Here is a 72,089-nt window from a genome sequence, read left to right on the forward strand (position 1 = left end):
GCTTTGGTAGTTGACAATTAAATATGGCTGTAGTCATTGACTACATCTTTCAAGATGCCTGAGATGATAAATCTTAGTTCAGTTGACTGAGGACACTTTCATTTGCATCTGTAACATTCATTACTCTTTTATCTTCTGGAGTAAGAACAGTCATATCACAGCCTTCAGACAAACTGACATTAATAAGGACTACTGCCTGAAGTCTCAGGAGAGATACCACAGATTCAACAGTCCTTAGAAAATAATGTAGTTCTCATTCTGGACATGCTCGTTTTGAGTATAGCATCAAGAGATAAGAACAAAATGGAGAGGTATGCTGACAGATGACACTGGTGTTCTTCAGGCTGGTATCCTGTAGATAATCTCCAGACTGTAAGACTCTTGAAGTCAGAAGTTGAATACTACCCAAGAGCATGTTAATGGTGAAGGCTGTCAATCCAACAAGCTTGCTAATGGTCACTCATCATTCATTTCTATTTAGAAGACTTCAAACTCAGCAGACACTCATTTTAAAGCTTTTAATTGTAAAACCAACACTAAAATAAAGCACAAGAGTTAAAACTGAAGTACTGCTACAGATTAACATATAATAAAACACATGCTTTCACACATTTGATAAAAAGCCCTGTGATATGCACCATTCTAATAAAAATGTAAGAAATGCTAACTCATTAAAAGAAAAATATTAACTGTATAATACATCATGCAGCACTATAATAGAGCAGGGAGTTTCACAATATCTAGGTAGCATTTGGATAAAGGAAATGGTTAATATTGAAGAACATCTCTGGGTTCTAACCCACAGAAAAGTTTATTTTGCTAAGTTTACAAATAAGGTAACTGTACAATATCATGTACTAATATGAATTTCAAAAATAGATAAAGGAATCTTTCAAATTAAGAAAAATATGGGAAAACAAAAATTTTAGTTTTTAAAAATTTCACTGGACTCTATGTTGAGATCTCACATGACAAGATCAGCTATGTATATCTCTGTTGCTGAGATTCTGGTCCCATCCAAGTAGCAGTATTCTCACAGACGTCTGAGACAGAATTTCACTCAGAAATTCATTCAGGATATTTTCTGTGGATCTCAAATAAGTCTTCCATAATTCAGAAGGATTTAGCTTTCCGCCGCTATTAGGCATCTCTGAAAAACCTAATGTTACCACTGCATTTAGTTCCCATAGAAGCTGAAGAAGGACTGATTCTCCTTCTACTATCACACAGCACATATTCAGAACTAGAAGTATGCTGGCTACATGGGAACACGGACAACTACTCAGCCACTTAAGCTATAGAAATTTATAACAGAATAATTGAATCTACATGTATCTTTTTGTACTTAATACCTAGGACTGGAGGGTAAGAGAGCAGAATAAGGAGGAGTAAATGGTGCTATGTCACTCATAATCATTCCTTTCCAGCTCCTCTGAGTTAGCTTTGGCCAGTCCATTTCACATTATAGTGGAACTGCTGTGACTCTTGCCATACTTCCTCTATTTCACATCTCTATTTCTGTTAAGACTGTTTGTTAATCTATTCAACTGGAACTGGCTAAACTCTTCAAAAAAGATTAGTCCTTAAAGGTAATTTATTGCCAAAAATAAAACCCTAAAAAGTATAAACAGGGTCAACCATACATATGCTTTTTCTTTAAAGAAAGTCAACACCGGCAATGCTTACAAAACCGTGCTCATCAACAGATTACGCCATTGGTAACAAAGGGTCTCTCTTTACAGGAAATGCTTGGTCAGGAATGACCTTTTCTAAATTGCGTCCTAAATTACACAGTGACTCAGAGCGCTGCCTGATTTCACAGTCAGACAGCTAGCCAGCAATAGTAGGTTCACCGCCACTTTAGTCAAAGCAACTCCATAATATAATGGTAAGAGCAGTTTGTCAGAGAAATCCCAAAGCAGCCAAAGACAAGAGCAGCTGTACCAGACTCTCTTCTGTTTAACAACATCATGCAGTGTCTTTCACTTCTCTCCCAAGATTTTTAGATCTCTATACCAAGATGACAGTGTCACTAAGTGTTGGCTCTGTGGAAATACCCTGGACTTTCTTCTTAATTCTTCTTTCTATGCTCCAGGCGATGGAGATGGAATGGAAGCAGGAGCACAAATTGTCATTTCGATTTGTATCCATTATGATTGCACTGCTTCACCCTCCTCTTTCAATGAACTTGCTTTCTAACACAATATACATCTCATTTTTCCCTTTCACAGCACAAAACCAATTACACCCACAAGGTTTATCGTACCACTAAATAGCAACACTACACTGTCTCCTTCTTTCCTGTAAGAGCAGTTTGCAGGCTGGAATGCCCAGCCAGCTGGTTTTGAAGTGATGGAGGCTGCTGGCGGGGGATTACCCAGCAAAACCAAATCAACATGTAACACCTTCTGCCCTATTAGCTGGTGGGCCAGTATTATGTATCTTTCCTCAGATGAGTTTTTGCTTTTTTGTATTTTTCCTGCCACTGGTGGGAGAGAGATACCTGTGAATAAAGTCTGAGCTAATACATCCACAAGGCCAAAGGGGTCTTACTATATCTTAATTTCTAACTCAGGAGGATGACCTAACAGACTGAAAGCAGGATGGATGCTGGAGTTAGTGAGTGGCTAGTAAGCAGTACTTGGGGGAAGATCACTGGGGAGGACACCTGGAATCAAACTAAGTGAGGCTCTGCTGGGGTCTTGAAGAGTCACAGAAGTGCTGGTGACTTTCTTCTGGGTGGCAGAGGCTTTCTTACCTTCAAGCCAGTATGTTACCATGTCTCCTTTCCCCTAAGGAAAAAAATGAGTCATGGGGTTATAATACTACCCACCATTTGTGTAATAATATTCCAAATCAAGTCCCAAAAGGAGACTGATGTGCCTGTCAGCTATTTTACATACAGAAAAATTGAGGCATAAAACTTTTCCTTAAAGATAGTGGCAGCGCTACCTATAAAAACAATTCTTTGAAGTCCCATTCAAAACTGGATCCAGAAGTATGTTAGTCTTCCTATGGAACTCTTACAATGATGTATGATGTCTCTGAATCTCCCTTTTTGATTTCAAGCAGTTAATGACAAAGTGACATGCCATGCAGTACTTCCAAGTTTGGCTAAGTCCTTCATGTCTGAATTATCAGGGCTGTCACATGAACAAGCCCATGAAATTAGTACTATTTTAAAACCTGAGCCTTCTGTCTTAGGGACAGGAAATAGTCTGACCCAAGGACTCTGAGACATAGAGGATGGCATGGGTTAAAATTCTGGGACTCCAGAGTACTTTCACACTCTCCTCTCTGAAAAACTGAATATAAATGTTGCATACACACCTTGACTTGTAAATTCCCACGGCATACTAACACATACTCTCCGATCTGCTCCAACAGCTGGTATGCACTTGAACTGCACTGTATTTTAAGAGCTGGAAAGAGAGACAATTGTCATATTATTGTAACAATTTAAACATCTAAGACAGATGCGTCCCCCCTCTGTGTGCCAAAGACTTCAAGACTCCCTCTTGCTTTTTTCATATCTTTGCTGTCATTCCTCTGTTATTTGAAATGTTTGCACACAAGCTCCATTATCCTGGACTCTTTGTGAGAGCATCTCAGGACAAATACATGGCTGCAGCAAACATTACTCTTCACATCTTGCATCTAATATTATTTGTCTACTCTTTATATCTGCCTGGCTGGAGTTACTGATGAGCGCCTGTTTCATTTTTCAAAGAAAACCATTGACCATCCTGGTCAATAAAGAGTCAGCACTTTAAGTTTTCAGCAGTTTTCAGCAAAGACTAAACATTAAAGAAACTGCCTTGCTCTGCCTCTAAACCTGTAAATAAAAACAGGGGAAAGATAAAATATTGCCATAATTCCAGGTGGTTTTTTTTTTTTTTTATCTGTGATTTTTCCTTAGTTAAGAATTTATCTTTATGTAAACCTTGGATGTCTTGCCCTTTTGCAAATGAAGGAGGAAGGACCAAGAAGGAGGGCAGATAGAAAAATTTCTGAATACTCCTACTTTTGCCAGAAAGTAAAATTTTGCCAAAATTTGGAAAATTGCCAAAAAAACCCACAACCCTAGGGTTTTTTGCCATTAACATTCTGTGACACAAAGTAAATCATTATGCTTTTTTTTTTAAAAAGATTCCAGATGATAGTAGGTCTGATGAAGATTATTTTACTGATTTTTCTTATATCAGAAAATCATGGGTTTGTAATATCCATTTTTTGGGTTTTGTTTGTTTAAATGTTTTTCATTGAAAGTCTCAAAACACTCCCCGTAGACCAGGAAATACGTGTTTCAACATACACAGATATGTATTTCAGAAATATTCTTTCCAGTAGATACACGATATTTTACCTGGTCATCCTGCTTGAGAACATGACACTAGCACTCAGATTCCAGCTGATAGCAATTTTAGTTTACATTGTCAGTAATTAATTAATTAATTAATCTATTTTAAAGTTTTAGGGTTAAAACATGTTACTGTAATTTGAGACCCTCAGATTTATGTGCAGAGAAGGAGGGAGATAAAAGAAAGGATTAAAAGATAAGAAGCTCTGTCTTTATACCGAAGTTTATAGTGTTGATGGGCCATATAAGAAATAGGCATGCAGAACAAAAGATAAAATACAAAGAATGATGGAAGCAGATTTTGAAGGCATTAGTTTTAAAGCACTTTAGATGATACAAAGAGCCTGCAAAGAGCCTGAAAGGAGGAAAAGAAAAGGAGTTATCTGGGAGACTGACAGAAGGAAAATGAAGCTATATTTGTTCCAGTCAGGCTAGCATTTGCTTTGGAAAAATGTACAAAATGGTGAGATAGAATGGATCCTGGTTGGTTCTCAAATTCCCAGGCTAAACTTTCAAAGCCATCATGTAATACTGCTTCTCTGCCTTTCTGCCTCGTTTTCAGTGGATCATGATAGATGTTGAAAGCATCACTTTATAGTTAAATTAAACTTGAAAACACCTTGGATTTTGCCTAATTCAAATCCATTTAGAAAGCATTGCAATGTGAGCCATTAAACTATTCAGCTTCATTTCATGAATGAAAGAAACAAAACCAAGCCATCATTGTTGATATTAAATCACTCCTTTTTTTTTTTCCCCCCAGTTCTTGTAGATAAGGCTAAAATATTTCTGAAGTTGAAATGCTCATACAGGCTAAAGAGGAAGCTTGTTAACTATGCATGGGGCTCTGTTATCTCCCAGGAAGAAACAAAAGTGAGGATATATCCATGATTTAATGTCTTTACTGGAGAACACATACATAACCTTCTATACTGGTTAAAGGCAGACGCAGCTCCCATGCTGTCCTACCACCTCTGGCATTCTCCATTAGAGGAATTGCTCCCATGGTGTCTTACCATCTTTTGCATTCTCCATTAGAGAAAGATATCAGTGAAAAAGAGAAGCAATGAAAGTATTTTTACTATAAATTCATCTGGGTGACAGAAAGGAATAGAAACACTGAACACATCCAGTTACCTCTCATTTTATCTGATTTTTACCCTTTTTTATTGCAGAAAACTTCAAAGCCATGAAAATCCCTCTCTGAGACTTGGGGAATGAGCAGATTATATTACAGATGTTGCAGAGAATATCACTGGCATAATTTGCCCATAGGCAGATTGAACCCAGAAATCAATATGTTCCTTACAGTATTTGCAGCAACAAGACAGGACTCAAAACTCAGCATAACATTTTTCCAGAACTCCTTAAGGTATGGTCAAAACTACATCTGTGTTTTGTTCCTTGTTACCTTCACTGGTAGATTCCATCCTGGAAGCTGTGTTCACAGTATCTCCAAATAAACAATACCGTGGCATTTTGGTCCCAACAACTCCAGCTACAACTGCCCCTATTAAAGAAAAGAGAAGATGTTTTGTGGTTTTAAATCACATAGTAAGTCATACAGCCCCATGACTGCTTCCTACGTTACCTGACATCTCACTCATTAACAAGATAAAGACTGAGTGTCAGTATTGTCTTATATGGGTTATACAGATGGCTTCTTGATCCATGGAGGGAACTGCAAAATGGCCTCAAAAGAGAACAGTGGGGGAAGTGATGATGGGATAGAGGTAGTGTGTATGAATGAAAGCACCTGAAGAATCATGTTTCAACCCAACAACAGAATATTCTGAGGGGCAGTGAGATAGGAATGTGCACACAACACTCACTAGGCACATGGAAAGGCAGGAAGTAACCTGCTCCTGCTGAAGGCAGAAAATGAGCATTTTGCTTCCTTCATGTCAGCCTTAGGGCATTTAAAATATAGAAGATATGATCTCTGGATGAGACAATCTAAACCACATAATTCACAGATGACGGGCTGCACAGCATATGTCCAACTCTGGCTGTCTATTAAGATGCAGTTGCAATCACACATCAGCTTAGATCAGGGAGCTGGGAGTCTGAGACTGAAGGCTAGATCAAAGAGTCAAGAAGCACCTCACTGTTTTGAGAAAAGAACAGCTGAAAAGGACAAGGAACAGACACAGAATGGCAGTTCTCACTCACATCAGCAAAGGCAGGGGCTGTGTAGTGTTTCCAATGTTTTATTCCACATTGTGTTCCCAATATTTCAGGTGTCCAATTATTTATTTTGTTGAAATGACTTCTATGAGGTGTTCTATCCCATGCCAAACCTCCTTTTTAATTGAGAAGAAATGCCACTACATAAACACTTGTTAAACCAGAGGAGGAATCATTTGCAGCTCTCTCCACATACCTGAGTGGATTCCTGCTCTTATCTTTAGGAGAGTGTTGGGCTTGTGTGGGATTTTAAAAGTCTTGCAGACATCCAGAAGGTCTAAAGCCATGCTTGCGATCTCACTGGCATGAAGGATCCCATTCTCTTTGGGTACTCCCGACACCACCATATCTTAATACAAGAATGCAACTGCATTAGCCTTTGGCATTACACAGAGATTTACGAAAGGATGTTGCTCAAGTTAGAAAAAAATAAAGCCCTATTCCTTCATAGCCTGCAGCACAGTTGTGCCTGCTGGGCAGAGGAGGCCAGAATGAAATGAAGGCTAGGCAAACAGCTAATGTGTGCAATTGCCCTAATTCCGAAAAATGTCAGATTTCCTTCTTACTTTTCCATAAGATCTATTTCCTCCCTTCCTCCCTCTCTCTGTTGAGGATACTTGAAGTGAGCAGGTAGCGGGAAAGTGGCTGTTCAATTCCTTTTGTCTCTGGACAGATATTATAAAGAGAGACAAATGATTCCCACTAGGCATTGTCCCATGCTTCCCTCACTGGCTCTTACTGTGTAGGACAAGAGACAGGTCCTTCCAGGATCCCTTAGGTGCATTTGTTCAGGAATTTTATGCTCCAGAATGTGCCCAACTATACCACAGAAAAAAGAGTGGGTTTTTTTTTCCCACATCTGTTACAGTATTTTCTCTCTGTCTTATCCAGAAATCCTGGTAGATTTTGCTAGGTTTTTGATGTAACTCAGTTTTAATCATAGTCAATCCCAGCAGATTCCCATGGTAGTAAATAGAAAGCTGTTTTCCTAAAAATCCAAAAAGAAGAGGCAGCCAAGTCCCTACAGAGTATTAGGGGACAGAATGTTGTCATGGTCTTTGAAAAAGAGGGAGATAATAAAGCTAATGAAATGGAATCTCTGCTGCCATGCAGAAGGTAAATTTTTCAGCTGTGTTCCTGTGAAATAGAAGTTGCCAACTGGGATTAATCTGTGCCAAGGTTTGAAGTCAGACCTTGCAGGTCATAGAAACCAAAAAACAACAGTGGTAGTTTATTCAACTCATTTGTTCCATCCACAACATTCATCAGTTGTAGAAATGATGATAGGCATGCAGGAAAATGTTCCTAAAGTGTGCTGGGGCTTTGCTAGGACTTCTCCCCTAATTGTTTTGTGTGGTATTCCCAGTGACAATAAGCTTTCCAAATCTCCTTTATCTGTTGTTGCTTTCCATCAGATCAGTTTCTGTCTTGATGAAATACCCATGCTCCATCATTGTCCACAGCTTTAGGAACTTACAGGCATCTCCTATTGTCTCCACCTTATAGACATCATAGTTATCTATGATTTCATCAAAAGCAGTATAAAGCTTGTTCAAGAGATCTACCACTTGGTAAGGTGTGCTGCTGCTGGACAGCTGAGTGAAGCCAACAATGTCACTGTTAAAACACAACAAAAACAACATATTCACCCACTGCTAAACATTGCAGATTGCTAATCCTAAACACACAGTAATAATTTCTCAGTGGAATTACATCAACCTTCTTTTTTTTTCCAGTATTTCTTTTGCTAAGGATTTTACAGAATAGTTTTGTCTTCAAACATCTATATAAATTGAAAACAGACTTCTTCCATTTAAAAGGACTGACTGTCCTTTTTGCTTACCAATTCACTAAACCATTTTTTACAGTTAGACTTTTACCTGTGACAGACTAAGTAGTCTTCAATTTTGGGTTATGTACAAATGAAAAAAAAGAGAACTTGGTATCTGTCCATTTATGACCAGTGAAAACATGAAATTTATATGTTGCCTCAAGCACACATAACAAGTCAAAGACTGTAAATCTACATGGACTCTAAGGATAGACAAGTTTCCTTTACACAGCTAAATGCTGGAACCTTTACTTAGACCTGTTTTATGAAACATACATGCATGCGTGTGTAGCATACATAAAGCGACGTGCTGCTGTGTGTTAGAACTCAACAGTAATCTCATATTTTATAAAAAAGGAGAGGTGTGAGAATTTTGAAAGACATTTGCAGAGTCAAATGTTGACACCTGGTATGATAAACAGCAGTTTATATAGAAATTCTGTGCTCAGAAGATTCACCTCCAGTAGGAGCCTAGAAGTTTCTACAGTAGGAGTCACTTCTAGTCTTATCATTCATTTTTGTTTACCTGAAAAAGATGGTGGCACTTAAGTAACTTTGAGCTTGTGCATGTTTTCCCTGCCTGAGATCATCTGCTACTTGCTTCGGCAACATACCTGTTGTAAAAAGTTGAGCATTGTTACTCTTTTGACATGCACAAAAGCACACAATAAGCAGAACATGTTTGTTTGAAAGTATGAAGGCAATGTTTGTAAATGTGAAATACTCTGAAGGTGAAAGCACTCTTTAGCATCAAAATCTGCTCTGCTGTAATGTGAAAATTCACAGTAAATCTCACTGATAACAAGACCAGATTTTTCAGATGACCCATAACTTTTAGTTCAAACAAACCAATATCTATACATTTCAAGTCAGAGTAAGGTTAGTTATTACTAACTTCCTTTCAAGCCTTTGCTGGTGTTTTCTTCCTGTGTTAGGTTTGTTTACTATCTCTTCTCTGATATTTTTTATCTTCTTTATCTCTGCTATCTTGCTCTTCCACAGTCTTTTCCTTTTTCTCTCCTATGTGTTATACCTGTCACTTTATCCCTTTTTTCCTGCAGAATTCCAGAAGATACACTGCCATCAAAACTAACCTTAGTCTAAAAGCAATTCCCCAATATTTATAACTATATAGAAGGACTGCCAAACAATATTAAACTGAGAGCACTATAGATTCTGGAGTCATAGCTCTCAGATGAGTGCACTGATTCTTAGGGGGAAACTATGAAAAGTAGATAAATACCCTTCCAGCTTTGCAAAGAACAATTATGTTAATTAATTCACAAATACATGTTATCTATTAAATAATCAACTATCTATCAAAGGGTTTCTGTTTGTAATTAGACAGTTAAAATCAAATTATTATTGAGAAGAATATCCAGTATTTTTACTATATAACTTACTATACAACAGACGATCAGTCTTCTGTTTTTCATGCATTAAATCCTGGGTTCTCTCAGAAACCATTATCTCCAGATGTTTGCTATATTTCTCCATCTAAATAACATAGAGAATTACATATAATAGTCCTTTTACTGAAACAGGGTAATAGTTGGATAGGATTTAAGCATTGGAATGATTCTGCTTTGAAAACAAGATAAGCAAAGGCTCAGGTCTGAGATACCTGATTTGTTCTTATGAAATAAAAAACCAAACAGATTTCTTTCTATGTAAATTTATGATTCTAGGTTTAGAGATTGCCAGAGGCCAATTCCAGACTCTTCAAAGTCCATGTAAACATTTGGGGTCAAATCCAATGCAGAGACCAAGCTGCAGACGTGTATTAAAATATGTTACCAAAACTGATGGAATCTAAGTCTCAATCTTTTATCAAAATCTTAAAATGCTGTTTCATAAACTATCCTGCTATGCTATGCTGTGCTTTTTGCATCCTTGCTCTGTGTGAGGCAACAGGATCTGAAGGCAGAAGTCTCTTTGCTGCTGAGCTTAAGATGCTCAAAATGCATCTGTAAGCATACTATTTGTGCATGGAGGGATTCTATATCCTCAGTATTGTAAGATCACCACCAAGACACTGGTAAAGGGGAATATTGCTTCTTGTAAGTCATTAAAAAACAAACAACATTTGAAGAAAGAAACAAAAGTGTTCAGCCCCAAAGAAGTTGAGAAAGTCAAGAAAAAATGACAGAAATGGAATGAGAAGGAAAACTGGGTCTCTAGCAGAACTGTAGCTACAATCAGCCTGCTAGAAGTGAAGCGAAAAATGCGGCTTTTCTCATCAAAGAAGAGGCATGAGATCAAAACACAAACCTGAAGGATAGAGGTGAAAGTTATTGCAAGCAAGCAGATTGACTTGGATTGGATTAAAACACTAAATTTACCAGAGTCATCATCATGTCGACAGGGCTAACTTTATTAGGATTCATCTTGTACAACATTTTCTTGACTTGTTCAAATGTAGGTCTTTGGGCTGGATTATTTTTTCTGCACCTTCTGATTAACTGAAGCAGGGAAAGAGAGAGGGAAAAGCAAACAGCCTTTTGTATTCCAAGTGCAAGCAATGTTTCTAATTAATACCACTATTTTCTCTGTGGAAAGTGTGCATGTGAAGCCCTATCTGCAACTGGTGAAAAGTGGCAGAGCTATACTGAGGTCTCTGAAGTTCTACAGATTTATGCTGAATGAAGGACATTAGCATGCTGTGGGAAATAATTAGATGCACACATTCCTTCTGCCAAATACTGCTTAAGCTCTTGTGCTTTAAGACAGTGTTACACTGTTGGAGTCACATACTGTTTTCAGAGGACTTGCCTGTACACAAAATTCACAAAAAATTAAAAACTCAACTACTTCTTAAGAATGTTACCTCCCTACTAAAATCCAGTGCTGTTTATGAGAAGTTTGTTACATTTAGGTTGCTACAAACCACCAAAGGTGAATTAGATAACTCTTAACTGAAACAAAGATGCCACAGTCTTGTTCCAATTTAATTGAACTGGGAGAGGGTGTACTTTGTTTTATTAGGTTTTATTGAGCTTCATGAATACATAAACCCTCTTCATGAGAATCAAACCAAATTCATACTTTGAAAGTCCTTTGCCAGTAAGCTAAATAGACATTGCTAATACAAAATATTCATGGAACTTAACACTTTATAATAAATGCACAAAAATCAATGATTGAATATTAAAAACATCATTTATTACACTTACAATTTGAGGGGACAACTGAAACTTTCAATTTGTCAGAATATCAGGTTTTTTATTAAGGCTATGAAAGCATTTCATTGTGCCTTATTTGAGATGTACTTCATGACTTCTGGGTTGTTTATATTTATCAAAGGTAATATTGCCATAAAACTTCTGTGACATGTCTTAAATTCACTTCAATAAATAATTTTTATAAACAATATTGTTATCTTACCTCTATGTATTCTGTGGGACATGGGCAAGAATTCTCAGCCTTCCCTGAAATTAGTTCTGCCAAAGGTGGGCACCAGGAACATTCAGCTGAATGCACATCATCATTCTAGAGAAAAGGGGATTAAACAATGTTGAAACGAGTGGTGTGTTTTTCATACCATCCATTTGAAATATATTACTGTGATCATCATTACTTCTGTAATGTTTTCCCTATAACTTCCAGATCAGCTTCTTATATGAGAGTACAGGGGGAAAAAACAAACAAACAAACAAACAAAAAACCAACCAAAACCAAACAATGGTCTAAACTGGGTGACCTTGTCTAAAATAGTTTTCATGGCTGAAAGACTTTAGTGTCAGTGTTTATATGAGGTAAACAACTCCTGAAACAAATTAATACCTGGCAAGATACTGGAAAAAGTTGGAGAAAACACAAGGCCTACATTGGTCTATTATCACAAACTGTCAGAAATGTAAGAATGGCAGTTTCAGGTCTTCATTGTTACAATTCTTGTTAAGCAGATTATTTCAGATAGAATATGGGTACATATCCAGAACATCTGGTTTCAATTTTAAGGTGCATTTATTGTGTTTGCCATTTAGCACCGATCAGAAGACATATGCAAACACATTTTCCTTATGGAAAGGAGCTCATTTGATCTTCTATCATATTCTGATCACTGCAAGACTCCACTGAAGAGGCCTGTGCATAGCAGGAGAGGGAAGGAACAACAGGAGAAAAAGGAAAATGTTTTGGCATACCTTCCTCTCTGCCCCTCTGCCATTAAGTCTCACAGAGCTAACCAAAAGGCCATTTTGGAGTACATTACTTTTGTCATACACTTTTCTTCAAAGTCCTGAAGGGAAGACTAGCAGATGCATTAGGAAGCCCTGATTGCATGTTCCATTGGAACTGAACTTGCACCCACCAAATCCAGAGAAAAATGCATGATCAAAAAATAAATCAAATGTGCAGTTACTCAGAATTTGGTTTGTATTTTCAGCAGAAACAGAATCAAAGTTGTCATGCAAAGTTCAAAAAGTTCATCTTTACTTACTGGCATAGGGTCACTTCTTGTGGCAATTTCTAGTAAAATGATGCCATAACTGCAGAATAAAAGCAAACCGAAACCTTAATGAAGTAACAGCTAATGGAGTTAGTGATTTGTTTCTTCCATGTTTTCTTATTCTTCCCCATTTTATGACTGACAGACCAGTATCCCAAAATGGAGAGTAACAGCAACAGGCTGTTATCTATTACTACATTTTCAGAGATCTGTCACTGATCATTTCATAGCAGGCTCTCCTCACAGTTTTCAGACTCAGAGATGAAGCATTTGAGTTTGATGGACAGGAAAGCAATTTTCTCTGGAAGAATTAATGGAATCCAGAGGGGATATGTGCAGGGACTTACATGATATCTACCAATTGAACACATATGACAGGTTTGTGCTGTAATCAAGGGGCAGGAGCAGGTTCATCAGGATCATCAGCTGGAGTCGTGACTTTCTTCCAGCATAGATCACGGTTCTGAAAAATCTCCATGAAGTCAATGATGAGACATTGTGTCCAGAGTCTTTTTTACAGTATCTTTTATAGTAAGCATTTTTGTTCATTCTTTCTGAATTACATTTTTATTATCATCATCATCTTCCTCAGATGAACAAATGAATGTGTCAAACACATTCATCAGGGGTGAAGAATGGAAAAAATGGGGTAACAACTGGGTGTTCAGTCTCCTTATTGAACTCACTAGAGATCTCTTAGAACAGTGATCTCTAAGAAGCCAGCACACCCTCCAGCCAGCAATAGAGATAAAGATGCTTCTGCCAATTTATGTATTGAAACTGTGTAATAATTAACTCCCCACATGCATCTACTTGATAAATTTTATTTGTATGGGGAATATTGGTCTTCCATCTGTTGTATTGCTAATGGTTGCTCTGTCCCGTAAGGCATTCTAGCTGTATAAAGGGGTATGTCTATCTTTCAGAGGATCACCACTGCCTATTAAAAGAATGCATATAAACCATGCTGAATAATGTAGAAATTAATCTGATGAGATTTTTATCTCAATTTTGGTGTGATTTGGTAGAAGAAAGGAATACCAGTCCTGGTGACACAGCAAAGCTGAAATAGATTTTCAAGGAGAGTAGTTAGATGATGATATTCCGATAAAGCAGTATCAATGTCATTCAGCTTCAGCAGCACAGCTCAAAAAAGTCCTAACGCAGTGGATACTGAAATTCATATAGGAATTACAAATCAAGAGGAGCCATCTAGGAAAAACTGTGACTGGAAACAGCCTCTTCAGCTCAAACAGGAGCTGCTTTCATGTTCCTGTTCTCATTTCAATTTTAGCTTTCCCATCTGACCAACACATTCCCTGGAGAACTTTAAAAGTGAGTGATTAATCTGTAAGAGCACACAAAATTACAAGTCCCACTCCTGCAGTTTCTACTCATTTTTTATTTGGGCCATACCTTCAGAAACATAAATGGAATTTTTGCACAGATAAAAACAGGATTTCAAGACTGGGACACTGCTCCCTGGCCAGCGAACCCACATACATGTATCAGGAAGGTTTAGCACCTGCTCACATAATCAAACACAAACTTTGTTAAAATGCAGGTTCTGAAGAATAGCACAGTTAAAAAGACAACCCTTTTAATGCTACAGGGTACATCTCTACCTTTCTTTCCTGACTGCACATTGCTCTTCTTCCTTTTGTGATTTCATCTCTTACTTTTTTTCCTTTTTTACCAAGAAAGGATTAACTGCAGTACAACAAAAGAAGACAAGATTTTGACAGATTTAGCAAGCATTCACGGAATCTGTCAAAAGTTCATTGTAGTCATTTATGATATGAGCAGATCAGCTCTTAGTACCTTAGAACTATTTTAAGGGGAGTCCTTGGCAAGCAACAGCTTCAGGAGACCAAGTGTCCTGTGAAGTCAAATAATGATATCTAACCTGAACAGGGGCAATCTGTGAGCCAGAGAAGCACCAAGGAAACATTTTCTGCAATGCATTTTGGCTGTGAGGCAATGATAAACTCTAATTTGTAAGACAATTCTAAAATTACTGATTAATTGGAGCACAGTATTTTCTAAGACCAGTCCATGTTGAAAAAGTGAAGACCAACACAGGACAAATGACAGTAGCCAGAAATACCAACACAGTGACAAATTGCCTTTAGCTGAGCTATTCGGAAGCAAATACTAAGGGCATGTTTAAGACTGTAGACATAAATACTACTGAGTCCTCAAATTCTTGCTTATATAATGTAGTAGAATGGATTACAATTAATAATGTTCTAGCACATTTTATATGCATACATTTCTTTACAAGGGAATAATGTGTATTAATCCAGTTAATTTTATATATAAAATAATGTTTTCATGATTGTCCATATAATTTTTAATTAATCCTAATTGAAAAAAGAGCAAGATTTAAACAATATTTTCTGTTTCTGCAACTAATTTTTCAATAAAAGTCCTATAACAGTCACTTATGGTCGTAAGCATTTGTTGTGGCCTATTGCAGGCCAGAGTAAAATTCAAAGCTTTTGATAAAAGGCAGTAATAGCTACTCTTTGGTAAATGTTAATAAACAGTGTTAATAACTGTGCCTTCTTCTGATCAATTGTTTTGCACTATCAGCATTTTAATCTCTAACTGAACTCCAGTTCTTTGCATTCTGCCAGCTACCAAAGTTACCAAGAAATAGAAGACTTCTGCTGGGCTGGGAATGTGGCAAGAAAAAGTAAGAGAAAAGGGTCACAAAACATCTTGTAGTATCATTCTGCATTTTCCCCTCTCAAATGCTTTCAGCAAACTACTGGAAATAAGCAGACAGAGGAAGTATCATTGTTATGAAATAGACTACAACAAGAACACAATAATTTCTCATGTGAGAACCAAGAAATATAACTAATTTTTAAAATAAAGTAGTTCAACGTCTTTTTCACTGGATTATTATTCTCTGAAAATTCAGTTGTAATCCTGTTTATCTGGTTGGATAGAAGCTATCTATCACTGGCAAGGCTAAACCTGATAGCCAAATAAGCAAAGTGATCTCTTATAAGAACTTTTGAAAGGAAAGGGATGGAGCTATTCACTAGTGTATCTATTTCCTTTTCCTAACTCTAATTTTTCTTGGCAAACCACATAATGTCACTGTGTATATGCAGCAGAATAATGTATTGACATTAGTTATAGAATTATGGGATGAATATGTGCATTATGACATCCTGGAAGATTGATGCTCCTAACTTTTAATGTATTGCCATTACTGAAAATAATCTAGTTTTTCATAAGAAACAGCAACAAGAAAAGATTACTAGATAATAGCAGATCTTTATACCTTTTTGTCTACCAGTGCAGAGTAACTCCTTATAAATCATTAGACCAACTCTGCATTTATACAATATCAGTGAATTCTGTATTTGGTTATCTACCTTGAAAGAAAAGATCCTGTAATATCTATGCTGTTCTGTATTCCAGGATCAATCCTTTAAAAAATACAGTCAAACATACCTTGTGTGACCACAGAAATATGCTGCGCCTCATTGTTATTAAAGAATATTCAATTTAAAATGAGATTATTCAGTGCAAGAAAGAGGAAGAGTTAACTACCTGTAGATGTCTGTTGTAGAATTGGGTTCAAAGTCTGAAAGGGAATGGATTTCAGGAGATGTGTAAATCTGTTTCAAGTGCTGCTGGTAAGAGCTTGATCCTTCAAGAGAATCTTCTTTTCTGTATGACTGCAAGCCATAATCTAACATGGAAGAAAACAGGAAGCAAACTATTCCATGGGTACTTCTCTGAAACATGTGCATTACTAGACAGTAACACAACTAGTCTAAAGGAATTAATCTTTCCTATATGAAATACAAAACTTAGTCTAAAAATAGTGTGTGTCTGGTGGTCTTGTTCCTCTAAACCAATTGCAAATACAGGATCTGAAAACTGAGTATTTGGGTGAGACCACATGACAGCAGGGAAGTTGAACCCTTCCAAACAGAATAATTTTATGATTTTATAAAATTATATTCAGAGAATAGGCTAACTTCAGTGCAAGAATGCAGGTTTCTGTCCCACACATCCCCTGATCCTTATCTGTGGTGTTATAATTACAAGTTAGACAGTCTAGAACTACTGAAAATCAAATGGTGGGCTTTACCTGCACACCACTAGGTTCAGAACAAAGGCAGCATAAGTGTGAAACATCTTTGCAGCTATACTTTTAGCCTAACATAGAACTGATTCTCAGCATGTGACAGTATCAGAGAGGAGAAAAAGCCAACCGACTGCAGCTTTCTTTCTCATATGAACAGCACTCTGCTGAGTGTATGGGAAGGCAGAATGCAGATGTCTGGTTTTGCCTGGAGTGACCTCTAATTAAGATGGTCCTAGAGATTCATTCTTTATGTTGGAGATCATTGTAGTTTTTCCGATAGCTTCCCCACTGGTTATTTGTGAGGTTTGTTTAACATTATCACATCCAGATAAACCATAAATATTTGCAGTCTCTACATTGCTAGCAGTTAACTTCTGAACAATTTCACAGGTACCCCATTTAATTCAGAGGAGCTGTGGTAAGGTGATGCAGTTGATGTAATCCAACTATCTCAATTTTTTATGCTTTTCTCCAAAACAGGCCCTAAGCAAAGTAGGCTGTTCTGAAGGCAGCAGGATACTAAATGAGTTGGAGATGCCGGCATGGCCCTGTGTAGGAGCCTTAGTCATAGGATGAACCACTGAAAGACAGATCTGTTGCTGCTGTTTTTTAAGATCATTGTGGGTTATAGAGTGTTATAACTACTTTGTGGGGGAAGTAGAAGAGATGATCATTGCTTTCACTCCCTTTGGCAGCTGCAAACTAAACTAGACTCTCAGGTGGGTTTCCTGTCCCCACAGGCTGTCTTCTTGTACCAGGAGCAGACTAGATGTGTAGCTCTGTCTCTGGGAGAATACAATTCAGTTTTGTGTACAGGACTGAAAAGCTCTGAGAAGAGTCTGCTTTTCTCCATTAAACTACCCGGTGTTTACCAGCCAGCATTATTCCATGTCTTTACAGAATTGTAAATCAGGTTTTCTCTCTGTATCAAAACTGACAATGAGAGAGTTTCTGCTCAGACTGATGTTGATGGACTCTATCACTTGTGAGATCTGATGTGTGCATCAGTAACACACATTAAATGAATTGACATGATAATGTAACATGAAACTTGCTTCAGCATTGGACACTTCTGGTGAAGGCTGGTACAGTCAGAATTTCCACACGAAACGTCGACATGGTAGTGCTTGGGAAGAATGTTGAGTATGAAATCCATATACATTAGTGTGTTAGCTGGACAGTTTTGAAATTTTGTTTCTTATTTTCTCTTTACCTGCAATTTTACAAACCCATCGGTCATCTATCACACAGTTACTAGACTTCAACCGTCCATGATACATTTTGTGGTGGTGAAGATAGGCCATTCCTTGCGCAATATCAGTAGCAAATGAAAACCTGAAAGACAATAATCAGTGAGCAAGTATTTCCACTAAACCTTCACTCAAGAGTGGCTCCAAAGCCTACTGAAGTTGACAGAAAGTTTTCCTATGGCGGCAATAGCTTTCAATTTGTGTCCCCATGCTCATTTTTCAAAAAAAAAAACTTTAGGTGGTTTGTTGAAAGCCCTTAACTCCCTCTCAGTTGTCTTAAGTCCAAAGGCCTTTAGCCTCTTTCAAGACAGTTGAATTTCTTCTAAAAATTCTCAGCATCTTTGTATCCTTGAGAGTGCTTTCAAATACTTACAAGAGAAACAATTTTTTGTTAACTTTCTCACTCTATTTGCAGTTTCCTCCCTTACAATCTTTTTCTTTGCTGAAGGCAAAAGTAGAGTGTGCCAAGAAGATTTTTTTTCATAGAACAATGTCATTGCCTCTGTGGAAGTTTCATTGACAATGTGAGCTCATTTTCTGTATTGGTAAATATAATAAAGTGTTTGTAGGTATGCTAATCATTTCACAAATACGTCTTCACAAACAGAGATGGCAGTGATTTTTAATTAAATGGGGATGCCCCAAATATTTGGGAACAAAATGAAGTTACATGGGAAAAAATGTTTAAAACTAGTTTTGCAGTATAACTAGAGGTGGGTTGAAAACTCTTTGGCTCAGCATGACCAGTACTAAATGTATGATTGCTCAAAAATCCACAAGATAAGTTGGGCTGGATATTAGAATTCACTTTCTTTCTTCTTCATTTTCTTCATATCACAGTGCTGGCCTGTCTACCGAGGGACTTTAACTAAAATTAACATCTTGCCTTAAACAGCACATAGCACAGTTTGTGTCATTTAGCTTTTCAAAAGTGTTTTTCTACCTGAAGCCCCAGTTCAGAGGAATGTCTTCATTGAGCAGAACATCACACAGGCTGCCTTTGGGGCAGTACTCTGTCACAATGGCAACATTTGGAACCTCTATACAACCTCCAATGAATTTGCAGAGATTGGGATGGTCAAGTTCCCTGTGAAAATCAACACAAATCACATCACACCAGCAATTTTCATGGTTGTCCCTCCTGTTTGTAGAGTAACTGTAAATCCAAGTGCTCTGCTTCATGATGTAGAGAGAAAAGTAAAACAGGTATGAGATTTTGATCTGGTGTCAAAGTTTGAAAGAAAGAGGAATATGAATTTAGAGATTTTGACAGATTTTAACCCCTAAAGAACCAGTGTAAAAATGGAACAACATACCCTTCTCATGCTTCACTTCTTACCTTACTTGCTTTACTTCTTTACGTATGGATTTGGACAGCGTGAATGCCTTCTTCATTATTTTCTTTATGGCCACTGTTCTACCATCGCTGAAACAGAATGAAATGCTGTTCACAGAGTTTTAGGCCAGCTTCATAAGACAGACAGACTACAAAAATGTACTGGATATTTCTTCTACATCTCTAGAAACAAGGCACAGAAGTTAAGCATGTCCATATGTGGGTGTAATTCTGAATCTGAGTACACGACAGGTGACAGGGCCCTGTTTCTATGGTAAGGGAAGCATTAGTGATTTTATTAAAGAGCATCCTTGGTCTGTGGATGACATTTGGAACGTGAGACAGTTAGAGTCAGTTGAGGTAGTTGGGTGATGGAGTAGCAGCAAAAGAAATGTCAGAACTACTGAAACACATAGAGCAACATCCCTGTTATCCATCGCTTCTGTCTACTGTTTTGGAGATCCACCACTGATATTTAACATCCTTTTGTTCTCATGGGATGAGGAATTCTCAGCAATGAAGCAGCTGAGTGTGATAGACAGCAAAGCAATTTTCCTTGGAATAATAAAAGAATCCATTGGAGATACATGCAGGAATTTAAGTGATACCCACCATATAAATACAAAGTATGGTGTCTGTAGTGTAGTAGGTATGGATGCTTTGCCAATGAGACTGAATGCCCCCTTCATACATCTTTCACCCTTGATGAACATGTTTGACCTTGATTCATCTGAGGAAGATTATGATGTTAAAAGTGTTATAATTCAGAAAGAAGTAGCAAAATTGCTCACAGTAAATGATCTATGCTGGACACACAGTCTCATCAATGAAGTGGCTTTGATTTTCCAGAACAGTGATCTATGCTGAAAAGGCAGCTGCTTTTAGCTGATTCTAAGCTCCTCTATCTGCAAAGCACAGATCCTGCCCTGTGTATTCAAATGGTAGGTATTACTTCCAACTTTGCACATATGCCACCTCTTTCCCCTAATTATAGTATTTTTATGGGAAGAATTGCTTTCCAGATAGTAGGATATGGCTATACTGTTTCCCCATATAGTTATGTAATGCACCTTTATAATGAGATCCAGAGATGAATATCTTCAGTCATGTCAGCTGGTTTAAAGACAAGATTTCTAATGTGCTACTGTATAGGATGCCACTCTTTAGTGCAAAGAACCTAGATGTGCTCTACCTGCATTTTAGAAAAAGGGCTGCATAAAAGACTTGGTTCCAAATATATTTCAACAGTAAGGGCCATTCATTAACGGCTGCAAGACATGTTACGCAGCCAAAGCCTTTTAACAAGTCCTCAAGAGAAGAGGAGAAATCACAACCAAAACAGAAGCCTGGCATATAAGACATTCCACAGCTAGTATGTGGTACAGAAGTTAGATGATGATATTTACTGGATTTGCCCTAACAGGAAAAAAGCAAACTTTTGCACTACCTATCAACAGTAAAGTTGCAAGAACCAGAAAGCAAGGTGAAACCATGGTATAATAGGTACTGCAGTAAATGAGTAATATATTGACTTACTATCTCCCAGTCTGGGTGAAGTGCTGTTTCCTGGACACGTTAGCAGCTGCTGTGCAGGAGCTCAGAGCAGTGATGCAGCTGGCACTGGAGTCACTGGGTGCTGGGGGAGCACTCATCATGCTTCCTGTTGCTGTCCATACTATGCGATCTAAATTGGGTGTGGGATGAGAAAAGGCACCTGAAGATGCATATTGCCAAAGTAGAGATTCAAGAGGCAGACAAACACAGGGAATTCTCCAAATCTTTGCATCTTGGCTGGTCTTGTTAACACTTAAGACAGAAAGCTATTGCTTGGAATGTGACTGCTGCATAAAAAGAAGTTCCAGAGGTGATTCACTGCTAGAGAACCTGCCCACTAGCCCAGGATTTGATGCAGGTTTTGTTTTTCTGCTCTTGGGGTGATTAGCCCTTGCTGTTACTCAGATGCCAAGGACAGAACCCAGGGAAGCAGAGCAAGCTCTGTGCCATACTTTAATGAGTCTACTTGGAGCTCTTAGAAGACTGTAAAGTACAGGGATGTGGCAAGTGATTCTGACACCAGAGGGAAGTCAGTTAAGAGCAACAATACAGTCAGATGAAAAATAAAAATAAAATCAGTGATCTCAATGTATGTTTCTTACACAGCTCAAGGTAACAAAATGGATTTGAAAATAAATTCAGTGAATTACATATCAATTCACCATTTCAAATTAAAAAACAGTTTTAGCCAATTAGTCTCAGCCTTGCTGAAACCTCTCAACTCTCCCTAGTATTAGTATCCAATAAAGTGTTGCTGAGGAAGTTCAGCATCTTACCTTGCATCAGGACTGTTATGTTCCCACACCATAGTATTATCCATACACAGTTCAAAGTTGCATTGACATTGGGACCCTTTCTACAGCATTCCACACAGATTTCCAATAGAGATCCCTGAGGTAACTTGAGAATAAGAGTGTATATATACATATATATGAAAAAAAAAAAAAAAAAAAAAAAAAAAAAGGAGTTAACTTGAAAAAATAATTTTTCACAGTACAGGCTACATACCCTGTGTACAGCACAGCTGAAGTGTTTCCATTTAGAATAACTCTACATTTCGGCTACTATGGTATCTCTGGACAGCTCTGTCCAGATGAGACATACTGTCTGTTTCCAAATCTCGTCATATTATCAGTCATCATTACGACGATGTCATAGTATTAAAATGACAAATTACTAACCTTGTTTGATGCAGGTGAAGTCTATAATCCAGCTTTCATCCCAAAACATCTTTTGTTTCTGATATTGAAACCACTACAAAAATAAATAAAATTAATTCCTGATGTGGCCCTACTGTCTTTGAAGGAATTGAACTGAGATTATTTTTTTCAAATATGAAAGTTTGTAAGTATTCAAAAAAAATCTGATGTTTAGGCATCCAACATGTATCTTTTAAGTAACATTAGAACCAAAAGTATTAATAACAGGCTTAGAAGAAGACAGAATCTAATAAATATATTTTTAAATGTACATTCTATATTTTAGAATCTAATTACATGTCATATTTTGCATTGGCTACAAATTCTCCATTATTATCAATACATCTTATGCACTACATCTACACCTCAGCCTGGACATCAGATGAGTATTTTACATTACCTTATGTAATGAAATGTCCTATGCTATAAGAGCATGACAACACAATACATCCCAACCCCAAGATAAGGAGCAGTACATCTGTAATGGAATTAGCCCCTGATCCATAAACGAGGTTGTATTATGTCAAATACTCTGGCATGAAGAATATTAGGTAGGGATTCTGTGACTACTTTGTGAAAAAGGAATCAATCCAATAGCTGATTTTCTGTAGAGCTGACATGCAAAACTAACATAGAAAGTGTAAACACATGCTTTCAAAAGAGGAGCAGCTGTTTCTATACATTTGTTATAGCTGCAGTGAATAACAAAATGTCAGACTAAAGCAGCATTTTAGCATCATTATACCATTTTTTATAGTGTGGATTTCAATATTGGGAATAACACAAACACACTGAAAGAGGTAACAAACACCCAGATAATATGCAAGGAACATGGTGCTGATATTTTAATAGAAATTTATGACAAATATAGAGCTCACTGAAACAAAATTAAGTCATCTCATTTATTTCAAAAGGTTTTTGAGAAAAGATGTGTACATTTTGTCTTGCAAAGGTATGACTTAACAAAGACATATTAGCTAGAAGTGACCACTAGGCTTGCTACAGACACTGATATCAAAGGAATCCTCTCCTCTACTTGAACGATTAAAGATGGCCTTAGTTTCCCAGGTGATTCTTTTTACATTATATTAATTACTGAACTGGATAAAAGGATCCTTCCTATCTTGTTTACTTATCACCTAAGTAAAACATTTTTTTAAAAAAAAAGAAGATACAGCAGAAGTTAGAAGGAATAAGTATACATAAATGCAAGAAGAAAAACATAAACCTCAAAACCTACAGAAAAATATCAGAAATAAAAATTTTGCTACAAGGTCTTTAGATAAACATATGCAAGGCCAAGAAACTCCATTGCTCTTTCTAAAATGCCAGTTGTTTAAAACTGAACTTCTCATCTGTCTGATTACACATTTCTATGAGATCATATTGTTTTACAGGATAGTTACTATAAACACATTGTCACAGCTGCCCTGTGCATTATAAATGCTCAAGTAGTTTTCAGTCAACACTGCTTCCATTCCCAACTCACAAAGGCACACAGAATGTCACAAAATAGAGAAAAAGCCTATTTGTGATTCAGGCCTCCTGCAGTACCTTACTTGGTAGGCCATCAGCCTTCTCCTGCTCATTCCCTCTCAGTGCACTTGCACACTTCAGGTGCTCACCGCAACTGCAGTACAAGATGAAAAGAGAAGGAATCCCTGAGGAAAGGGGAGCCTACTGATTTGCAGCATTTATAAGGCAAACCCAAAGAAATTATGTTATGTAAATAGTCAATATAATGACTATAGCTGCCATATTCATCTGCGAAATCCTTGTTACAAAATTCAGAAAAGGATTTTTATTCAGGATGCAGACACATAAGGAATGTGTCCCAGAAGCACTGTGAAGTAATAAGCCATAATAGCATGCTGTCTTCTCTTTATACAGACATTTTCATTTAAAGGTATCCAAAATTACTTCTTCCATATTCGTACACGACTCTCTCCTCGTTCTCTTTTAGTTTTTCCTTCATAAGTCTGTAATAATTTATATCTATTATACAGAATTAATCACCTTGAACTGAACCAAACTGGTTCAGTTACACTAAGAAAATGGGCTTATTAAAAAAAAAAAAAATTCCTCTTCTCATTAAAAATGAGAATGAGTTTAATGTTTTCCATCATATTTGGACTCTGAGATTTAATATCCTCTAGTGGAGCTAATCCCTTTATGAATTCACCTATTTTGTTTTTTAAATCATTTATACTTCTGGCCTCCATAGGGTTTTGAAGCAGTTTATTTCACAGAAGAGTTTTATTGCAAGTGAAAAGTACTCTTAATTTACTGGCATGCCCTAGTTCCCATGTTGTGAAAAACCTCTTCTTCTTTTAGCACTGTATATCCATTCTTCTGTTGCATTCCTCTTCAGTCTTCTCTCTTACAGGATGGAAATTCCTAGACCAATAAGCCTCCCCTCGTAAGGAAGCCAAAAGTTGTTTGCCTTCCTTCTGCTTTCTTCCATAGCACATAGGTTCTGGATGCAGAAGAAAATCTATCCCTCTGCTAAAAGAGAGCTCCACTCTAACTAACCAAATCATGGAAGTAAGAGTAAAGAAATAGAAGACTAGAGAAAGGATACTTACTATGACTGTCAAAATGAAGCCAGTGCAGACTAAACATATTGGTAAGGCAATTGCTATCCTAGCATCAGCAGACAGTGGGCATTCCCCACAATCTGCCGGACAGATAGAGCAGCCTTCTTCTTCCTCACAAAAGCCATCTCCACAGACTGATTAGAAAAGGAAACACAAATCAGAATATTTTAAGGCTGTTTCATAATTCATGATGTTGTAGTCAGATTTAAACACATGGTTCTTGAGCTGGGAAACTTAAAAGTACCAGAAAGAATAAATTCTGAAGAATCTAGGCAGCATCCCAGCAGCTGAAAGAATAATCTGAATTTTTGAAGTGATACAGAATCTCTCTGATCATATTAAATTGTTTATGGCATCAGAGCTTTTGGTATGTTTTGTATATATATCACTTCATCACTGTTTCTCATTGTCCATCTGTTTTTTTCTGATACTTAAAGTTCCTCAAGGCAGACATTGTCTTTTGTATTCTTTGTACTTAATCCAGCCCTTAATATCCCCAGAAGCCAATGACCCTTCCTCAGCACTAGCAGAAGACACTGGGTACTGCAGAATGAAACCTTGTAACCCATACTTCAAGGACTTTGTTTTCTCCAAGGATTTATAAAAATTATCAGCAGTATCAGATGTGACTTAAAACAAATGCCCTAAAGGACAAAACTCCTTCTCACATGTCCTGAATGCTGTTTCAATTTTACCTCTATCACTAAACTAGTACCATGCTGTACTTCAGCCTTCTGAGATGGGCTGAAGGTATTATTCTGTTACTATGTAATATATTTTTTTTAAAAAAGGCTCAACAAAACAAAATCCACTGCTCAGTAATAATTCTGCCTCAGTACATTTAATTCCAGTATAATGCCAGGATAATCACAGACGTTACTTCCTGCCTTAGGGGATGACCTGCATTTTAAAAATTTCTTTCCTGATAAATTGCAAGTTTCCTGGAAAGGTCAGCTGCAGCTCTCTTGAATAGCAAATTCTATGGATAAACGCTTGCATCCACATTGGAATTGCTTTGGTCCTTTTTTTTTTTTTTTTCATAACCTTGGGAAATACATGTTCAAATGCCCAAAAGAGTAGCTAACGAGTACTGTGATAATAATCCTGTTTTCCCAATATTTTTCTTCAGGTTGTATGTTTAATTTATTAAATAAAGTCCACTGTTAACATTTTAGGTTGCTAAGAGAATTGTTAGTTATTTCTGCTTCTCTGCATACAGCTAGATTAAAGTAAACAAAAGACGGATGCCTTTGGGAGCAATTGACTTTAAGTGGGAACAAGGAGACCAAGATGGCTTTCTACATTTTCAATATGCTTAGGATAGTCTGTTCCCCTTCAGATGAAGTGTCCAAATCCTCATAATTTCACATCCCCATCAACTGCAGACAAGCCTTGTAGTACCTGAAGCCATTGGTCACGGTATTTGACTCTACCTGTTTGACAAGAGTGGCTTCCTACTGTTCTAGATTCATACACAGGTTAGAGGCTCAAACACTTTTTCAGATGTTCAATGTTATGTGAAAAAGATCTTAGGATGACCTTTGTGTATTTTCAATGATAAGAGGGGCTAGGAATCCCTTTTGCTCTTGGTAACCATGCATGAGGGTTAAAAGCATTGAGATTTGCAGTTAATAAGCAATTCCCTCACATCTTCATTTTGTGTCATACCTACTGCAGGAAGGACTGTGGTTTTTGCCTCCAGAGCAACTTGCATTCTTCCAACTCTGATGTGTGCAATGAGAGAAGTCACACCCACATGAACTAAAACCACCTGCCAAACAAGTGAACAAAGCAGCAAATATCAAAACTTCACTTGCATACAGTAGGCTATTATATCAACCATTGTCCCAATATGTTGTCTTGCAAAAGAATATGTGCATTTTTTTCAGAATCAGTAAGGACAAGAGTCCTTGATTGGGGAAACAAACAGAAGCAGAGAAGAAAACTCTTGTGGGAAAGGCAGGTCTGATTCCCCTCTTGGTATGTATTTTTTTCACCAGGCAGGGCTATCAGCCTATGCATTCTGCCAGGTTTGCTTCCCTGTTACTTCTCCTGGGTAGAAGCCCCCTAATGACCATATTAACCTGCCACACAGTCCAGTCAGTAGTGGAATATGTTAGTGTAGGCTATCTGTCCATTTGACAGATTAGGCTATTCTCTTCCCTCCCACCCCATTACATCTACTAACTTCCTAAGGAGTAGTGTCAAAAACTGTTACTTCCAAGTCAAGTCAGTTGGGAATTGATATTACTCAGCTGTAAGTATCATTAACACAAATAACTGACAAATAAATGAGATAGGGAACATGTACATGAACTGCACTAAACTAGTAGTTAGTAAGCTCCGAAAAGAGCCAACCAGGTGAAATCCTATATGAAATAAATACACCTTACCTTGGCAGTCCAGTTTCTTTGGCTCATTTTGCCAGCTGTAGACAAAGTATGAGTAAATATCTGGCCATCATCTGGGATCCATGGACCACATATTCCTCCTCTACCCTTTATCAGACATATTGGTTATGTCAGTAAACCACAACACAATGAAAATCCTAGATCCTCCTCTTTTACTTTCTTAAAATGACTCATGTTCTCTACCAGCAAATAAAGTGATATTTCATAACCAAATCTATAAAAATGGCAAACCACAAGCAACACTGTTTTGTGATAAAATAAGAGAGAAGTAATTGTTCCTATACTGAGTTAAAATCTCACAATTGTTGTATTTTAAGACATGAGTCAAAATGTGGTCCCAAATTTGAACTGCATTAATTCTATGAAGTTAATACATTTTTTCAAGATTTGCTGTACTAGAACCAGAAACAGAATCATATCCCACTTTTTATACTTTTTCTAAAGGGATTTTATGGCAGTTTCCTTTTTGATATGATAGTTGGGTTTTTTTTTTTTCTTTAATGAGGAAAGAAGGCATCTCTTCTGTGCATATTTGCAGAGCATTTCTCAGTAAAACTGTTAAGATGTAAACCTCCCAGAAACTGCAACCACAGAGGATTATTTTGACTGTCTTAAGATCTTGCATTTTTTTGTTTGAAAAGATTGTCTCCTGACTCCAGATATTTCTTCGCACATTTCTTTCAATGCACTGTAAGACACAGACCAAATTAAAAGAAATGGAGTTCACATTAACCACGATAAAATGTTTTAAAAGTCATGACTCTGAAAAAAAACCACCACCAGCAAAACCTTCTCTTGAATAATGGAAAAAGCTTGTTTTGAAATGTATCTTCAATCTTATACAATTATATTCATGGCCTTCTTTCTGCATGGCAGGCAACCTGCTTAGATTTCTAAGCAGGAACTGAAATATTTACAGTACTACAAGGAAGCCAGATGATGCATGTTGGCTACATGCTTTCACCTTTTCCAAGCAGAATAATTGTGAGAGTAAGAAATAATGGAGAGGTCACCACAGTGATGGAATGCAGAGGTTCTTTACTATGGTTCTAGACAAAAGTTTTGATGTGATGGTTCCACTGGGGATTCCTCTTTTAAATCAAAGTCCCAGTATTAGCTAAGGCCCATAGGGAGTCATTAGTAAAACAGCTCCTTAAGAAGAGACTGCCAAGAAGTAAGCTAGAGCTCTTGTGGAGACAGTAAGCCTTCACACAGAAGGGTACATGAAATAGCCACAAGACATGTAGATTAGATTTTCTATTACACCATCTTTGATCAGGAAGAATGTGTCAGATTGCCAGAAGGGAGATCAACTGGAAAGACAGGGGAAATACATGAAGGTTATTATGCAGGGTAAGGCTTACCTCACAGATAAAAATTTTAAAATGTGAACCAAACTGTACTGTTAGAGTCAGAACTTTAGACGGTCATTCAGAGAGGTACAGGCTCTTACAATGAGCCAAGGAAACAAGTTAAGAATGGATCCTGCCTACAATGAATTAACAAATTTTGTTATCCTGTATTTGGAATCCTTGTTTTCCTCTGATCTAAAATAGAAAAATCATTCCATCTCAAAACATGTGTATACAGGCTTGTTCTACAAGTCAAAGCCACTGATACTCACCCCACTTGACTGCAGTAGTTCAAGAAAATCACTAAGGGTCCCCCTATAAGCTGCAGAGACAGTAACACCTTCGACAATTTGCCCTGCTTGCTTTAGAATGAAATGATCTGGCTCTACTGAGTATACAGAGCTCTGAGTCAAGTAATCTCAAAGAGATGAAACTGGCCCCACTAATCATGAGAGATTCTGAATACTGACGTCAAAAATCCAGCCGTGTGCTTTGCAGTCTCAGCATCCAGTGCAAAACAAATCTAAACCTGACAGATATCCCCACAGTGGTTTTAGTGAACTATAGATTTGGTCTAATTGTAAGCTTGAACCCGGTTATTAAAATCCAGTAGCAAGAACAGAGCACATGATGCTTGCACCTTTATACTAACCATGAAGGCTAAAGGACAGGAGTGAATGTTGGCATGGTAGACACAGCAGTTCTCCCCATTCGCATCTTTCCAGCTGGCAGGGCATTCATGCTCCTCGCAGAATTTCTTTGCAGCAGTAGCATTGCTAGTCAAGCAGCAGAGAGAGAGAGAGAATCTTTTATATTCATTCCTGATTCACCCAAATTGCAACAAGCACAGGAGAGCCTGTTCTTTATCCTGCACAGAAAAATTAGCAGCAAAAACATATGCAGTGAAATAAACAGTTACACCATTTCTTTCTGTTTTGTTTTGCTTCTGGTTGAAGTGCTCCTAGAGCAATCAAGATTGCTGCCAGCTGGACCACTCTCTCCTGCTATCCAGCAGGGACTTCTGACAGATACTATGCTGCAAGCGGCCACCAACCTCCACTTCTCTCCCCATTCATGATCAGATGGGATTACTCAGCACTGCTGCATATAGCACAAAAGATAGAATTACTCTACTTCCACTATCAGAAATATGTGTCCCTGGCTATTTTCATTCTCAGTGTTTTCAATTATGTACCTTCATCTATGTATGTGATACATACATATCATTCAACTCCAGGTTTCACTTCACAACCCAAACAGTCAAGGAAAATAACTATATTGGACAACAGTATCAGATACTTCAGTACTTCAAACCAAAATTTTAGAGCAAAATGTGGACTTTATGAATAGACAGTTCTGCAAAAGAAGGTGGGCCTTTTGAAAGTTCATCCCTGAAAGATGAATGTAGTTATCTGGAAATGTCTGATGTAACACTTTTCCCCACTGTTTCCTCAGTTACACTTTCAGTTAGTTACCACTCTAATAAATCTGGCTTCAAAATAAAATAATTTTCCACAAACACGTGGAACTTGGTAGATATAGCCAGACTTAGCTATAGGGTTTAGTTTAAATCACAGAATCACAGAATCATCAAGGTTCGAAAAGACCTTGAAGATCATCCAATACAACCAATAACCTAACACTGACAGTTCCCAACTACACCAGATCCCTCAGCGCTATGTCAACCCAACTGTTAAACACCTCCAGGGATGGGGACTCCATCACTGCCCTGGGCAGCCCATTCCAACACCTAACAACCCCTTCTGGAAAGAAATGCTTCCTGATATCCAGTCTAAACCTTCCCTGGTGCAATTTGAGGCCATTCCCTCTTGTCCTGTCACTTGTTACTTGGTTAAAGAGACTCATCCCCAGCTCTCTGCACCCTCCTTTCAGGGAGCTGTAGAGGGTGATGAGGTCTCCCCTCAGCCTCCTCTTCTCCAGACTAAACACCCCCAGTTCCCTCAGCCGCTCCTCGTACGACCTGTGCTCCAGACCCTGCACCAGCTCCGTTGCCCTTCTCTGGACACACTCGAGTCATTCAATGTCCTTTTTGGAGTGAGGGGCCCAAAACTGAACCCAGTCATCGAGGGGCGGCCTCACCAGTGCCGAGTACAGGGGTCAGATCCCTTCCCTGTCCCTGCTGGCCACGCCAGTGCTGACACAAGCCAGGATGCCATTGGCCTTCTTGGCACCCTGGGCACACTTCTGGCTCGCGTCCAGCCTGCTGTCAATCAACACCCCCAGGTCCCTCTCTGACTGGCAGTTCTCCAGCCACTCCTCCCCAAGCCTGTAGCGCTGCTGGGGGTTGTTGTGGCCCAAGGGCAGCCCCCAGCATTTGCCCTTATTGAAACTCCCCCAGCTGGGCTCAGCCCATGGCTCCAGCCTGTCCAGGTCTCTCTGCAGAGCCTCCCTACCCTCGAGCAGATCAACACTCCCACCCAACTGGGTGTCACCTGCAAACTGACTGAGGGTGCACTCGATCCCCGCATCAATATTATGCACTTGTGATGGATCTCTATGAAACAATGCCAGAACACCAGAATTTATTTTTCAGTTTGTTTTTAATGAAGGAAGAACTAGTCAGTAATGAGTATTATAGATTTAAGACAGAAAACTCTATTATAAGAAATAAATACAAACATAGAGGATCAGGTTGACATAGATTGTATTCACGGCCAGATTTACAAATGCATAGACATATGTGAAACCTGAGCTAAGCAAATTTGTCAATTCCCAAGAGATCTAAACAGAAAAAAATATTAAAATCTCTTGGCCTTTGAGCTCATGCTGGGAGTTAAAAAAAAGTACTTAAGCAAGTCGGTGCCTAATTTTATCACATGTTTATGTCTGCTTTTTACAATTTATCCTGTATTCTATCTTTTCTATTCAATATCTTCATCATGGCTTCACCTAATTATGCTGACATCTATACATTGTCTTGCCAGCCTCAGCCATATTTGGGTCAGCCACTGTAAGTTTAAGAGTCAACCAGTTAGTGTTCTAGTTACAATGAGGTGCAAATTTGACTCCTTTGAAAAATGGCAGCAGAGTTTTCTCTCTTTTAAAATATTTTCCATCTGTCTCTATGTGCAAGATATGTATAAGGACACAAAGAGCAGAATTTTCTAAATTCCTTACTGTTTTAAGGGAGTGGCTCCCTGGAAAGACTAGAAAAACAGATTCACTTCCAAGCAGTGAAAAAATATGCTATATGGTTAAGTTCTTGGAACTATTAATAGTCATTTATTTCAGAAAATGTGATAAACAAATTTTGCAAAACTGCAACCATAGTACAGATATTATCAAAATACAGTATCAAATTCTTGCCATAGGATCATAGGTCTTTCAATATGAAAAAAAAATATCTCTGGATAACAGCTTCTACAATCTGACCTTTGCAATGTGAACACTCAGACTGGCAGAAGAAAATGTGAGTTTTATCCATAAACATGTCTCTTACACTATCCAAGCACAAAAATACAGCTGCAACCTCTGTCCCAGACATCACTGTATGTGGATGGAGAACTGCTATGTACAGACAAAAGTGTAAATGAGGGTGTATTAGGCCTTTAGTGATGTGGAGTTGTACATATAATCATTCTGTATTTAACCTCTGTGGTCTACAGTTACCAACACAGTCTCTGAGTTGATACATATAAGCTTTTGGACTGATTTAAATCCTACAAAATTCAAAAAGTTCATCACTGAATTCAGTGGATTCAGGGTTGGGCCAGCCTCTTTTTCATATCCATGGTGTGTACTTCAAATACACGATTAAAATGACTATAAGGCACAGTTAGTTTGGGAATCATGCTTAAACTTCAGTTGTAGATTCCTTGTGCAGATCAGAGCTGCACTGAGACAGTAATGCAGACACAGGATGACATGCCCTAACCTTGGCCATGTGGACAAGCATGCCATGATGGCTGCTCTGAGAACAGAGCCATTGCAGGAGGGAAAATACCACTGCAAGCAGAGCTATAAGAGACCTCAAGAGATGCAGGAATTAGCAAGGAGCCCCAGAGTATGTGTTCCTGTTATGTCACTGAAAATGTACACACAAAATCCCCATATACTCATGATCATGAAAGCATTTTTATAGGAGGTAATACCTGTGAGAAAGGATTCCATTTTGCACTGCATATTGATAAAAGCCGTCTGAAGCAAAGACTGCATAGGTCACATTGAAGAATTCCCCACTCACAGCCTTTTCTGGAGGCCTTTGCACCCATGCCATCTCCAGGCCTAAAACCAACACAATCATGAGCTATACATTTGCCATAATTTTCTGCTTTACTGATGCATACAAATGTAAAACTTTCTCTGTAGTGATTTTCATCTATTGTTCCTACCACTTTTTATGAGCCCAAAACAGTAATCCATTTTAGTGGCTATATAGGTAAACACAAATCCAAATTCTGATAAATTCTGACACGCAGTTAGAAAAGATCAAGCAATTGGAGAAATATGACAAAGAATCTGGTCATTTTATCTAGACTAACTTTTCTCCCAGTAAAATGCAGTGCTGCTTGTCCTGGTATATTTGCTTTCCTCTGTGATCAGGCAACAAACATTTCCCTTCATTTTTGTATGCTTTCACTGAGGCAGACCTCAATATGGAAGAACAGATAACTGCAGCAAACATGAAATTTAGTCAAAACCCTTAATGTAATGAGACATAAATTATATACACTAATAATTATATATTTAAGAAAGCATTCTCGTTTCATGAAACCGTATCACATCTAGAACAGATCTTTCCATATTGTTGGATGAAGGTTTTAATTCACAAGACATCAAATTACTTACATCATGCAAGTGTGTAGCTTTCAGTTTGTCGGGAAGTTTTAAATCCCTTCTGCAGGGGATAGGTAAACCTGCCCTTCAAGGGGTCTTCACCTTTTATGTTGTTGTTGTTCAATAATAAACTCTTTTATTACTCTGGAGTTGTTTTTACAGGTGTATTCTTCACTTGCACTTAGTGAAGATGCTATTTTCTCCCCTAAACATAATTCCCTTTCAGTTATAAAGAAGCAAATTGTAAAATAACCTCTTGATTTCACATCTCCCTTGAAAAATAAGCACATTATTAATGCTAACACTATGAGAGAAACTACAATGCAAAGATTTACAAAAAAACACTTGTGTGATTTGCACTAAAAGGTAAGAGAGCTGAGCTTCAGACAATCTATGAGAATGAAGGCAAAAGGTCAGCATAAATTTCAGTTAAATTACTTTCTACTTCTCTTTAAAGTTCTCACAAAGATAAACAAGACTTTCAGCAATAAATAATTCCACATCTAAATTCTTTGAAGAAAGAGCTTGTGTTAAATCCACAGCTATAGGGCTACAGTATACGCCTCCTGCTTTGCTTTTAGCAATGTCCAGAAGAGGACAAGGATGAACCACAGAGTAACTCGGGATAGAGTTTGGAGTTCATTCTAAAACTGGTTGTGAAGGGTGTATGTTAATTAAAACCCACTCATATTAGTTTCCCTTGTACTCAGTTCACACGTTGATTATTAGTAAGAATATCTTAAACAAGTCGTCTGTTCTGATAAATAGTTGTTTCAATATTAAAGCAATAGTAAATTCATACAGGGATAAAAGTCTTAATGGACAATCATCTAGATAGACTTTGAATTTCACTGTTTCAAAAACATTTAACTGTAATGAGCTCAGAGTGCGACCCAGCAGTGTATTTCTTGAAGGGTTTTATCAATATTTGTTACTCAAGTGTTCTTGTTTTTTTCTAAAAACTCTATTGAAACACATTGTTTCTGGTCTTATCTTTTACGGCATAAACAAAAGTGTACCTTTACATCAGTTGTTTATTGGTTACAGAGCCACAAAATTCACAGAATGGCTGAAACTGGAAGGCACCTCTGGAAATCATTTGGCCCAACCTTGTATTCCTCAAAGCAGAGTCACCTAAAGTAGGTTGGTCTAGAATTTGTCCAGTTGGGTTCTGAAAATCTCCAAGGATGGAGAAACCATAACTGGTTTCTGGGCAACCTGTTCTACTGTATGATAAACCTTATAGTATAAGATTTTTCTTACATATAAGTTGAACTTGCCATATTTCAGTTGCTATTTAATTATTTTTCAATCTCAACAGATTTCTAACATAAAGAATTTTTTTAATTATCTCATAATATTAATTGATTTTTTTTTAAACTGACTGGAATAATTGGTTAAAGAGCTCAGATTTTTTTAAGTACCCATGGAACACAGTTTTGAGCAAGGTGGAAAAGCATGATGCTTAGAATCAATGATTTTGCTTACTGACTGGAGGGTTTAATCACAGTCCACTTTTGAACTGACACTACAAATTTTCAGCAATGACTCAATAGAATTTGCTGCAATGCAGAGCTGCCTGCCTGTTTTGTTTAGATTAAGTTGCATTTGGTTTTCTAATGAGAAATAAAATGTTTCTGTCTGAGGGAAGGGATTCAGCTGTTGCTATTACTTTTTCTTCTGGAATCAATGAATGCTGGACAAATAATGTTGTTTTCTTTCACTTATTTCTCTAGAAAAAGAAGTTAGTGATTCAGATGCTTTCCACCATGCATAACATTCATCATAAGTTAGGTGCAGAGTACTTCAATTTTGGGTTTTCAACCATTCCCCAAGCAAGAGATGATTTATCCTGAGCAGCTTTCACTCACCTCCACAGTCCAGCATGTTATACTCATCTGGTTTTTCCAGGGGCCAACAGTCATAGTCTTTGTTATCTAAATCATGCCACCCCTCCACTAATATCACCTGCAAGAAAAAAAGCGTATGAATAGACTCTAGCAAACAGTATAGAAACAGGGGAAGGATCAGTTCCATCTTCAAAGTTTGTATTTCTTCTAAAGAAAGCAGAACAAATACAGAAACATAGCCTGGCATATTTTGCTCTCTTCAATTTATGGAGCAAAAAATGACAGTTTCCTAGGGGTATACAAACTATATTAGTATATTATTTTAATCTAGCCAGAAATTACCCATGAAACAATGAGGGGATTTAGCTAATCCTTCTCTTGGAAAAAGTCTCTGCAAAGAGCAGGTGTTTCTAGGATCACATGTAGAGAGACTTTTAATTTAAAGAGGGTTTTTTTGTTTATTTTTAAAATGACATAACCCCCCTCCTCCAAACTGCTCAGTTTCTTTTAATCTTTTACATCTAAACTCATTGAATGAGTAATTTTTTGTTATAAGACAATACAACTGTTAATTATATAAATGTTAAAATACATAATTATAGATATATTAATATTGCATAAGCCTTTTACAGGTAGAATACTGTATCATAATAGCATACAGATCGAACTGCAAGAGTAGCAGAATTTTATATCTGTACATATATTATACATTATAATAGATATATTAATATGTATTAAAATACACACTCTAGGGTATATATGAACAGAGTATGTTATGATAGTGCACCCTGGTCTTACTCCACTCCTAGTAAAAGGTAATAGCTTCTATTCATATAATATGCTATTGTTTTTCTATATATTTTTGGAGGATAATCATCTAGTGGCTTATACAATTACAACAGTATTCATGGCATACGATAGAATTACACAACTGTTTGGTTTTTTTTCAATATACTCTTCTATTACTGTTTTCTACATTACTAAAATAACATTCAACAATTGTCTGGTGTAAATAGCTGTCTCACTACAATAAGCCATATACAGTTCTTTCCATATGCACAGACCACAGGAATAAGTTTTGGTAAGCAGATCTATGTAGTTTACCTACCAATAAACTGAGGATGCTTCGGAGCCCTAAGGCTGGTGTTTTGACAGCTGTCATGCTCCCTAACACACACCCAGATCACCAAGTGTCAGGGATGCTTCTGATGTTGCTATTGCTACTGAATTAGATGCCCTTGCCTAAGAAGGGGGGTTGCTAGGCAAACTGATCCTGGCAACTCCAGCTGCTGCAACCGTTCTGCCTCCTCCTCCCCTTTTCTCTGCTACCCCACTTCTCAGTGCAGGGTGGACACAGCCCTCTGCACCTTTGCTGAACCTCTCTGAAAAGTCATCGCTTGTTTTAGGGGCAGCTCTGCTCCCAGACCACTGAAGTTTGTGCCCCTGTCAGCTCAAAGCTGGAAAAGCAATGGGAGGATTTGATTTCACTGCCTTGTTGAGTCTGGGCAGCATCTGACCCTTAGGCAGATGAATCAATACTGTGGAAATAAACACAGAGATGTAGCTGGGTCTGGGGGGAGGAGAGGGGTATAAACTCCAAGGCAAGAAAAGGTCACCTATGTAAGATAAACTGTAAAATGAGAGGTTGGACTAGGTGATCTCCTGAGGTTTCTTTCAACCTGAATTGTATTAGATCCTATGACTCAATTTCTCAGTCCCTGGAGGTATAGCACAGCTTCTACCTGAGAAGTGTCCTGCTACATATACAGGTGGAACAAGACCTCTGCCTAGCCATGCTGGTACAATAAAGACATAGATGTGTTCATGTCTATTTCTGTTTACTAAAGTCACAGCCAACACAGAACTTCAGTTATGATTCAGCTCTCCTGAATATTTCCCTGTATTTTCTCTGAAATTCTGGCTCTCAGCCCAAACTGACATTAAGAATCTTAGTCAAAATGCTTGGACTTCACTATTTATTGCATCAAAATTGCATTTAAAAAAATGCACTGTGTGCCCATGTCATCTTGAAAGGGGTTGTAGATCAATTTAAAAATCTCTTTGGATTCACTAATTAAAGAGATATTTGTATAAAATAATACAAATATTTTAGGTTGGAATTTTATGCTTGTAGTGAAATTCTAAACCTCATTTGTGTTGTGTCTTCCTGTACTTCACTATAATCATTTCACAGTGAAATCATAAGTTTCAATATATGAAAGTCTTTAGAGTATTTCAGCTTGGCTACATGGTAGAAAGAAGAGGGAAAAAAAGCCTTTTTTGGCTAGAATTATCTGCTTCAAAGAACTTTACATATATTAACATCTTGGGTTTACTGTTGATTTGTTTTAGGATATCTTGTGCTTAATGAGGAATTTGCTGGCAGGGAAACTAAGGATTACAACTTGTTAGACCTTACAGCAGCCAAAAGATTACCAGACTGATCCTATTTTCTTTAATAGGACTGTTAAATATTCACATGACATTAATATCATGATTCAAGGACTGTAAAGATCACACATTATTTTTATAGCTACTTGTCTATCACCAAGTTAAGAAAGAATTCCTGGACAGTAGTCAAGTGCAAGAAGCTGGTCTGGGAATCCTGAATTAAAGATGGACAGATTGGAATGGCTGGTTATTAACTGATTCAACAATCTATCCCAGCTATTTGAGAAGCAAATTACCACCTCTGCATTTAAGCACTGGAAATTTTAAAAAGCCAACCACTGAGGACCGTTTATCAATATAAATGTATGAACCATGGTAAAGAGAAAGGATTGCCATTTTAGTGAGTAACACATATTCCACATCTATCTGCAACTCTCTGTATAGAAAGAAAATCAGAAACAGATTTAAATAAAGCCAGATGGTCATCTCAAATCTAATAATCTTTGCTTTACATTTGCTCCTTTTTCTCTTTGTAAGTTATATGCAGTCACATAATTTGCATTAACATCTTAACATTGCATCTTAACAATGCATAATGAGTTTATTATAAACTCGTAATAAACAGTAAGTTTATTAATATAGACAGACTCAGTCTAGCATAGATAAACACAATTTTGCCTACTGTCACTTGACTGCCTAGTGCAATAACAGTTCATTGGCTTCTACTCTTAGAAGGATCTCTTACTCTGAAAAAAAATAGGTAATTTCTACTGGTTGAAATTAAATTTATTAAGTAACTTTATGTTTACAGATTTATTTCTGTTGTGTTGGCTGTGCTCAGATGGTCCCTTAAGCTACATGTTTCCATTTCATTCGTTAACTCAGTAATAACTTCTACTGCCAAACAGAGGGAAAATAAAGATATTTCAAAGTTTTATGAGCAAGATCACTGTAGATATTGGTAAATACAAGCATTTTTATTAATGTTTTGAAAATAATAATAATTTAAATACGCAAATATGCAATATTTGTAGAAAATACTAACAATGGTTAAAATATTGCTGAATAAAACTTGCTAATTATGTGTTTTCAAGTATTTTAGGAAAGCAATTTCCAGCAATATACCAAACTAAAAATTACTCTGATGAACACTTCAAATATCCTTGAAATTATTTATTTATTCTGGCATTCAAACTTTCCAGATGGTTCTTGTCTTGATAACGAGCTGAAGTTCAGACAGAGATGAGTAAACAACTTCATTTTTATTTAGATCAAATTTTCTAGCGAGACACTTATTTTCAACAAAAAACAATCTCAAAAATCACTACCAGGACTCATTTAGAATTTCAAAATGATGGAATTCCGAAGATAACATTTATCAGAACTGTGCTGTCATTTGTGAAATTGGTAGTTAAAACTTAAATTCCTGAAACAAAATTTCCCTATGCAGAGTGTGTCCATCCTGCACATGGAATGGCATCCTGCTCAATGCTACACCGCTCCGGGCTCCTAGCATCTAAAAGGAATTTAAGATTATCTATCCTATTCTCATTTTATAGTTTTAGCTCTAATAAAGAGCATTTTAAATGACACAGCCTGAGTGCCTTTCTTACAGGTGTAATAGAGCAGCAAAGCTCTGATAATCACCGTGTTTTCAGAGGCGGTGAGCAGGCAAGGCGAGAGCACTCTGACACTTCCCTCTAGTGGCTTCACTGCAGAACAGCAGCAGACAGATTCCCTCTGTGCGCAGCTTGGTTAAAGGACGGCCTCGTCTTGATGCAGAAGCTGCCACAAATGGTGTACTTAGGAGCAGTGTAGCTGAGAACCAGCCCGATCTTAGGCTCACATGGGAGTTTGGTGCCAGCAGATGATAGCCTCCTACCCCTCGCCTTCCCAAAAGCAGAGTGATGAACTGGATACCCACAAGAAATTCCCAGGGCTATGGCATATTGCCATGTTACCACAGCACAGCAAGTGATCACACTTCTGAGTCACAATAACCACATGTTTACCCATTTTCAGCCTGCAGAAAGCACTTTGCTGTTCTACATCATGCAGCCTCAAAGACAAAGGGTGTTAATCTTGTCTTGTAATTCCACATGGACACAAATAAGTATATACATCAAAAAGGCCTTACAGCATGGATTTCTTGTGTGCTCTCCTTGTGATGCTGGTTCTGCTCTTATGAACTAGACAGTTGGATCAAAAGTCTGATCTGGTTACAACTGCACATTATTAGTATTATTGTTGTTGTTGTTGTTTTGTTGTGATGCATTAGTTTTAACTGGGTCAGTGGTTTTTCCTCCCACCCCTTCTCTTTTCTCATCCGTTCTGGGTGCAAATCCTTGGCCAACAAACACACATGTGTGTTCATGTATTCAGTAAGACTCAGACCTCAGCTGACTTAACAAGATTAACAACATATGATTTTCTCCAGAATTCCTAGTAATTTAATTAAAATACTAAACATTGTCATAAGTGCTGCAGTAGATCAGTAGCTTCAGAAGTACTAAGTGCCCTCAGTTTGCTGGTACTGCTGAACAGGCAACAGGTGTGGGTGTGGTGAAATCCTGGAGAGCTGTAAGTAAGCTTTTGAGCCTTGCACACAGAGTATCGCTCCATTTCTCTCACACACTTTCCCAAATATTGGAAGTTTGAGAGAATTACAAAGAAAGAAGCCTTGGGCTAAAAGAATCGTGATCATAAAATAAAAAAGAAGTAATGACCTATCTGTTACCAAAGATCTGAAAGGTTAATGTTAGATTATTAATCTTTGATGGCAGTTTAACTCAACTGCAGCAAGAGGAGCAAAAGTCGTTTACACAAAGGAACAGAGCTGGGAGACAGTAGGAAAGCATGACAAAACAGAGAAAGAGTTTTTCAAAAAGGTAATTGGGGATATTGAAAACTAGAGCTAAGAAACTGCTTCTTCTGACTACCACCTACAATGTTATACATACCTCACAAACTCACAGAAACCACAAAAATGCAAATGGTATTCATTGGTAAGGCGACAGGTAGTCTTTGCTGGACTCTCAGGTTACTGCGAATGCTGAACAAATTTATGCTTTTATAGATGCATTCCTCAGGTTCACTTTAGTTCATGGGGCAAACATGTCTTGTTCTGTTACTGCGCTTTGGGTTTGATCTGCAGCACTAAATAAAGGAGCTTAAATATTTAATTAATTTCAAATATGGTACAAAATATATCAAAAATTGAAACAAGAAGTATCACGTATATTCCCTGCAGGTTTTATGAAGACTGTTCTCTGGGATACGTCACAGACTTGAAGAAGAAATATTTTTCTTTAAGAATATGCACTATTCTCTGGAGGATTGACCAGTAAATGAGCTGTTGTGGAAGGAAAGCAACGTCCCAGGATTTTCATCATGTAAAGCAATCTGTAATTTTTCTTCTTCTAAAGACAAGGTGGAAGGAATGATGACATCTGGAATTCTGCAAGAATACTCACAGCTAGAAAACTAACAGGTAACAGTGATTATCTCTCTAGCTAACAATACTGTTGGTCTTAATAATTTGATACAACATACGACTGAAAACCTCTAAGGAGACAGGATAAGAAAAACTGAACTCACAATTCTCAGAGAAGCCAACAGGAACTTCACTTTTAAAGTGATCCAGGTTAACCTTTAGAAAATCATAGTTTAAGTACATAACTTAAAAGAGATTTCTGCATCAAGGGATTTGCTTGAATAAATCACTGGGTTTCTATTACTATAATACAGTATGTAATGCTGTAGTTGTTCAAAGGTCATTCAGCAAGTCTGAGAACGTGAGAATGAATTTCAACTTGATAGCATGACTGCCTGAGAGGCTTAAGAAGAGTTGGTCCCAGTACAGCATAGAATACTTTGAGTTTTCTGTTTGGGAAGACACTGAGCAGAGCATCACTGATGTTCTCAAATGCCTCCTATCTTTCAGTCCTCCCACACAGGCAGAAATGTTATAGATGTCTGCAGTGCTTAAGAACAGCAAACTTGGCTGCTCTTAAGATCTACTGTGGAGGATCTGGCTGCCAGTGACAGATGGCAGCTGAGGGACATTTCTTTTCTTACCTGCATCATGTTCCTACAATTCACTGGTCACTCCACTGGTTGCATCAGCATTCAATTCAAATCTACATTTTGCCTTAATGTGTTTTTCCTTTCCTCCTCACTTCTCACTGCATGATTAATTTCTGTTTTCAGAATTCTTGAATGATTTTCTGCCCACTAACACTGCACATTTTTGACATTGCACACACCCTTTCTTTCCCCCCAAAAGACACCCTTATAAGCCACAATTGCTTCCATATTTCTAGGGTCTCATGCAATCAGGAATTCCCAAGAGACACTGAGAGGTCACTGAGACAGGGGGTCTGTTGGCCTTATGTAACTGATCATTTAGCCTCATCTCTTCGGAGCAGCCTCATAATGAAAGAAACTACTGCCCTTCCTCAAGTCATGATCATTTCCGCATATGTCAGGCCAGAGAGACGTTTACCTAACCTGTTTTCAATGACCTTCATGAGCGGAGCATCTATCCCCCCCCTTTGTAGCGTAGTTCAAGGCTTCATTACCCTTCCTTGTTAGAAAGTTTTCTCTATGGTCCCACTGCTTCTATCTCACTATAATTTCAGCTCAGTACTTATCCCAGCCACACAGAGTACAGTTAGCATGTTCTGTATACTTTTTACATGCTTTTAAATCTTCACCATTCTGGCTTCTGCCAATTACTATGTATCAAGATGCCTTACATAAATGTGTTCTCACATTTTTTCACCGGGAAAAAGGTTTATCCTAGTGTCAGCAATATAATACAGAAATAAAGAGTGATTAAAGAAAATGCATAAGTCTAAGCATTTCAATATTAGGTATTAAGCATTAAGATATTTCAATAGTAGGAATGAACACTTTCTCCTTGGATCTTTGGATGGAAACAAGTGATCCCAAATGCAGCCCAGGATCATAATCAAAAGACCACTCTCATACTGGAATTAAAATAAATGTCACATTTTGAGAAAGAAGTAAAAAACAGTCTTTCTTAAACATCCCAGGTTGTCTGCCGATGGAGACTTTGTCTCAATGTCTCAATGAGTTTTTAAAATCCGTGCCTCAAGTGGAGCGAACTTGGTAAATGTCCAGTCTGGCATAATGCCATTTTTTAGACTGTTTTGTGATTGACTAGTTGTCAGAACTAGTCTAGTGGGAGAAGCTGAGGATTTTCAGATTCTACTGAACCTGAAAAGATTTCTCTGCTATTCAGGATTCTCTGGTTCTTTGGATACATTACTTTATCTGAAGTCACACAAGCCTTCCTTCTGTCAAAAAACACTGGGGAGCCAGCAACTTCTCCTCTCATGTTTAGCACCCAGAGATCGATCTACCATTTGCACTGTAGCTTTGACACAAGGAATGGTGGCTCAAGTGCTGACAAAGAGACAGAAAACTATTTTGAATTTGAAACCCAAATGCCTGATGTGACTTACCTGTTGGAATAAAATAAGGTACCCTTTTGTAGCCACATACAATTCATCTGTTTTAGGGCTCAACCTCACTTTGACTGAAATCCCTGGCACATGTCTTAGCTTTTTTCCATTGATATGCTAATCTCAGAATGGATAATTTGAGAACACAATGAAAGGAGAAATGTAGTCATAGTAAGTCAGTATTTATAACTAGGATTTTTCTTTTCCATTATTTCACTTTTATATTGCCTGGAGCTATTGACTAGTTAGCTTTTTCTTGTCTTCTGATCTCTCTCCCTTCAGAGAGCACACTCCAGAGTGCTATCCTTAATGGTTTCTAGTGAAGTTTTGTTAAAAAGTGTCATGGGGTGTCAGTATGATTCTGCCATGAAGTATTTCATTGCTCTACTCTGACAAATATTTGCTAGGAGTTGAGCTGTGTCTTTTTATCTTACACTTTCCTCAGATCCCTAACTTCCCTTATAATTTAATTCCTATATAATAATTCCTTGGTTTTTAATTAAATTTTAATTTAACTCCTTGCCCACTGAATGTCCCCATGGTTTATTGCCACTTCTTGGAAAAATATCCTCTATTTTTTGTGTAAGTATGTGTACAGTGAGTAATTAAAGGGAACACTCACAATCCAGACACAGGCTGTCACAGCCCTGAGCATAACACTCTGTCCTTAGAAGCTATACTGCCTGGTCTCAGGGCCAGCACCAATAGTGCAGCTCCCCAGCCTTGAAACCATGAGAGGGAGAACTGCCTGAGAAGCCTTTGCAGGGCTCTCCACCTTTCTCTAGGAGTTGCTTTTCGGTTGGGGTCTACCACTTGTCTTCTGCCAGAGCTACAATGCACCTATGCCCAATACCTGGGCAGGCACCCTGTTGATCTGAATCCTGACCCTGACACATGGATTTGACTTCATGGCTTGACCTCAGCCTTGTTTCATCACCACGGACTTGTCTGACAATCTCCACTTTCAGCTGACTCTGTTTACTATCTCCAGGCCTGCCATGCTTGCCCTCTTCAGGCACTGTAGGCCTGGGCTCTGTTTGGGGTGACACTACCCTGCCTGTCTTGCTGTCACCCTTGATCACTTTCCCTTGTGGAGCATTCTGCCCTTGCTGCTCACTGACAAGGACACCTCAGGTGTAATGCTGCAGTGAAATAAAACAAAAGTTTAGGAGTAAATAAAGCAAAAGTCTACCCAGAAAGGAAAATGTAAATGCTTTGCTCAAAAACTTGTAGAGCTACCTTTCTACAGTACCTTTTGCTAAACTGAAGTATGGATTATTATAAAGCAGCTACTTTCTATGAACAAACAAGAAATTGTTTTATAGTAAGTAGGTAATTATCAGGACAGAATTCTATGCATAGTTGATTTCAAACACAGATGTTACCAGTATCTTGGGATTCTATAGTAATTATCACCGATTTAGCCTGATTTCCAGGCACGTTCCTACTTCAAAATACCTGCTTCAGATTGGATGTGGTTTTAGAGATTTTTATAAAATTTATACAGCACTTTAGTTTCTTAACAATGATAACTTTTTGTTGATGCTTGACCACTACCAATTGTTGCATTCATTCACTGTATGGCTCTTTCCCTAGTCATAAAAAAGACTAGGTATGTCCTCTACTCATACCCCAGGTGTTTATCCCATTAATAGATTACTTTAAATTGCATGTATTTTGCCCTCTGTACTGCATTGGGAAGAAAAAAAACACCTGCCTTCTTTATATCTCATGGAAGCTGGATAAGCAGCTCCATACTTGATAGGAAAGTTTAGAGATGCAAATAATTCATTTGGAAGAACAATACACAAAATCCTTAGCCCTCCAAATATGAAGTAGGACAAATCTCCTCCCACTGTCAGACAACAGGGGATAGCCAGGCTACCTGCAGAAAGGGTAGGGAAACTAGCTATGTCATTTCTTTACCAAAAAAACAGGGAAAACCAGGAAAGAAATTGCTCTTCTCCCAACTCCTGGAGAAGGTGCTGCTTCCCAGGGATCATGACGCTTATTCACTTTTTATTTTACAAATAAACACCTGAGATGTGTTACTGATTTCTATAGACCCTTAAATGAGACTGATGTTACTATATTCCATATTTAAGCAGAGAAGGGGTGCATGAGAACCTCAATGTCCAGGGAACTGATATGCTTCTGTGCTGGTGAGAAAGGCATGCCATTTTAAATGGTGGATTGTGACAAACTCATTAGCACATTGGGGTGACTCATGAAGTACTATTATAGAATATCTTGGGTTTTTTTTTCCCTTTACATTTAAGCAGAAGGATGCTTTTCATCTCTGGCTCGGCTATTTCTGATACTAGCTAGGGCAAGTTTCAAGGCATTCTCCGTGTTTCATGCAGGGCTTATGAAAAGGCTATTTTTACCACATGACTATTAGCAAGTCTCTCCAGTCCTCCTGTCTCCCTCGGGGTCAAATTGTCTCCTGAAAGTGTGCTCTGATTATGTAAGAGATATAAATTGAAATTCCACTGGGGAACTGTGGCTAGCATAAAGCTGAAGAAAAGATTACTTATGTAGCTTTGGTTAAACACAAATGGATCATTCTCTTAAATAACTCAGTGGTTATTTTTGTTCCCTCTGATGTACCACTGGTTCAATAAATATCCAGCACACAAGTTTGTCTCTTAAACCAACTTACACCTTGTTCTACTTCAAACACCCCCCCCCCCAAATCTGTGTTACTGAGCTTTTGTGAAAAAGCTGCATCTCTGTGTATTATGACTAGGATATTTCTAAAATCTGATCCTTCTGGTCCCACAGAGAGGATTCTCTTCTCTGTTAAAAGCAGTAGGAGATCACTTTCACTTCCAACCATGGAATGAACATGACCTATCATTCGCAGCACCATTCCACTTCATTACTCTGTGTTCACAGCATGTAGTCAGTGGGTCAGACTCTGACTTTCTCAAGAAGCAACAGCCCACTTTTGTATGCTTGGGAAAGACTTTTGTTTAAAAAAGAAGTCATGATATGTAAGAGAATCATGTAATATACCCACATAGTACATGGAGTACTGCAATGTATGTATTGTAACAGTGTACAGCTAACCAGTTTTGGTAAGTATGCCCAAGTAAAAGTTTTAGGGTATAAATGTTAAACCCTGGGAAGAAGAAAGAGAGAAAGAAAATTTATTTCCAAGTTGCCCAGGCTTGTTGTATGGCCAACAGGACTGTGCAGAGTCCTACAGGCTACATGCATTCTACAAGAATTTAAATAGCCAAAATGTTTGTGGTTAAAGGAGCAAGGAGCAGAGCAAGGAATATCCAGGACAGCAAGCAATGTAAAGCAGGCAGGATCAAAGACCAGAGCTATGAGGACAAAGGTTTACATGTGCCTAGCATCACACAGGGAGAAAGTGCTTGTACCTCTGTGTTGAACAAATGTGTTTCACTGGATTTCTGGGCTGAAAGTGACCTTGATGTGATGCAGACATACTCCAGTTGCTCTTTATGATGTCCTATTTTTCCTGACTGGAAATCCTGATTGCTAGACAAAAGTAGCTGAGAGGCAATAGATCTTATGAATGCTGGCCACTGGCACAGAAGAGACTACAAGATGGCCTTGTGATTTCATAAGTAGTGGGAGACAGCAATGAGAATTTGTGCAGAAAGACACCTGACAGGCAAGCAAGGAAGTAAGGAGAGGAGCAGGGTTTACTGGCCCTCCCTAACGAAGGGTGTCAGTAACCGTTTGGTCTGATTTAGTTGAGGACAAAGGACCTTAAAGGAAGAATGAGTTTCAGTTGCTAGGGAGGAATGGGGAAGTGCTATTCAGAATTGTGAGATATGCATTTACTCTTCATTAGATGTATGAAATGAACAATTACAAGAGCCAAGTATGTCTGGACTTTGTGATGCCGTTGAGGGCATTTTCTCCATCTCACATGAGAACTGTCATCAACATTTGTTACTGCTGCCTTCTGTAGTGAATGCAGCATCTCAGGGTGTGCTGAAAGAATTGGCTTGTCTAAGATCTACAATAAATATTGAAAAAAACACTTGTTGATAAAACAAGAGTCTCAGCTCTCAGGGCGAACTGCCAGAATCCAAACTAGCAGTTTGTATTATTTAAATGTTTTAAGCAATGCCATGCAAATTATGTTTTCTTATGGGCAAATGAAATTTTAGTGACGTACTTAATATACATTCTTCACCTGTGAATATAAATCCCTGGCTCTGCCTGCACCTTGTATTCTTACAAAGGGATTTGGCTTTAGAATAGAAGAAAAAGATTCAGATCCACAGCAGGGACATTTAGACATAACAGCAAGAGGGCAATGCAAGTTTCCACCTCATCTATAAAGAAAAATCAAAACTGTAAATAAAGATGATAATGACTATGCATGATTAATGTGTCACAGTGGGAAAACTCTGGTAATGCAAGATTTTTGCAATCTTAATCAGTTTTCTGTAATAATATTTCGAAAGCCCATTAACATGGATTTAGCCAGGGTAAATGTTACTATTCTTAAAATTCATTTTTTTGTGGTGTTTTCATTAACCAAGATGTTGCTCTTCTATTAATGCTTACTTCTAAATAGTTCAAGAATACATATATTTAACTTCTTTAGTTCTAGGACAGCAGGAATCACAAACATAATTCTGTTTATGTGACATTCATTTACTGTTACTGGAGGATCTTGGTTCTGCCTCAGTGATGAAACCTGTCTCACTTGTTAAGAAGTAAGAATACTGATGGTTAGGACCATACAAAGAAACAACAGAAAGAAGGTAAATTCTTTAGAAACGAGTTTTTTATTTTGGCTTTGTTACAATGTTTAATGAAAGGAAATAGATGTAAGGAACAAATTTGTATTACAGCAGTAGATCTGTAAGATTTGGATAAATCAGAATGGAGAAAATTCTAAGTTTTTTTGTCTTTCTATTTGGTTCACAAACCTTGAGTTAGTGTTGACTGCAGAACTGTAACCTGAATTTCTCCCTCCTTAGACTGCATTAGGCATTTGAGCACATCAAAAAATATTTCAAGCAATTTCCTCTGGAATTGTTTCCTACTCCATGAGCTAATCAGTTTGGTCAAACTGTTCCAGAATGCATCATTGTGCCACTATAATTATTTCAGGACTTTCTAACTTCTTTTTTTATTAGCAGTTGGACTTTATGACTCTGATAAATTATGGGGAAAAGACAGCCTATCTCAATTGCCAGGACTAACTCAATTTTCTTCTCATCATTTTTTCCACCTTCATTTAATATTTGGTAAAAAAAATACTTGTAAATTTCATTTTTGTCAGTATTTTTCTATCTCTAGCGACAATGCCTTTTCTTTGGAGGATGTCATATATTTTTAAAAGACCTCAGTCTTCAGCTCAGGTCTTACGAATTTCACTTACATCTTGTTTAACTGTGTTATTTAAAGCTAAGAGAGAGAGATAGGTAGATAGATAGAGATGTATTTTTCACCTGCTTAAAAGATCATCAGCAGCACTTACTCCAGAGCTATTTTCTGCAGAAAAAAGGAAAATGAGTTCTAGGACATGGGGAATAGTGGAAGGGACATACTTGTTTGACTTTCTTTTTAATGGAAAATGAATTTACAGAGGACCTAGGAAGTGCTGTGATACCTCAAAAACGGAGGGCACTGTGAGCAACTAGAAGAGGCAGAAAGGTGATGAGCCTGTATTATCTGCTTTGAAGCTCCTAGGGCACCAGAGTGAAAACAAATAGACAAAACTCTTTCTCACAAAGGAAAAAACAAACCCGGGGTCATCACATTTAATTACAGAAAATAGGAGTACTTTGAGGACTTAATTTGGCTGCTAATGAAACTGTGATGGCATGTTCCACCTCTCTATAAGCACAGTGGAGTGATAGTATCACAGTTTTACTGAATGCCTCCTGAGACAATGCCAAGGAGGCAGTTTACAACACTCATGCAGACATTTAACATAATCTTACTCACAATGGTTACTTAAAGTGTAGGACTCTCTGCCTCATAATTAATGGATCCTGATTTACTACAAGTAGGAGACCTACGCAAAGCTCTTGCAAAGCAAGCTGGTTTTTTAATCTGTGTATACATGCTTGACTTTTTCTTTCTAACTAAAAGATCCAGGTGTTTCAATCTGTAGAGCTGCTATTTCAAAAGATCAAGTCTTAAAATTTTCATATCAAATGTCATATCCTAGTTTCAGCCAAGGGGTCTGTCAGAGTTTATAACTGAGGGAAGTCTTTAATGGTGGACAGACTAAAACTCCTTAGATGAAAGAAACAGAGGTGAGGAATGGCCAAGACAGTGCACATGCCATTACTAAGTCAGGTGATTGAAGCTAAAATGCTCTAAGGATGCCATTGCTGGGGAAAACCTAAAGGAGACTGATATCCTTATGTGAACAGATTTTGAATGGTCTGGTGGGCTACTTCCGTGACTTTACCTAGCTCAAAAATGTAGATGGCATTGTGCTAATATAACATTATGGGCCAGCAGACATGAGGAACAGCTCCAGATCTGCCATTGACCTGCTCTCTGTTAATGTAATTTGTTGTAGTTTGCTCGTCTTCATCTTTCCTATTTTTGAAACAAGGCTGCAAATAACTGACTAAGTAACAAAGGAAAAAGGTTAATTGCTGCTGAGCTGTATTGGCTTCTCAGTTATGAATTAAGGTGAGATATAGCATATAACTATAACATGTATTTGCACACTGGAAAATACCGATGAAAACTTTAGTATTCAACATATGTCCTACAGGAATATGTTCAGGTAAGAAATCCTCATAAATTGCAAAAATGGCTATGTATTTAATTCTTGATTGGCTCTCAAGAAACTATTTTAGTAATACTTTATGAATTAGTAATGCTATAAATCGAGTAAGAATAAATAGGATTCCTTACAGGTGTGTGTAAGTGTGTTTATAAACAGTGGTTGCAAGCTGACATTTAATAAAATTCAGTATCCAGTATAGCCTCTTGGCCTCTTTCCTAAAAATGAACTCAAATGCCAGAGACGCTGAACACAATTTCCAACTTCCAGGATCCCAACATCATTTTTAATTCAGGTGTTCCTGCTTCCAACTAGGCTACAATTAACATAGATACCAAGTGTTTGTTCTCATCTATTTTCACTACTTAGAGGCCAATGTTTAGTGCCTGGGAAACACCCTTTTTTTTTCCCCCACAAGGAGTCAAGCTGCAGCCCTAGACATTTTCCAACAGCCCCATTTAAAAATCTACTTTCCTCAGGATGTTGTATTATCTTAGTAATTTCGTATCAGTTCTGGTTCCTGATTTTTAAGAATAAATTATACATTGTGAGCAGTGTTGAATTAAGAACAAACTCTCTTCCTTGCATTTTATAGAGCTTCACTTGTAATGTTGTTCATCTGTCTAATGTCTCCTTTAAAGATATTAAATAGCAAGGCCCCAGTTATCTATTCTGGAAGAAAGTAGAAATTCCTTCATAAACAATTGACAGTATCAGTTAAGCACAACTGATCACACCTTTCAAATACTTGGTTGGTGTGACAGCTTTGATAATGCCTTCTATTTTAAATCAGGTGGCTCCAGATCATAAGTCTCTAGAGTATGCAGTTGACTTAGAAGTGCACAAGATAGAATTTGTCTTCCAAACAGGATACTTTCTGCTTTATAAGGCAATACCACTACATTAAGCTGCTAACCACTGCTCAGCCACTGTAGTACCTGAGTGATGTCTGTGGCCACCCTAAGACTTTTATTAATGTTAGGCATATCTGTACATGAAGAAACATTTTGAGAACATCTTGAAAACTGCTCGTGGGATATGATTCAAAATAGTCTAATGTATTAAAGGGCAATGCTTAATAAAATTTGCTCTTTTTCAGTGTCTGGGCTAAAAGATGGGAAATTAAGGCATGAAAAGTTCAGTGACTTGCTGGAGATCACAGTGCAGGCTAAGGATATGTGGTAAGTGCCACAATTCAGTCCTTGGTGAGCAAGTCACTTACTCATGCTGAAACAGACTGGAATTCTGCATAGCTTGAGCACTTGAAAGCTAAAAGACCCAGAAGTTTAGTCTTCTGTTCTAGTCAACAGAAATCCACTGGCTTTCTTGGCATTCCCTGTGTTTCTATCTATCAAAGCTTCACTTTCCATCTTAATTTTATTTTTCAATAGTAACTGACACAATGGGGAATCACGAAAAAGGTATATGGTATTTCTGACCAGCACACTTTCACCTCTCACTGATATGTTTAACATTTGAATACCATATTCTAGTCCCTTGATACTTCGACTGACTCATTGGGGAGAGTGGAAGGAGTTAAAATTTATACATGGAGGGTAGTAAGAGCAGCTATCAGCCAAGCCATTGCAGATTGTCACGTAAAATTATTTCATTTTAAAATGTAAACATGGAGTCATGAAGTAAATTTTAGTCAGTTCTATTGAACATGTGTAAAAGTGGATATAGAAGCAGATGCATTGCATTTTTTTTTACACATAACCAGAACACACCACTAAGAAATAAACACCATCTTCTGTGGGAACTGTGAAATACAGAATACTGAAAAAGTGAGACTAAGCATAAGGAACATATTTTGGTGACACCAAACATCTCAGGATTCCACATACTCATTAAAACATGTGAAACGATACCATCCCCTCACAAACACAAATACAAATGCAGTTCTTTCCATTAAATGCAGCTCTTGTAAACTATCATGAGAAAAAGCTAGCAAATATCACACCGGCTTTGTGGTCCATCAAAAGTGCAATTTGTGTAATTCACTGCTTGTTTAATCAGTATGATTCCTATGAGATTTGACAGTAGGAACACCTTGAAGTACCTGTGGTGAAAATATCCCATTCATAAAATGCCTGTAAGCTCTTAAGAAAACTGAGCTTCTCAGAGACACAGAAGCATGTTGAATTAAATAACTGGGAAGGAAATGCATGTTATATAGCCTTTTTGTCTTTCAGTTACAATGTTAGCTTTCAGTTACATGCCAACAAAATTAGATGTCAACGCCAAAAATTAGGTATTAAGAATGAAGAAGACAAATGATTTGTCTAAACAAAACAAAGCCAAACAAATCAAACCAACTTCCAAAATGCTGCACAAAATTCCTGGCAAACTAATTCATTGCAAACTAGTTCAAAGCTTCATATTTCCTTATTTCTTAGAGGACAAACAACAGCAAAGAAAAATACTCAAAAACAGGTAATTCATTGAACTAGTTACTTGGCACCCGTCAGACTTTCCAAGGAATTACTAAGGACTGTATTTGAAAATCTAGAAACACCTGTCAGGAATTTACCAGTCATGCAACAACCAAGTAGTTTCCAGGACTGGTTTCTTTTTTCCTTGGCATCATTTTTTGCTGACAGAATGATAGCTAAAATACTCAAATGTAAATAATGGAATCTACATCTTATATGAGAACCAGAACCTGTAGTTACTTCCCTACTAAAAAGTAGTGGTAACAACCTGTAATGTCCATCTGCCTGTCACAAACTAAAATCCACCAGTTTGTCATAAAACATTTAATTTGAAGTTATCTATAATCATAGGTGGTTTCCTTGTTCACCTACTGAATTTAGTTCAGTACAAATTAGTGTGCAATTGAAATAACAAGATTTATTTATTACTGATTAAGTCAGTTTTGCTTTTACTACAGAAACGTCAGCATGAGCAACAATCAGCATACCCGAAGCTAAAGGTCAGCAGAGGGGAGGTCCAGCAGATAGGCTGAGAACTACGGCATTTCTTCAGGTTAAAAATGAATGGCTTGTCAAAAAGTCTTCCATTAAGCTGAGGAGATAGGATCTCAACTTTGCAACCTCCTGCAAAGAAGGGAGAGAGTAACAGACAGCATTTTTCAAACTGTTTTGATGGACCTTCATTGCAAATCACTGCACCTTCAGTTTTAAGAAGCTGCTCTGTGATCAAGGGATAGAATCTTGCCCAGATTCCCAGGGCTTGCTCTTGGCTTTCATGTTTCCCAACGTTGACAGCATGGTGGCAGCCAGAGAAGATAATATGGGTGGTGTAAGTCCTGGCGCTTGGGGGCAGGCAAAAGCCTCCAGGCAACACCAGGGCCTGCAGCCTTGTGGGGCAGAGACCAAGGTACCAAGGGGGTGGGTGTGGAGGGGTAGCTTTGTGAGACCCCAAAATCCCTGTGGGGCTCCAGGGATTTTACACTTTCTACTGGCCATGCCCTGGTCTTTGGGTCTGGCCACCTGGGGCCTCTGCCGGGCCTGCCCCACACTATGGGCCCTGCTGCTGCACGTTTTTTCCCAAAGACAGTCCCTTGCAGAGTTTGTTTCCCAGCCAAGCAGGAAGTGGGAAACCATGGCATGCTATGCTGCCAAAGGGAACCCTGCAGCTGTGGTGTACTCCTTTTGCCAATAAAGCCAAATCCCATGGATTTGTAAGATGCGCGTAGGAGAAATCATGGTGTACTACATGCAAAAGCTAAAAGGCAAACAAAAAAATCCCGTATTTTCGTATTTACTACTCATTCGGAATTTGCGCAAGCAGCACGGCTTTGTAAAGCCTCCCTTTACCCCGTATTGCCCAGCAGATGGCAGATTTGCATAACGTACCGACCGCCCGGGCTTCCTGAGGCCCGAAGGAAGATGCGGCATGGGCTGTCTCCAGCCAGCGGGACGGCAGGCGATGGCAAGCAGCCCGGGTCGGGGGACAGCGGCCCGCAGCAGCGCAGGGAAGGAAGACGTGTGGGGGCTGAGGCTGGGCACCGGGCGCCCCTCAGGGGTTTGCCTAGCTGGGCGGTGTGGGACAGCCTTCGCGCTGGGCTCGCAATGTGGCTGGTACAAGCTCTTCGCCTTCCTGATGGCAGCATTTACTTTTAGGGGGAGTTTCAGTTGTCAGGCAACCTTCCCTGCAGCTGTCTTCCACCAGCGCTCCTTTCCCATCCTTATCTGCGGTGTCCTGACAGATGCTCCTGCCTCTTACCTACCTGCCATGTACAGCTGAGTTTATAAAGGGCTGGATAAGCTGCAGGGGGGGGGGAAGCGCAATCCCAGGCATTGTGGATGCTCAGTGCTTGACAGCTTCTGCTTCTGTTGAAGACTGATGCTCAGCGATGTGCCTGGGGTTACCAGTCCCGCACTCGCTGTGGAAATGGCCACACTGTCCTCACCAGCCAGAGCTGTTCAAGGTGTGAGTAGGGGATCATGGCTAGTTGCAGAAACCCTGAAACTCTGATTTGATTTCCTCAGGTTTTTTGGTGCTTTGCAACATAATTTGCAATATGAGAACATGGTTTGTGCTCAGATTAGGTAGCTCTGTAGGCTGTATGGCCATATCTGACAGAAAAGTGAAAAACACAGCTTTGGTTTCTTTGTTTGCTCTCTCTGTTGAAAGACAATCTGATAGAGCTTACATGAGCCAAATGGTTATTATCATGCAGTAGAGTTTCCTCGTACAAAAAAATGTATACTGTGTGGTGTGGTCTAATTTGCAAGAGCTTTCTCAGAAAAAAACAAAGGCCATAGGTTCAGAAGTTTTTTTGCTAGAATTTCTTGAGCATTACCAGCTGTGTAAGTTCCAGTGGACTAAACCAAATGGGAAAAAATACTAAATCAGGAGCATAAAATTCATGGGCAACAGATACAAGTCCTGTGCTGAACATACAGTAATTTATCCTAGATGACACTGCTTAACTGAAGTAACACAACATGACAAAAACATCAGCGTCTTCTATCTAGGTTCTTTATAAATAATTTTTTTACTAGCACACCCATTAAAGAGTCCTTTGGCCCTCAATTTTCTGTCCTTTTTCCAGAGAAATGTCCAAAAGAAGAGCAAGAATTGCTCTCAAGGACAATTTTTAAACCTTCCTGGTTGTGCCATGCTTTGATGTCCCATGGCTGTCCTCTGGCTGAGCCAGGCTGCACTGAGGACATGATGTCCTTAAACTAGGGCTGGTGTTTTCCTGTGTTGGTGGTGTGAAGACAGATTGCTAAACTGGGTTTCGCATGTAAAAAACCTTACCACCCTGAAGTGGTGTGAATATATTGCTTTGGGAAATTCAGAAAAATGTTATTAAAATGAATGGTCTTTAATTAGCAGCAGTGATCTGTCACTTTAAGAGTCAGTAACGGTGATTGCTCAGGATTGTTAAAGGCAGCAAGCCATCTAACTGTCTTTAGATGCTTCTACTCACTCTCATTTCTGTTCCATAGTAACTTTGATGTTCTTGAGGCAGGGCTGTAGTCTGTGGTACAGGGTGAAGAAGTGCATATGGTAAATTGGGGTTTCACAGCTATGCAGAACTGGTGGGAGTCTGTAAATCATGGCTGCATGTCCCCTGCTGATTGTGTGATACAAGTAAAACTCACAGAAAGCAACTTCTTGGAAGTCCTGGGGGTCAACATTAAACTGCAGAGCTTTTCTAGCAACTGGAGAATACTTAACTGGACTCGTCAAGTTTAATTACTCTGTTCTGAATGTGCAATCTTCACATTTACATACTGTGTGTTTTCAATACTATATACATGCTTCTTAAACTCATAGGAATTTCTAAGTTATGTGCTGATTATATACGCACTGAAAAGTATGGATTAATGGTTAGCGAAGTGCTAAGAAAACAGTGTTTTCCTTATTTGCTGGTAGCTGGTATAAAGTCCCTATACATCTTTTGGAGAAGTGGAAGATTATCAAAGAAGAGACCTAAGCAGCTATGGAATCACAGCTGCCATACTGACATTTGTGTTAGTCATCTGCACAGCAAATGGTTTCTGACTTTAGTCCTTCAGCATTGCTCAAATTTTATTGTAACACAGTCTCTGTTGTTACATAACTTCAGAGGTGACTAATATGAGTAATGGTAAGTACAGAAACGTGTAGTTCTCCTTGTATTGCACATTCACAATTAACAGTATTAATCCCAGGAGAACAAAGACATTTTCTATGCCAGGTTAAAGCAAAGATTTAATTGTCTGTCATGTAACCTGCTTTCTCTTTTGCCAAACTCTGATCACTGGAGATGTAAGAAGAATGTAAAATATAAAGAACTGCATGCTGCATAGGATTATGCATATGTTACTGGGCTCCTCCTTGAAAGTCAGCTAATATGGGTGGATTATAGAGAACCTGCTGTCAGCCTGACTAGTGAAAACAGAAAGAAATAATTGAGAAATAGATAATTTCTTTATCTTAACAGATGCTCTTGTGGTAAAGTGAAAGTTCTGAGTGTGTCTAAACTTTGTACAAAAGATCTCATTGTACCATTTGGTAGAATCAAGTATGTGACAACAGCTTCCTATGATGTCATTCAGAAATGTGTGAATTTCAGCTAAATTTGTCAATAGTTTGTGATTTCTCACTTCAAAATGTGAAAATCGGTACTGGACAAAATATTCCAGAAATCTTTCAGTGGAACACTTAAAATGCCTTTGTTGGATAGATACTGACCTATGACTGCACTCCAGAATGGAATTAAGAGTATTTGCTGGTCACCTATCCTTGTTCCCTATTTAAGGGTAAAAGGTGTTCTAGTTTTCTTGACTCTAGGCCTGTGTGGGTCAAGTTAACTGTGTCAGTTCATTTCATATGGGCCAGTAAGAAGCTGTTAGATAATGGCAGCTTTCAGTTCCTGCTGAGCTAGGCTGGATGCAGCCTGTCACTTTAGAAATCACAGGACAAATGTAACGCCACTTAAAATGCTGCTTTGAATCTGTTCATAAAACCTTTTCAGAAAATTAAGACTTCATATCCAGTTGGCCTGTTAATTATGTCTAGAAAATGTTTGCACTCTCTACATGAATTAGACCTGCATGTCTCCATGCAGCTGCATATTTCAGCAGTTGTTTGATTTATACATCCAAGTGTAGTTAAAAAAACCCCACACAACTATACTTGGTCAATATAATGCGTTTCTTGGGTGTGAGCATTTTGACAATTTTGTAACACTGAACAGGGGCATGGGGTTGATACTGTGAGCTTCTGCAGGCAGAGCAGTTACAGACATCAAAGGGAAATCATACATAGTCGTGTGTTTTATATGTATGCATAGAAATTTATAGGTGCATCCTCTTTCCTTCTGTAGCAGGTCTATTACTTGTTCTTCCTTTTCCTACCCTTTACCAGGAAGAGCAGGAGAGAAGAAATATCTTGAACTGATACACATCTATCCATGCTGGGTCATGTGCCTTTGAAGGGCATCTGAAGTAGCAGACACAAGTAAATGATAGATAGAACAAAGGTTTTTAATTTTCTCTTGGGTGCTGTGTTTAATACTTCCGGAAGAAAAAGATATACTCAGTTCTAGTGAGCTTTGCACAGAGTATCAGCTACCAGTATCAGCTACATTCATTCTGAATACAGAGATTCATGGTTTATTTTGAATGAGGTATTAAAGTGTTCAGAGGTGTTCTTTACAGAATGAATATTATAAAACTGGTATAGTAAATTATTTCAGTAGTGCTTAACCATTTGCTCTGTCTTGCACATTATCTGAATTCTGTTTCTTTTCAGGATGTGGCAGCCTTGGAATCTCTCAAATCTTGATTTTGAATTTTAAAATGCAGTCAGTTTTTTATTTCATCATGTTAGTACATTTGACTGAACCATGTAACTTTAATCCAAATCTATGGCACAGTGCTTGGCAGAGATAAGTCCAGTGTTGCAAGGCTCAGATAATTGTGAGCATGTTTCCTTTCCTGTTGAGTTGCATTGAAGAGCACAAGTTTGACTCCTAGTATAGATTTGGTTCCCTCCTGTGTGCCCATGGCTTGCAGGAAACATAGGCTGCAAAACATCAGGGCTCCAAGAGACAGTCGAGGTGAAGAAAAACAGCTAGAAAGATGAGAAGGGCCAGAAGGTGGGCTGTGATCTACAGGTTTGTGGTAGACCACTTATTGCAGGACAATTTCAACCATCCCTGCCCTCAGATCTGGCCACTGTTCAACTTAGAAAAGTGAGGAGCTTCTTGTTTCTGGCTAGTTGTGTGATGCCCTCATTCTCTGCACCTGACACAGTGCCATGCAGCTATGCCCCGTGGGGAAGATGTTGTGGAAGCACCAGACCACTGAGGTCTTCTCTTGAGTCTCCCATCTGCACCTCCTGTGGGCTGTCACTTTCTCAACGATTGGAGAGTGCTGACTACCTACATTATGACCCTGTCTAACTAAGGCAGTACTTGTATTCAGTGTGTTAAATTGTTTCCAAGGAAAATGGACTTAATTTCAGAAGGATTCACTTTGGAGTTAGGGCATGAAGGGGACAAAAGACAGGTAGAAGCAAGGTTGCGACCACCGAGAGTCCTGGCAGAGAGTCATCACTGTCATGTCATTGAGTCCTGTTCCCTGCTGTCATAATGGTATCTGTGAAAGCAGGTTTGCTTCGATGACTTTTTGTCAGCATGTAAAACTTTCTTCTCCAGCTCAGTTTGTCTGCTGCATCACTTATTGCTGATAGCACATTCAGTACTCATTTCACAGTGAGCTCCTGAAACTGCTGTGGTTTTCTAAACAGCAGCGTTCTGAATTGTGTCCTTACAAGCTTCAGTAAAAAAGCCAAGTTTCAAACAGTGAACAGGGAGGACCTGCCTTTATCGTAAAATGAGCAACAAAAGCAACCCATGCATTACAAAATTAGCAGCATTTGTGGAAATCTGTATTAAAGAAGTCACAATGCATAGAAAAAAAGCCATGAGAAATTTGTAAAATAATTGGCTAAAAAATACAAGGTCTTCGATTTGCTGTCTTGAATTTACAGTCTCAAGGAAAAACAAACAACCTTTACTGAGTTCTTACTTAAGCACTTCCTAAGTCCCAAAATAGGTTCCTCAGGCCTAAAAGAATACATCACAAGATTTAATATAGGTTTTTATTTGCTTTTGTTTTAAAGTAAGAGTCTAGACAATATGAAGCAAAGCTATGCTTTTCTGTATCAAGAGTCAGAGCTAAGGGAATAACAAAGGAAAAAAAAACAGGAATATAAAACAACACCTTGCTTTGCTCTCAGCAACAATTGTATTCCCTCCTTGTGAATTCAGTGTAGAAGTTCTGGACCTCTATAGCACAAGGAGTTTTGCCACAAGAGCAGGGCTGATTCTTTCTGTATTGGTAACTGCCGTGGCTACAACTGGACATATATATTAAAGTTAAGTGATTTCTCAGAGAAAAAAAAAGATAAACTGACTACATGAATAATAGAGATTTAAACTCATGGCATCTGTTTAATTGCTTGCTTTATGTAGAAGTGTAAATGCACCAGTAAGATTACAGTTTGTTAAATGCAGGTGTGAACAGCTCTCCATTCTGTTAATGCTTGCAAATTTACCTCAGGTACTGGCATTTTAGCTATTAATGGACACCTCCTGAGGCAAGAGTAAGACAAGTGTTCTGATGAAAACACTGGTTTCTTGAATCCTTGTGTTGACCTGCATCTTTCTAACAAAAAAAAAATACTAGAAAGAGCTTTTACAACAAATATACAAGTATAGAAGACAAATCCATATTTGAATGTTTGAATCTAAGAAAATAAATCCTACATTTACAATTATCACATCCACTTAATCCACTAAGAACATCCTCTTAAAATCTAGTTTTCCCAGCCCCATTTGTGTTTCTTTTCCCTTCTAGGCTAAGGAATTTTTCTTTGCCTGTCCATGTTACATCATTTTTAATTTATTGAAAAACTCATCTGGAGGAAGTAAGGAGGGATAATGAACCTGTGTCATCATAAGAAGATATGCAAAACTGCATAGGTGCCTGCTCAATCTGTCGATGAGTCCTTGAGCTTTCTCTGCAGGACACTGAGGGCTTTAGTAAAGGTCAGGGTGGCATGAGCTGAGGCTTCTTCTCACCTGTGAAGGCTGAAATGAAGCATTTAGTGAGGGACAAGCTATGGTGGTGTATTCACTTGTCACCCAGAACTGCACCCAGTCTGACTTCGGGAATTGGAAAGGTTTCTAGATGTGTCTTCCCTTACTGAGTGAAGATACATTGTCCTTCCAGTGCCACTGTGTCAGCCCTGTCTCCCTACAAAAGTGAAAACAGCACATCAGTTAAACCAATTCATTAAGCATGTGCTTAAACTAGCACAATTAGGTTTTCCTGGGTATAAAAGGAGTGAGAGATAGAAGCTAAACTAGCATCTGAGTTAAAGAGAATGTTAGAATATTGTGATCAGAATGGACCCTTGAGTACTTAATCTGAAATTATGAGGTTTTAAACTGCCTAGGCTAACAAAGACACTTGTGGCCATTTCCCTGGTTTAACCCAACAGGTAGCTAAGCACCACACAGCCACTTGCTCACCCCCCTCCCTCCAGTTGGAAAAAAAAAAAAAAGTAAAAATCATAGGTTGAGATAAACACAGTTTAATGGGACACAAAAGGAAGGGCAAATAATAATAATAGTAATAAAAATAATAATGGTAAAAGAATTAGAATATACAAAACAAGTGACGCACAATGCAATTGCTCACCCCCTGCCAACTGCTGCCCAGCCAGTTCCCAAGCAGTGAACCCTGGCCAGCTTTCCCCCCAGTTTATATGCTGAGCATGACATCCTATAGTGTAGAATATCCCTTTGGCCAGTTCGGGCCAGCTGTTCTGACTGTGTCTCCTCCCAACTTCTTGTGCACCCCAGCCTACTTGCTGGTGGAGTGGGTTGAGGAGCTGAAAAGTTCTTGGCTTAGTGTAAACACTGATCAGTAATAACTAAAACATCAGTGTGTTATCAACATTATCCTCATCCTAAATCCTAAATCCAAAACACAACACTATACCAGCTACTAGGAAGAAAATTAACTCTATTCCAGCTGAAACTAGGAAAATATCCACCCCTTATTCTCTACCATTTATGTCACATCCAGGTCCCACACTTTCCAATATACACACACAGATATTCCCCTAGTCTATGGGCCATCCATCTGAAATGTCTGTTGAGATCATTTAGTCCATGACTTTGGGCTCCATCTGTTGTCGCAGTTCTCCAGGGCAGGAGAGATGGTGTGTGGTGTTGGGATTGTTGCATGCTGGTTCTGTCATCACTGCACTTTGCCTAGTTTCATCAAAATTAATTCTTCATCTGGGTAATTTTTATTGTATTACCGTTGATATGGCACATAGCAACCAATATAGTGATGTCATAGAGTATTACATAGTGTTTAACATCATACAGTTAAAATCATTGGCTGTTCTCACCCAAAATCAACCCCCCTTTGAGGTAGACATCAGATTTCCCCATCCTGCCGCATTACCCACCAAGTGCACCCAGGTCCTTGAGCAAAACCAGTCCCATGGTTTTGCTGAGGCAGGAATAACCCAACTGTCTTCCCCAGCATATTTTTTTATGTGTTATACAGGGTCTTTATCCCCTTATACAGTATGTAATAGTTTTGACTGGGCAGGGCCAGCTTGACTGGCAGATTCCTTAGTGTTGCCAGGTGGCTTTTGCTAAATGTGTATCCTGGTGTTTGAAGGTCCCAGCCCTCACTGTTCTCAGCATAGTCTTTAATTCATTGTATTGTTCAGTTTTCCTGGAGGCTGGTGCATGGTCGGGGATGTGATATACCCACTCAATGCCATGCTTGTCCCAGGTGTCTACAAGGTTGTTTCAAAAATTAGTCCCATTGTCTGACACAATTTTTTCTTGGGTGCCATGTCACCGACTTCTCTTTCAAGGCCCAGCCATCGTCCTCCATGTCAGAGATGCTTTAACTACTTGGTTTTTTGATTGTAGTGCATGTTTCACATTCATGGATAACCTGTCCATGGTTAAATCTACCCCTCAATCACAAACCCATCTATATGTTACATACAGCTCTTCCTGGATTGGCTGGAGTGTTGTGAGCCCACAAAGCCATAAATAATTCACCCTTATGTTGCTCGTCCAGAGGAAGATGGAGGAAGCTATCTCCTGCATAGATTGTCTCTCCAAAGAGAAAAAGTGAAAGATATAATTATTAATAGTTTCCAAGAGATGGTTCACAAATTATGGAGAGGACAGCAGTGCTGAATACAAATACCAGATTAGTCTCATGATCAGTAATTTTATCTCATCATAAGCCAGTGTGACACAGTACAGCTAAATCATAACCTTAACCCATCCCCCAGAGGTGATAAACATGACAACAGGGAACATGTACAGCAAGTCAGGTGTTACATAACGCAAGTTGGAGAACAAGCACAACAACTCTGAGAGCAAATAAATCAACATTATGACCAGCAGCTATGAAAACTGATGTAATGAATGCTTATTCAGATTTTCCAAGACAGACTATATTTTGACAAGCTGTGACAAAAGAATGTGTTGTAAACATGAAGACATCTGGTCTCATGTTTGAAAGACATTTAATACAGTGGAATTTATAATAATGAAAACTCATCAAATATGAGAAAATAAATAAATTAATTTCTTCCATTGCTTTTCCAGTTAAATAAAAAACTTGTCCCTGTCCAAGGAGGTGTGACTGCTTGAGCAAAAAAGAGGAAGGGATAAAACACACCTTGATGAAGTGGGCCTTATAATTTTATGCCGAGCGGCAACTGTGTTATCTTCTATAATGCAGGTCTGTGTCTAAGCCATTTTCCTGCAATGTACCTGGGGGTTATTTTATTCTTTCTTTTCTTATGGAAATAAATTGGAACACTGTGTTTGCCTGAGCTGAGTCAAATGTGAGCCAGTGTGCAAGTGTTTCCTAAAAAAGGATAGATAGAATAGATAGATAGAGGGGGATGTTTCAAGCTCAAACAAGTTTCATCTTGTAAACTGTGCTTTTCCATCATTCTCCAACTCAACAGAACCATCCAGTTTTACACTGTTTTGCCAAGCAGAATAAAGTGATAATTATATACCTGGTATTTCCAGGTATTTTAAGATTTGACAGCTGTTATAAAGACAGAAACATCAGTGAAGTTTACAGTGTTTCTTTTTGTGAGTTGTGTAATTTTATTTGCATTGCTGCTTCAGTAAATGTTCTAGTTGAGCAACGTATGTGTTTACATTTGTAAATAAGGTTCAATGCATTACAGAACCACAGAATCATCTAGGCTGGAAAGGACCCTGGAGATCATCTAGTCCAACCGTTCGCCTAGCACAGTTCCTACCTACAGCATATCCTTAAGCTCCAAATCGACCCTACTCTTGAACACCTCCAGGGATGGGGACTCCACCACCTCCCTGGGCAGCCCACTCCAACGCCCAACAACCTGTTCTGTAAAGAAATGCTTCCTAATACCTAGTCTGAACTTTCCCTGGTGCAACTTGAGGCCATTCCTTCTTGTCCTATTGCTTTCTACTAGGCTAAAGAGGCTCAAACCCAGCTCTCTGCACCCTCCTTTCAGGTAGTTGTAGAGGGTGATAAGGTCTCCCCTCAGCCCCCTCAGCCTTAAATTTAAACTAATATGTTAAAAAAAAAAATTAAACCAATATGTTGTAGGAGGTTTACATCAAGATAGACATCTAAAAAGCCAGAATTTGTGGAAAAATTGTTAAAACTAAACCAAAGAAATAAGCTGATTATGCTGGTAATGGTCTGCAGAAGCTCTTGCAGTCATGTTGGTGATAGGTGAAGCCTGGCTAGGTCTGTAGCTAACAAAAGATGATCCTATGGTTGGATGGAGAAGTTCCTATCACAAACCCATGAATCTGCCACTTCAGTTGCCCACTGTACCCCAGGGGGCAAAAGCATAACCTTGAATAAACTGGTTTCCCAGTCCTAGGTCAAAGTGGCAGCACAGAGAAGAGTCTTCTGTGGAGTGTGTATGTACATTCCCAAGATCACTCTACCTATATTTGGTGTGGACCAAAGGAAACTTCTTTTCAGAGTTGCTGTTGCTAGCATATTTCTCCGATAGCCCTTTCCTGTGTTCAATCTATACATTATTCTACTGACTCCTGGATTTCTACTGCAAATTCACAGTGTTCCCTGCTTAACATTGCAACTGCTTGCTATTGTTTAAGTCCTGCATAAACAAGGCTGTGTCTGTTCCTTTCCCCTCACAAGATCTATTTTTCCTGTCCTTTTGACTGCTCCTTTCTCTGAGTTGAGGTAGGCTTTGGATTGCTTCTTGCAATGCAAAGGAGCTAGTATATGTCAAGCATTTTCTGAACTCTTCCTTTGAGTTTCTGTAAGTGCAGGTTTTTGAAGTGACATCTACAGGCTCAGTGGCCTTCAAAGAAGTAGAAAAAATCTTGGACTTTTTGTCACCGCATCCACAAAAGGGGTGGATGTGTAGAACTTTCTCCTGCAGTCTTCTCTAAACACCTCCCAGGTACAGCTGTGCAGGTGGTAGTTCCTGAGTCCTCAGATTTTTTTTGAGAAGAGTGGAAAATGGCAGCTGTCTATATTTCTGTACTTTGCTCTTGCTATGTAGATCTCTTTTTCAGTTTATTTCACTGCTTAATTGGTTTTCCGTGACTATGCAGGTGTTGTTTGCATGTCAACCACTGCAGATTAAGAAAAATTGTTTTGCCGCAGCAGTATTTGTTCTGTGACAAATAATGGACTAAAAGCATTTTTCGTATTTTCACTCCTACTCCAGAGCTTTCCTTAGAATATTAATAGAACATAAATGTAGATCAAAGATAACCCACTCCTCTTAGGGTAGCACCAAGAAAAAAATTAAGGAACTATGTTGTCTTGTGTTAAATTCTTTCTTAGACAACAAAATGGTACATGGCATAAGTGTGAGTTAAGGACAGGACTACCAGCACAACAGATCCTCCAACTTCAGAAGGAGATTAGTGTAGAAAACCTGATATCCTATTATGGGAACCTGGACACAATCAGAGGAGACTGGAGGTCTCTGCTCTGCCTAGCTTTTGGTAGAGCATAAACTCTATTGGACTGAAATATTCCTGCATCTTCTTATTTCTTGCTGCAACAAATTACATTACTGAGTGCCAAAACTGAATCAAGAAGAGTTGAATCAAAACTTTCTACATTCTTATTTAGGAATAAATCACAGTCTTTACTCTGATCTTAGTTGACAAAATGTGGGACATGCATCAAAATATGTTTCAAAAGGAAACCCTTACAAAAAAAAAAAAAAAAAAAAAAAAAAATCTCGCAACCAGCAAATGAACCAAATCAAAACAAACCAAAAAACTCACAAAATCCCCAAGCCTGACCTCTTCTAAAAACCACTGGGTGCCAGTATTGTCTTATTATGGTGGTATAATTTCACTGCATTTCTCTCCTATATGAATTGTTGCAGTTTGCCCTTAGCAATGACACAAGTCTTTCCAAGTAGTGGTTTGTCCCTTGCATCTGAAAAAGTTGGATAATGCTGAGCAGGGAGCCCCTTTAGGCCCCCTTTTTAACCCTGCTGTTTCTATGATGTCTTCTTAATAACTGGCATCCGAAAGGACTGCTAATAAATGCTAATGCCTCAGGCACAGCTTTCCCATGCTGTACACCCTGAAAGCGGTGCTCCCACTTGGCCACGAGGATTCCTGCAGCCAGGTAGAGCAGGGTGGTCAGAGTGTGGGGTGTTATCCTACCACCTCAGCAGCCAGTTTTCGAGTCAAAGTACCGGCTGCACCCAGGCTGCCATGAGGTACTTGAGAGGCAGCCTTACATTACTTGCTGTTGCCTACTGTGTGTTCTCTTCCTCATCTACCACAGCTTTCAGATTCAGTGCTCGTACTATACAATGTTACTAAACCTTCTTACAGTTAAACATTGATTTTTTTAGATGTGTCAGTGACTGTAAAATGGTACAACGACTGAAGTTCCCATGACATGAAGTTGGTAACATCACTTTGGCTCTGGCTTGAGAATGATGTTTAAAGGTTGCAGTGTTTGTATTCAGTGTTGTATTTTTCCAAATGCTGTCAGTCTTGCCAGGAAAGAACTCTGCAAGTCTATCAATGTGGGGAGTGGATTCAATGAGATCGCTCTGTTGTCTCACTGTTTAGCTGGTCTATGTGTCATTCTTTTGGATGCCGTGTCATCGAATTCTTGCCTAACTATGTTGTTAATGTTGAGCACACTGAAGTTTTAGTGAAAACAGCTGAGCTAGGTAATAAGTCCTACTGGAACTACATTTTTAGTTGGTAATTGATTTAATTAGTGGCAGCAGATTTAAGGGATCAATGACAAGTTTTTTGCTTATAGACAGCAAGCAGTAACTTACACACTTGGTGACTCCAGGAATGTGAGAAAGTTATTTATTAATATTCAAAAGCTCAAATCAATCTGTGTCTAGACCTGACTAAAATTTCCCTTCTTGCCAAAGCTCTAAGGTGCTAGATCTTTTCTGAAGGGCAGTTTAGTATGTAGGCTGTAAATAGATCTAGAACACCTTAAAAACATGGTGTTTAATTAAGATAGATATTTTCCTGGAGCATCATGCAATGCAATGCAATACACAGTGTGGAGCTTAATTTTGCAAGAAAATTTTATTATAGAACCACAGGTTTTCTGACTGAAAGTGTAAATAATTAATTTAGCCCCCTCTTCTGTTAAATTCCTCTGTTTCACAAATATTTGCAGTCTCATTCCTATGTAGAATTTTTAGTCATAAACTTTCCACCTGTGACTGGTATGCAGTTATAATCTTATTTCTGGATAAAATGTAAGAAGCCAATTCTTAAATTATGTCTTTACAGAAGAAAGTTCCTATATTTGAAAGAAAATTAGTGTACAGTGAGCAGAGACACAAATGCATAGTGTAACTCAAGCACACTTAAGGATACATCTGAGTAACAGTGTGCACTGTTACTTAAAGGAGTTAATGAAGAAATCTATTGCATTTTTAAAATTTGTGGACAGGGTATATATTCATTACTATATTTTCTGATTCTTTTTTCCTCCTGAAATTCTTTATTCAAATTAATCTACTGCTATGGCTGTGTTAGAGATTTTCCCACTCATCCACACTGGTAGTCTCCTGTACACAGCTGAAAGGACAGAAGGTGCGTTCATGGGTATTCCTGCAAGGAAGTTGAACCACAGGTCTGAGTGTTTGTACTGAATCACTTCTCTCTCCTTTAGCCATTTCTCAGGTGTAACGTTGTCAGACTCACTTTCATGATAATTCAGACTCTAGTGTTGTAGCAGCCTTGCTGCCCTCATCTTGGAAATCAGATTTGAAGCCATCTCACCACTTGCCTGTGATCTGTTGTTAGTGGCATGTCACGTGGGAGTCTCATCTTCCCTCACCATTCATAGCAGTTTGCTTTAATCTCCTCCCTAACAGCAGGCCTACGTGCCAAACGTATCTTCAGCAGTGGCTTCCTGCCCAGAGCCCCATATGGCAGAACACTTGCTTTCCAAGCTGTGTCCCAGGAGCACCTGCAGGAATAGACAGCTTCTTTAAGTGATGGTGAGGGGGCCTGGAAATGTGGCTGCATGCTTGGGATGATCAGACTTGCTGGCTGCGATGCTCTTGCCAAGGCACCAGCACTTCCTGTAGAAATGTGCCACCTGCTTCCCACTCCGGCATGCTGCAGCCATGGCACGGGCTGGGGTGTTATGTCAGAGGCATGACGGATAACTCACCCAGCTGCTGCTGCCCCGTGCTGGGTGGGATGAAGAGGGGAGTCTCTGATTTAATTTTCAGCTTGTGTCACGGAGTCGCCAGGAAAGAGGCAGCAGTGTTGAGTTGTTAGAGAACAGTGATCTCTAATTCGCCAGTTATTGGCTCATGCTGAAGTGTATCCAGAGAACATTTAAAATTGAACTTATGGGTGACATTAAAAGCAAGAAAGTAATACTGGCTCAGCAAAGAACCGAAGACCAGTTTTGGAGATGACCTTAAAGAGCCTAATCTCCTGTCCACAGGAACTGATGGGAATCTTTAGATCTAGCTGCAGTGGCAGTTGTCCAAATGAAAAAGCATGAGTAGTTGTGAAACAGGGTCAGTGAGGCAGGAAACAAATATTAAGACTTTTTTTTTTTTCCCTCCTATGTAAATGGAAGAGTAGCAGCCCAAAAATATATTTGCACAAGTCTTAACCATACTAAAATTCCTTTGGAGATTATGCAAATGTTACTCTTTGCATTCTGACCAGAGAATACCCTGAGGTCTGAAATAGCAATTCTGTGACCATCAGGTGAGAAGACAGCAGCAACATGAGTGGCAGAGGAAGGAAATCCATTCCAATTTATACAGAAATTCAGTGTTCTGTTTCCAAGCTGGTAAAGTTGGTAATGGGAACAAATTAGGTATACAATGTGATCTTGTGTGAAGTGACCACTGATGCAAATATTGACCCTTTATGTATTATTGTTGCTGATGATCTAAACTATTTTTTTCCCCTGGAAGACACACTCATTCTAGCTAGTGCAAAGGCCATGCAATTCAGGTTTTAGTATCATTTTATTTGCTAATTTGCTTTATAGAAGTGTGTCAACTGAAAGAAGGAGAAGAACGATTCCTTTTATTATCTCATACGGCAAGTATGTTCAACTTTTATGTTAGGCTTTTCTGATGGATAAAGTCCCTAATGGACAATACAAAAGAGTACTAGGGCTTTTAAAAATATGTTAATGGAAAAAGAGAATTGGAGATAACATTTTTCCATTGCTTGATGAGGTTTGTCACCTCACCAATAAGGACATAGACAAAGTGGAGACATTTAATGCCTTCTTTGCCTCTGTCTTCAACACCAATGATGGGCCGTGGGACCCACGGAGCCCTGTGTTTTAAGACTGTGACTAGGGAGATGATTAACTTCCAACTAATTCGAGACTTGCTGCTCCAGCTGGATGCACATAAATCTGTGGCCCAATGGGATTCATCTCAGGGTACTGAAAGAGCTGGCCAATGTCATCCCAGGACCTCTCTCTATTACTTTTTAATGTGAGTCTGGAGAGGTCCAAGTCTACTGGAAGTTGACAAATGTTGTCCCAATTTTTGGAAAAGGAAAGAAGGAAGACTGTGGTAATTACAAGCCTGTCTGTCTCACCTCAGAGCTTGGTAAAATTACAGAGAAGGTTTTTCTGGGAATTAATGTATAACACCTGAGAGACAGCGCAGTCATTGGTCATAGCCAGCATGGGTTCATGAGGGCAAAGCCCTGTTTAACTATTTTAATTTCCTTTTGTGACAAGGTCAACCATCTAGTTGACCAAAGGAAGCCAGTAGATTTGATGTGTTGGGATTGTAACAAAGCTTTTAATACTGTCTCTCACAATATCCTTCTGGATAAAACATCCAGCACAAGCTAGACAAGTCCATAATATGTTGGGTGAACAATTGGCTGACGGGTCAGATGCAAAGATACACAGTAAATGGTGTTACATCAGGCTGGCAGTCAGTCACCAGTGGGGTTCTCCAGCACTCAATTTTATTGTCAATGCTCCTTAATGTTTTTATAAATGGTCTGGACACAGGAATCAAATGTACATTAAGTAAGTTTGCCAGTGATATAAACTAGGACGAGCTGTGGACTCCTTTGAGGGTAGAGAGGCCTTGCAGAGAGATCTGGATAGAGAGCTGGACAATCACCAGCTGTATGAAATTTAAGAAGAGCTAGTGCCACATTCCCCACCTGGGACAGAGAAATCATGATTGTACATGCAAATTGAGGGAGAAGAGGTTGGAGAGCAGCCCCGTGGAAAGAGATCTGGGGGTCTGGGTTGGTGGCAAATTGAATATGAGTCAGAAGTGCACCCTGGCAGCCAAAAGGACCAAGCATGTCCTGGCGTGCTGGAAGCACAGCACAAGTAGCTGTTAGAGAGACGTGATTCTTCTCACTCTATATTGCACTGGTGTGGCTCCAGCTCAAGTCCTGTGTGCAGTTTTGGTCACCTCAATATCATAAGGATGTCAAACTATTAGAGTGTGCACAGAGGAGGGCAGCCAAGATGGTGAAAGGCCTCAAAGGGCAGCTCAGGTCACTTGGTTTGTTCAGCTTGGAGAAGGCTGAGGGGTGACCTCATCACAGTGTCCAACTTCCTCAAGGGGGCAGCGGAGGTGGAGCTGCTGATCTCCTCTCTCTGGTGACCAGTGATAGGACATGAGGAAATGGATGAAGCTGCGTCAGGGGAAGTTCCGACTGGACGTTGGAAAAAGAAAACGTTCTTCAATGAGAGGGTGGTCAGTCACTGAAACAGAGTCTCCAGGGAAGTGGTCATGGTACCAAGCTTGTCAGAGTTTGAGAAGTGTCTGGATGATGCTCTTAGTCATATGGTTTAGTTCTAGGTAGCCCTACAAGGGGCAGGGAGTTGGACTTGATGATCCTTATGGGTCCCTTCCAACTTGAGATATTCTGTGATTCTAGGTACATGATGACGAGGATTAAAAATTCATCTCCTGGATCTGCACAGAAGTGTATGCTGTGGTTGACTTCTGCCTTGACCTCTGCGGTTTGACTCTTAGACCAAGCTTGGTCTTCAGAAGGAAACCAAATTGGTTTCTGCTGTCCCCTTAGAAGATAAATTATTTTCCAAGGCATAAAACATGCTTTATGCCACTTTAGTTCCTCTCATCAGATATGGAGGAGCTACTGTGAGACACATGCCATATGTTTTAGGTTTGTGTTTACATACATATTCCTCTCTGTGTCTTCTGGAATCTGTGTTAAGCGGCATCTTTGGTTCTTTGGGCCTCTGGCTATTCAACACTGCAAGTATTCCACACTGAACTGTCTGGATAATTTACTAATCCCAAATTACTCAAAACTGAGATGTTTGCACTTTCAGATGTGAAAAGAGTGTCTTAAGGATTTTCCTTTCATCTCATAAAACTCACAGGCTGTTATGATTGCAGAATCAAAGTTGTTCTTGCTAAAACCTATTTGTTCTTCAGGCTGCTTCATTTTCTGCAAATGTCTACTTCCACTGACAACAGCTCATACAGGCAGTATGAGTTATTCTGTCAGTAATCCACAGACTCTGGGAATGTCTCATAGTTACATGAACTTTAATTTCTTTTCTTCTCTGCAATGTATGGTTTATAATTTCCTGTTTTCCTGGTAGTTCCAAAATACATCCTTGAGGTTTGCCTCCAAATGATTAAAAAAATAAGAAATTCAGACTTAGAGACTTGCAGTTAATTTGCTTTCTGGCACCTAAAGGCCAAAGAGTAACAGGACTTCATTGGGAAACCGTATGGGAAAACTCTTGGCTTGCCTTGTTACCTCTTTCTCAGTAATCCCTGCATTTGCAGTGAATCGAGACACCGAAAAGTATTCATAGTTTACAGCATATTTGGGCTAATATGTTGGGAAGGAAATTGTTCCATTGTTATACCCATGGCACAATTTATGTGACTTGAGCATTGATGAAGTTTCCTCTGTGTTCTTCCTTGGTAGACCACAGATTTGGAAGACCTCTCTAATTGGTATATAGGTGCAATGCTATGAGATAAACTCCAAGCTTAAACTTTGTTCAGGGAACAAGGTGGAGTTAGGAAGCCCAGTTCAGCATGTTGGAGAAGACAGAAGAGCTAAATCTGTTCCGAGAGAGAAGTGCCTTTAGAATCATTGAGTCATAAATGCATTGGGTTGGAAGGAACCTTAAAGATCATCTAGTCCAACCCCCCTGCCATGGGCAGGGACACCTTCCACCAGCCCAGGTTGCTCAGAGCCCCGTCCAGCCTGGCCTTGAACCCTGCCAGGGAGGGGGCAGCCACAACCTCTCTGGGCAACCTGTTCCAGTGTCTCACTACCCTCAGAGTGAAGAATATCTTCCTGACATCTAATCTAAAATCTACCTTCTTTCAGTTTAAAGCCATTACCCTTTGTTCTGTCACTACATGCCCTTGTAAAATGTCCCTTCTGGCTTTCCTGTAGCCCCCTTTAAGTATTGGAAGGCCGCTATAAGGTCTCCCTGGAGCCTTCTCTCCTCCTGGCTGAACAACCCCAACTCTCTTAGCCTGTCCTCATAAGGGAGGTGCTCCAGCCCCCTGCTCATCTTCATGACCTCCTCTGGACTTGCTCCAACAGGCTCCCAGCCATAGCACAGCAATAGTTTGAGAACCTGATAAAAGGAGAAAATACTAAGTCCTAGCTATGTTAAAAATCAGAAAACC

General features: G+C 38.8%; 1 protein-coding gene across 1 annotated transcript; it reads right to left on the reverse strand.

Annotated features, from left to right (window-relative positions):
* Window positions 1-2,606: 2,606 nt before the first annotated feature.
* LOC113490203 (atrial natriuretic peptide receptor 1-like) lies at window positions 2,607-36,450 on the reverse strand. Its single transcript, XM_026866492.1, has 24 exons — window positions 36,397-36,450; window positions 35,310-35,406; window positions 32,754-32,886; window positions 31,552-31,560; window positions 29,294-29,417; window positions 27,272-27,376; window positions 26,547-26,649; window positions 24,867-25,012; window positions 22,264-22,336; window positions 21,065-21,212; window positions 19,532-19,618; window positions 19,136-19,279; window positions 18,156-18,277; window positions 16,399-16,540; window positions 12,820-12,868; window positions 11,763-11,867; window positions 10,721-10,840; window positions 9,782-9,875; window positions 8,905-8,992; window positions 8,025-8,164; window positions 6,744-6,896; window positions 5,772-5,870; window positions 3,331-3,422; window positions 2,607-2,792 (listed from the first exon to the last, which is right to left on the reverse strand). Exons 1-24 carry the CDS (start codon window positions 36,448-36,450, stop codon window positions 2,628-2,630), a joined length of 2,592 nt encoding a protein of 863 aa, XP_026722293.1. The 3' UTR covers window positions 2,607-2,627.
* Window positions 36,451-72,089: the final 35,639 nt, after the last annotated feature.

Source organism: Athene cunicularia (assembly GCF_003259725.1).
Source record: "Athene cunicularia isolate RWA chromosome Z unlocalized genomic scaffold, athCun1 chrZ_part3, whole genome shotgun sequence".
In the NCBI taxonomy this organism is placed as follows: domain Eukaryota; kingdom Metazoa; phylum Chordata; class Aves; order Strigiformes; family Strigidae; genus Athene; species Athene cunicularia.

Excerpts from the sequence above, each read along its gene's own strand:
- LOC113490203 (XM_026866492.1), bottom strand. The coding sequence starts at position 36,450 with ATGACAGCTGTCAAAACACCAGCCTTAGGGCTCCGAAGCATCCTCAGT. Across the intron at positions 8,993-9,781 it reads GACTGATCGTCTGTTGTATA|GTATGTTGCCGAAGCAAGTA; the intron begins GTAAGTTATATA and ends TTTTTACAACAG. Across the intron at positions 8,165-8,904 it reads AGTGCCACCATCTTTTTCAG|TGACATTGTTGGCTTCACTC; the intron begins GTAAACAAAAAT and ends GTGTTTTAACAG.